Source organism: Astyanax mexicanus, chromosome 1, assembly GCF_023375975.1.
Source record: "Astyanax mexicanus isolate ESR-SI-001 chromosome 1, AstMex3_surface, whole genome shotgun sequence".
Lineage (NCBI taxonomy): Eukaryota > Metazoa > Chordata > Actinopteri > Characiformes > Acestrorhamphidae > Astyanax > Astyanax mexicanus.
In genome coordinates, this window is record NC_064408.1 from 108,010,411 (window position 1) to 108,063,199 (window position 52,789).

Below are 52,789 nucleotides of genomic sequence, written 5' to 3' on the forward strand. Positions count from 1 at the left end.
TATATAAGCTAATAAAAATAAAGCATAACATTTTGTCCTGTGGACACATTTAATTATTAGGAAAAAATTGAGGGCTCAGAGACAGAATAGCTTACAGTTTTTCTTTAAAAAAAAAATCAATGGCTCTTTTTGATATGATATGCCTCCTGGTTACCCCTCTTTAGAGTTGTGCCAGGTACAGACAAATGGGAAGAAATCCTGAAGAAAAAGCAATACCCCTGAAGGGATTATATGTCCTGGGTATTCTGGGAACAATGTGAGGTTGTGCAGGAGGAACTGGTGGATGTGCTTGGCCAATTGTACCTTAACTAGAAGTTTTTGGTAAGCATCAATAAGCTTCTGGCAGATTTCTGGTTGAATATTTTAGCAGATGGTTAAGTTTTCTCTTTGGTTGAGGGTATTGCCATAAAACTCAATATTTGTCTATAATATAGATTTTTCTTCTCTGAAAAAAAAACCCTTTTAGCTTACAATTCTAACAAACTTAACCTTAGAATGAACAGTATTGTTTAAAGCAACATTTCTGATAATGTCTTTAGACCTACTGTTGTCGTGCTTATCACTGTCAAAACAAGTGTACAACTGTAAGAAAATAAGCTAGAAAATAATATTAAATAATACATTTGGGAACCCTTGTCGTTGTGTTGATTTGAATAACTTTAGCACTAATTATTGGAATACTAAATTAGTTTGGTAAGCTCAATGACCCGATTATGAGAAAGGGTTAAGGTGGCCAATTGCAGGTTTTTCTCCTCTTTTGTATTTTACTCTAAAGAGTGGCAACATGGGAGCCTCAACTCTCAAATGACCTGAAACCAAAGATTGTTCAACATAAAAAAGCTCAGAGATTTCAGCTGTCAGTTTCCACTGTGAGGAACATAGTGAGGAAATGAAAGGTCACATGCACAGTTCTAGTTAAGGCCAAAGTGGCAGGCCAAGAAAAATCTCAGATAAACAGAGGAGAAGGATGGTGAGAACAGTCATAGTCAACCCACAGACCAACTCCAAACACCTACAACATTATGTTGATGCAAGTGGTGTCACTGTATATCGTTCAAAGGTTCTGTGGACTGATGTAGCTGAAACTTCGTTATTTGGAGGGTGGTATGCATGGCGGAAAAAACTTCATACCACTGTATCTGTAAAAAAAAATACTTTATAATGCTGCCTGTGTATTACATATGTTTGTAACAATGTTTGAAGAGCTATTGCTTGTTAGGGTTCTTTACCAAGTTTCTTCATACTCACACATCTCATGCCCCTCCATGAAACCAAAGCCCTTTTTTACCAAAAGAGCTCTGGTTGTAGAGCTGGTTCCACTCAGGCTTGAAAGAACGTTGGTATTTTCAGCAAACAATCCCAGATTTTCATCAGTTTTAGTGGAACAACTGCTGAAGAATCTACTAAGCTATTTCTGTTGGTGGAAATGCGCTGAATGGTTTAAAATTAGGGGCACAAACTGGAACCGTAAAGGACAATAAAAGAATAACTTGAAGCACCTTTATTTTTAACAGTGTAGTTTAACCCCAGCTCAGAAGTTGGGGTTATTTAAGGGGTTCTATGTTTATTTGCGGGAGGCTTTCTATGCTTGTGTTTGATTTGGTTGTGGTGTTGTGTAGGTTGTTGTTGACCATCCTGATGTTGGGGTGAAGGGTGGATGAGAGTAGGGTTGTCACGATACCAAAATTTTGACTTCGATACCGATACCAACTGTAGTATCACGATTCTCGATACCAAAACGATACTTGGAAGAAAAAAAAAAACAATAAAAATATCTGAACATAAAATGTTTATTTTTGACTGAACTGGATTGAACACTAAACAATCGGTGCAAACGTTTTTATTCCAAAATGAAACATTTGAACAAAAAACAAGTTTCGTTATTATAACCTTAACTATAACATAATTATCTAAACACTTCCTAAAAACTAAAACTAAAACCAGAGGTAATGGTAGCCTGACTATGTGAACCTGACGGGCGGGCAGAAGTTAAGTTCTGAATAAGGAAAATAAAGAGACAGAAGAACATTACAATGTTATGTTCATTTTAACACTCACTGCTCCGTTTTATTAATCAACCGTTTACCGTTTTTAATAAGCCCATGTTCAGTGTAACGATCAAGCAGGCTATGTGCCTGACCACAGATTTGCGATGGAAACGCGAAAACGTGAACATCTTGAGTTCATGTTTCACAGCCAATGGGATAATGGAGAAATAGAGAAAACCACGGGTCTAAAACAAAACTCCTGCACACTCCTCTCCGTGTTAACGTGATTTACTAGCAGTCGCTAGTAAATCTTAGTAAAGCTACAGACAGAGTGTATCTTGACTAACTCCACTAACCTGTCGACTTCTCAGCTCTTTGTAGAGATCAGGGTGCTTGTCTGCTAAATGAATGAGCGAAATATGAACAGAATTATGTTAAATAACACTGTAACATAGAAGCATAGAACTATTATTTAATTTAAATGATTTTTAAGAACAGCTAAACACAGTGCTGCAAGTCAAACGCGGAGGAGTTCACGTGCGAGAGAGAGACACAGAGAGTGAGAGAGTGAGAGAGCGAGAGTGAGAGAGCGAGAGTGAGAGAGAGAGAGATTTGCGTGTTCTGTTGTGAGCTACTCACAGGTAAAGGTTCTCTTTTATCTCCTCGTGCTCATATTCTAGTCCCACACATAAGTCTGCAGCTCCCTCAGTGTTTTCTGTCGTATTTTGCGGCTAGCGCGAGCGCTTACAACTAACACCGCGGAGCGCGAGGTGCCGCCGCGCTTGTGCCGAATCCACTACTGAATCCAACTCCCGCTTCGCGGACAGAATCGGCACAACACCCCCCGCTGTACAACTGCGGGAGTGAAAACAGCGCTAATAAATAAAGTAGTTTAGTTTCACTTTCAGTTTTCGTTATTTTATTTAAAAATAAAAATATCAATAAAAAACAGATGCCTACATCTCAGACTATTTTCCCACACTTCACTCCTCGCGCCCGTTTTGTCCACAAGTCGCGGACGAGAGACATCTATTATTTTAGCCGTCGCCATTCTACACTCGCTGCTGCTCTGCTGGCTTGCGCGTGAATCGATTCATTTGTTCAGAACACTAAGTTTATCTGAATCCTGCCACACCGACTGCTGCGGTGTGAATCAGTTTTCTTATGAACTGAATCAAATCGCGCCTACTAATTTGACTCATTTGAAGCTAGTGACTGAGCTATATACAGTATCGAAAGCATCGAACGCTAAAGAACCGAATCGTTTGTGATGACGTAGTATCGAAAAAGAATCGAACCTTCGGTACACCGTGCAACTCTAGATGAGAGTCTCCACCAGTTGAGCCACCAATTAAAGAGAGAACCTCTACTTGTTGGTGGTCATTTCATGCTCTCCCTGTTCTAAATAAAGTTTCTAAAAAGTTCTATGTACTCCAATACATGCTACAATACATATTGGTCATTTAAGGACCTTCAATGTCCCACAGCTATGCAACAATTAGGTCCGGTTTCCTTACTCTTTGCATATTAATGGCATCCCAGTGTAACCATTTTTACAAAATCCTTAAAAATATTTACCAAAAGCATTGTTACCTACTGTCACACCTTTAATTGATTATTGATGGAAGGGAAACTGCAAGTGTAATCCGTGAACCTGTGATCAAACAGATTAACCGAGAGAACGTCCATTCACAGTGGGAGCATGTCCCAGATGGAACAATAATGTCGGAAGCGATGTTTTATGCCCTGCGGATTAGTAGCTGAGAGGTGGGAGGTCGTGGAAGCTCTGGCTGGCTCTTCTGTCTGAAAGACACATGGGCTGTCAGTGTTAATGAGCATCCCATCTAACCGGAGACAAGAAAAATAATCCAGACACATTACCAGAGTAAGAAAATAAGAGAAAGTCTGAAGACTTGCCTCAGCAACAGTTTTTAAAATGTATGGATTAATATTCTATAGATGAACAGATGTGGTTGGGGAGGGGGAGTGAGAGAGATTAGAGCAGCAAGCTGCGCTTTGGTGATTTGACAGCGCTTTAGCTTAAAGAGATGCGCAGGGAGGGGTGGGGGAGGACTGTCTTCATTATATAGAAGAGCTGAGAAAGAGGGTCTGTCTCAGGGCTTATTGTGGGAATATTGCGCTGTGTAGTTTTGCAGGGATCGTGTGCTGAAGTGGTTAACTTTGGGAGAGTGGTGGGCTACCTGACGCACATTCAGCCAGCGCTGGACTGGGAGAGCGGAGGAGAATAGATTTTTCTGGTAAGGCTTGATGTTTACTTTCAGCAGCATGGGTGGTATTATGTAATATAAGAGGGTTTAGTGAGGATTTGGGGAGCAGCCTACTCTCATTTTGTCATTTACACATAAATATCTGTAGAAACAGGCTGACCGGTGGGTATTCCTTCAGCAGGCTGAGTGAGTCACTAACCTGTTGCTGCAGAGTGAGGTGGGCTTCGTGGGCGCTTTCAATTATAGATGACAGTTTCTGTCTGCAGAGGCTCAGGCTGTTTCTAGGCATTCCTGCCTTCATGTGAATAACGACAATAACAGCTTGAGACGCCCAGCCGATAAGCAGATGCTGGAAGTTCTCAATTATATCACAGCCTGCTCAATCAAAGCAATGTTGTCTGAGATGTTGGGATGTGGGCTATGACTCACTTTGTCATTTTTGTAAGCTGTTGTGTCATTAGGCTAAGCTTCTCCTAGTAAATTTACTGTATTTTACCTGTGATTGTTTTCTCTGAAATGCCACATTAAAATACACTTTTTTAATGGCAATAATAATGAAACTAATCACAAAATTATAGATATTCATTGAAAAAAGGAGAAATTCGAACAGAATTTCTGTTGATACGCATCTTTATCACTGTAAAATACTGACAAAAAAAAAACATCTGCAAGAGAGTAAATGTACATAAACCTCCTTGCTGCCAGAAAGTTACTGTTCATTTTACAGACGTTATCTGGTGCCCCTGCTGCCAGAAAGTTACTGTTCTTTTACAGACATTTTCTGTCTATCACAAACAAAACAGTAATGCTATATTGTGTGATTGTAAATGTTCCATTGTTTTTTGAGCATTGTAATTTTTACATTTTTCAGTGCTAGAAAATTATGTTGTTTTGAGGTTGTCTAAATGTTTTGGGGTAGTTTTAGGTATCTCTATCATGATTGAAACTAAGCTGAGATATTGTCTGTTAGGGGCATGCCACCATTTTAGAGGTCCCCTATGAGAACTGTGAAATCCTGTAAATTTGCAGCTTAAAATAAAGTTTTTATTTTACTGTATGATTTATTTATTTATTTTTTTGTCAGACAGCTAAAAAGTTTTTAAATTAACAATAATTTTCTGGCAGCTGGTGGCAACATAAAACGTCTGTAAAGAAAGGGTAACATTCTGGCAGGAGGGTTGCCAGAAAACGTTTATTTCACGTTTATTTACAGAGAGTTTTTTGGCATCCCTGCTGCTATAAAATACTATTTTTTACATTTGTTTAATTATTTATTTATCTTTACCAGAGTAGGCTATGACTTAATTGAACATTTGTAAGATATTCTGTCATTTGGTTTAAACAAGAATGGACACGATATCATAATCATTATACTACTGACCTTCCTGTTGACATAATGAATGTCCTCTCAAACCATTTCCAGTTCTCCTAGTTTTTGTCTGTTTGTTTATTTTTTTTTTTTTACTAAAGTGTTAATTAATGCACAATTCTTCAGTCATCATGATAAGTGTGCTAACAAGGGTTAACTGACTGACTGATGCCATAGAAAATCCATTTTTATGGACCAAAAATGGACAGTAGGAGCTCTCTTTTCAAAACCAAGCCACAGACCACTAGCAGGTGGTCACAGGATGTATCTGTTGGTACTAAGTAGGATCCAGGCTTTAGTGGTCAGTGGTCTCTGAGGAGGATTAGAGATGCAGGCTAGAGGGTCAAAGCAAAACTAGACACAGCTATGACAAAACAGCAATAATGACCTCATAGTTGCTAGATCTTTCTTTACTGGTTGCAAAGATTGCCTAATGCCTTGGGCGACCAAAATGAGAGGAAGTGATGGGAGGGGGCGGAGCTTTGGCGAGGAGTGGTGTCCAGTGTTTATTTAAACTGTAGTTCTGGGCTTGTGGATTAATTCTGATTATAATCTTGTTATGTGTTAGAGAGAGAGAGAGAGAGAGAGAGAGAGAGAGAGAGAGAGAGAGAGAGAAAGTGAGGGGAGGATATATATAGGGTGGGAGGGAGAGAGGGAGGGGAAAGATGGTGGGACCCAGGGTGGGATGGAAGTGGAATAGAGAGAAACACTAAGGATTAGGGTCAGCCATGTTAGGCATCTGGCTGGCACACACACAAACATGTACACTTGTACATACAAACACAGTAACAGCTCAGCCATATTACACCATGTCACAGCTTAAAAAAATAGTAGCACATGAAATATTGTTGAAAAAATGACTAAAATGATAATTATGAATATACATAATCACAGATTATTAAAGTGTTTATAATAAAATAATGTGTTTGATTTTAAATGCTCTCAGGATTATGTGTGTTAGTTACTAGAACTCTTCAAATGGTCTTTTTAATGAACTGATATACTGTTGTATATATTATTTAATATACAACTTGAACAATAACAGTATATATACAGCTCTTGAAAAAATAAGAGACCACTTAAAAATTATGAATTTCTTTAATTTTACCAAATTGAAAACCTCCGGAATATAATCAAGAGGAAGATGGATGATCCATCAAACCAAGCTGATCTGCTTACATTTCTGCACCAGGAGTGGCATAAAGTTACCCAAAAGCAGTGTGAAAGATTCATGGAGGAGAACATGCCAATATGCATAAAAACTGTGTTAAAAACAGGGTCATTTTAGCAAATATTGATTTCTGAACTCTTAAAACTCTATTAAAATGAACCTGTTTTCTTTGCATTATTTGAAATCTGAAAGCTCTGCATGTTTTTTTTATACTTCAGCCATTTCCCATTTTCTGCAAATAAATGCTCTAAATTACAATATTTTTGTTTGGAATTTGGGAGAAATGTTGTCTGTAGTTTATAGATTAAAACAACAATGTTCAACTTACTAAAACATATACATATAAATTGCAAAATCAGAGAAACTCTTTTAGAAACTGAAGTGGTATTTTATTGTTTTTCAAAAATGTAGTATATTATATAGTATATTGTATAATATATAATACCAATGAGTTATTTTCTAAATTCTAATATCTGGTAAAATATCAGAGTAACTTCTGAATGTGTGTACAACCCCAAATAAATTGGAACAGTATGGAAAATGCATTTAATTTCTATTACACTTTACCAAAAAATTGAATGTTAAAACATTTACCACTTTATAATGTTGCTATTTCTTACCACAACATTTACCATTCATTTTGGCACAGATGATACCAACAGATGGAATGTTCCAGGTGTTATTTTGCTTAATAGCTCCGATACTTTTCTTTTATTTCCAGTAAAAGTATAGAATATGGATTCATCTGACCACAACACACATTTTCACTTTGTGATGGTTTATCCCAGATGCGTCTGAGCCCACAGAAGTTGATGCCGATTCTGGACATATTGCCCCTATCCCTACTTTTTTGGAGTGTGTTAAAAACCTAAAATGCAGAGATGGATGCTTATTATTAAATTAAATTAAGTTGAACACACAAAACATGAAATATGGTTGGTTTTCATACTACCTGCAATCAATTGAAAGTAAAAGTACATGTAAAAAACACTGATTGTTTTAAATACTGGTATTTTTTTCCATACTGTCCCAACATTTTCTGATTTGGGGTTGTATGCTCTGTAATAAGATTGTTTTTTTTATTTTTCTTAGATATGATATTGTCACAGTCATGAAAAAAAACTTGTATCTCCATTTTTGCTCTTTTTCACTTTTTGACCTATTGAATCTGTAGTTGTCCTTTACATTTTGTCAATTTCTTGCTAAATGGACCAATCGAGATGTTCCATGCTGACATTTTTTATATCTATTTCATTTGAAAGGTAAATCTGCTACCTTGGATGTTATTCTAAGTGTGTTCTGCAATCTTTTAACAGTCTGGTTTTGATTTTGAGGTTGTGTTGTTTGTTATTATGTATATTTTTGTATGTTTTTATTCTGATACTGAGTTTATGACACTGGGTGTAGGTGCCATGAGGCTGGCCAGTATGGCACTCCGTGTTCGGCGCACGGCTGAACTGGCAGAGAAAGAACCAGAGCCAGAACCGGAACCAGAACCAAAACATGAACATGAACATCATACTAGCCATCTAGCTCCTCCTTCTCATCACAACTATGACCACATGAAGAGCAAATTCATGAATGAACTGGAGCATCTGCCACGTGAGTAACCAGACCTGAAGGGGGGGTGGGGCGGGTGGGCAACTGTGTTTTGACTACAAACAGTTCAGTCCACTTTTAACCCGCTTCCAACTTTACCTATAGACAGATTCCAACTTTAACCAGATAAAGTTTCTAATTTTAACTACTTACAGATTCCAACTTTTAACTATAGGCAGGTTCCATGTTGTACTACATAGAGTACAACTATACAATACAATACAACTACTACAACTATAATCACAAAGTTTTTAAGTACATCCAATTAAGCAGGCAGCTTCCATTCACAAGAATATAGAGTCTTAATTTTATCTACGTTTTTTAGTTGTAACTACATACAGTGAATGTAATACATACAATTTCTGATTATAACTCAAATTCTAATTAAATTTTATTAATATAGCGCTTTTATAACAAAACTTTTCACAAAGCAGCTTTACAGAGAAAACGGGTCTAAGCCTCTTATGAGCAGCACCACAGTTATCTTAATAATTGTGGTGACAAAGGGAAAAAGGAAAAACTACCTTACATTAAGAGGAAGAAACGTTAGACAAATCTTAGAAAACAAGAACTACAAACATTTTCCAATTTTGACTACATACACTTTGTAACTTAAGTGTATGCTGTGAAATAAACTATGATAATGAACATTGTTTTCCGGAATACGTTATCAGGAATAAGTAAAATATATATTATTTTCAAGCCTTATCTAAAGCTTATATCATTTTTGACTTTGTGTACATTAATTGACTGTAAGACACGACTAAAGCTCATGCAACCATTTGTTGGTTCGGAAACATGGTGTGGCTTTATTAATGTCACACCATTAACAAACAGTATTGTTGTAATACAGTAATAAAGTAAGCACTGTGTTACACTGGCCATTTATAAAATATTTGAAACGGATGTAACAGATTGACACAGAAGCCAAAGTGAGTAAAATGAACATATGAGCATTAAGTGTGAATGCTCCTGGAGTAGTGAGTGACAGAGTCTATCCTCACTCTAATCTTTAAAGCTACGCTGAGAGCTTCCAATCCTCTTTACTGCATCACAGCTATCAAAGGGGGTAAACATTGCCGTAAACACTCTGTTACTGTGTATTCTGTGTGCTAGATATATATATATACAGAGAGAGAAAGAAACAGTAATAGTAGTGTTACCAGTGCAGAAGCTTGATTAGTCTACAAGCTCATTTGGAACAATGCTGATTCTGCATTCAAATATATATTATAGCTTTATATACATATTTATATGTACATTTTAGTTTTTCATATTTGCTATTTTTAATAAACCATGTATTTAATGAACACTTACAGGTGTATAAATTGTCCAGTTGCTAAAAATATTGCTTTCTGGATGAGCAAAGGTGGATTTAATGTTGTAATTATTGTAATTGTTGTAATTATTGTAATTATAGTGATTTTTAGCTCCTAATATTATTGTTCAGTGTCCAGAAATCAGAGGCAGTGGAGGCTATGAGTCTTATGAAAAAGAACAATTCTGTTTTAAACACTCAACAAAGGATGCAAGCCAAGAATATTGCCAGGTCATATGTTATACCCTTAGCTTGGCCCTATTCATTATTATACAGCTCTAGAAAAAAATAAGAGGCCACTTAAAAATGATGAGTTTCTTTGATTTTACTAAATTGAAAACCTGATCACAAGCCATCAAACCGAGCTAAACTGCTTTAATTTAATAAAGTTATCTAAAATCAGTGTGTAAGACTGGTGGAGGAGAACATGCCAAGATGTATGAAAACTTTGATTAAAACCAGGGTTATTCCACCAAATAATGATTTCTGAACTCTTAAAACTTTATTAATATGAACTTGTTGTCTTTGCATTATTTGAGATCTCAAAGCTTTGCATCTTTTTTGTTTAAATGCTCTAAATGACAATATTTTGAATATCTTGAAATTTGGGAGAAATATTGTCTGTAGTTTATAGAATTAAACAACAATGTTTATTTTGCTCAAACAGATACCTATAAATAGCAAAATCAGAGAAACTGATTCAGAAACTGAAGTGGTCTCTTAATTTTTTTTTTCCAGAGCTGTATGTCAAAAAGAAAAAAAAACCCTGCTATACTTTGCATAGGCAAGACTAATATATTCCCTTATTTCTGTAAAATTGCTTTAATAGAGCATCTGTTGATCATTGTAGATGTAAATGTAGCTAAAAGTGGCAGTGTATCTTTTATAATTACATTCATCAAGAAAAGTACATTCTGTACACTCTGTACAGCATACATTATTTTGCTGTCCAATATACATGTTTTTCATTATTTATTCCCACTCTGTCTCCAATAAATAGTTCTTTTAAGGCCACTAATTAAAGTGGATTGATGACATTTAATTAGGCCAGAAATGCATTACTATCTAATATCTGTCTCATGTGTGGAGTTGCAGCACTGCATTTGAGTATTTGTCTGCACAAATGTGTTCCACAAAGCAGATTAAATCTTTTGTGGTCTGGAAAGGAGGCATTTTTAGGTAAATTTCTGGTGGTATCTTGGCAACATAAAACACAGATGCACCACTGACTGAATACAAACTAGACAACAGTCACCATTTATACGTGCATTTCTATCTTGGTACAGCACAGGTGCCTCTTAACGTAAATCCCCACTTGTTACATGCACACTAGGACATGCAGCAGCGCACAAACCCAACTTTTACATAAACTAACAGAATATTAAATAAAATGACAATTCAGTTTCCGTAAATGAGAAGCCCAAAAATGCTGCATTGTTAAGATAGCAATCTGCCAAAGTGAGAGCGCACCTGACTCTTAAAGGGAATGGCCAATTTAATGCTGATTGGTTTATTTCACATTACGGCAAAAACAAACCCTGATTCATTTTGAGGTTGATGGATCTGACAGATTGGGTGTGTCCCAATTGTGAACTAATTACTTATATTAATTAATTTTTGACTATGAAGTATGTTGAACAGATACAGGTGTTAAAGCTGAGAATGCTCAAATACCTAGTTACAGTACAGTTACAATGGACACTATTATCCCATAATGCAATGCAGAACTGAACAAAATTTTTAAAAGTTGGTGGCAGATAAACCTACAGTAATGTTGGAATTGCAATGCTTCATACATGGGTGAGTTTTTTGATAACAAATGATCTTAGCGATTTACAAACAATTTGAGAACACCAGTTTCTTCAAAGAAACAAATTAATGTTAAGTACAATTTTCTCATTATTATACCACAAAAGTATCATTAGGCACATGTTTATTATAAAAACAAAAAATAGGTAAGTATCTTAATTACCTGGTCTAAATATATATTGCATCTGAAGCCTATAAAAGCATTTAATAAATGTAATATCTCTCTTATTCTGGGGCTGTATTTGATAAACTAAAGATTTGGGCTGTTTTTGAGGTTATCAGTTTCAGTGTTAAAGCGCTGAATTGATTGTAAAAAGAGACGCTGTTCATCTATGCTTAACCTTTTTGACAACCATTTTTTGGGCTTTGCAGAATTATCTCCAGAACAGGCAAAAATATAATTAAATATAATAGAAGCCACACATTTACCTACACACTGTTTTGTATTTTTTTTTTATAGTAAAAATTAAAATGACTGTCTCTACCTATCTGGCTTAAACCATTCAAATATTACCTTACATACTTTAATGCTTATAACTAAACTAAAGAAAAAAACTTCTTTTTTTATATAAATGTTTTTATATAAATGCTTTTTCAATGTGCAGATCCAATGAATCTGTAATCTGTAAATTGTTTTTTGGGAAACTCGTAGTTTTAGGAAAGTTCTTAAATACAAGGTTACAAAGTTCTTAGCCTTAACAATGTTTTGAAAAATGCCATTCAGGATAGTACATTAGTGTTCTGTGTACTAACCTGCCAAGCGTGCACTATTGAGATTAATATATAGTCTACCATATAGTATTATACAATGCAATTGGGACACAACCTTTAATGTCCATTTCATGTGGTTTGAGATCAGACTCTGAACACAGGATCAGTGATGCCTACAGCACAGTCACATTCAAACAAAGCTGTCCTTGGTGTCATCCTTTACCTGTTGCCATGGAGACTGACCTGCTGTCTGTGCCTTTCTGTGCAGTTCCCATGTGGGCAGTGGGGGCCATCGTGGTGGTAGTCCTGGCCCTGGTGGCCTGCTTTATTTTCTGCTTCTTCAAGAAGTGTTTTGGCAAAAAGAAGAAGTCTAAAAAAGCCAGAGAGAGGAAGGGAGCAGCTCGCCGCCGGAAAGGAGGAGAGGAGGGGGAGGTAGAAGGAGGACCAAAGGTAAGTTTCACCTTTTATAAACAAACTTTATAAAGAAAAGTGATGAACATCTACTGACACACAAAGATACACTGTTGTACTCAAAACTCCAGTTTAATTCAGCAACTGTTAGATCAGGATAATAAAAGCCATTGGCAGAGCTATGAAATTTACTGTATATGATAAGATACAGCTAAAATTGAGCCAATGTTAACAACTGATTCAGTTGATATAATACCTGTAGTGAGTAAACTCAGAAAGACTACTGTAAACAATTACATAAGATATTTTTTCATTAAAGCCACATATTAAATGGTAAAAGCACTATACCGGTAGAACGTTTCAGACCAAAACATATAGACTTTTTTCACAGTAGCAGTGTCGTCACATCCGATTCTGAAAGGAAGTGCTATCGCACTGTTCAACAGTGTGTTTGCCGGTTTTCAGACTCCTTCAGACATCTTTACTGCGCTTTAGCAGAGGTAACAGAAGCCTGGCTGACATGTTTGGATGTTCTTTTAGCACGGACTAGAGGCTAGTTTGTATTGGGAATACCGCTTCACGATAAAGTTGAGTACTTTAGACCTCTGTGAGATCCTGCACACCTACCACAGCACTGCTGCTTACTACATACTGCACATATGTGTCTTTGTACACCTTATGCCATGATAGGTATTTTAACAGCGCACTGCCTCTGCACTTTTCAGCAGAGGAAAATTACATGGACATTCACACTGTAAAGGTGCGCTAGCAGTTTATTTACATTTTATTATTTAGTATTTTGTTTATTGTTAGTGTAAAAGTGATATGTGTGTGTAACGAGCATGCATTGTACATGCAATGGGTGCATTTGGTGCACATGCATTGCCAAGATTGCAATGAACAGCTGATGGTTGACTGTAGTCATGGTTTTAATCAGTCAGTGGAGCCCCTGTGTTTTCTGTTCCCAAAAATTACCTGAGCACACCTAATTTTTAGACAGCCACACTCACAAGCATATATATATATTCCTAAACTCACTGTTGGCCGGGTGTAAGCTAGCAATGAGCATCGCAACGTGCCTTGTGCAGGGTGTAACATAGGGCACATTGTGGTTTTCTACATTAAATTACTCACCAACACACGCTGCTGACATTCCTCACTGATAATAAGCTGCACAAACGCTGAATTAATACATTTTGATATTAAGTTTAACATTTTAATCACTATTTAAATTTTAACTAAAGTTGCTATTTATGATTCTGCATTAATTAACACAGAAGTGTGACAAAATATCTATGTTACAGGTCCATTACCTCAACAATTTTAGGACTGCAGATAGCTGTGTTGGAAAAACATAAAACAGATAAAATAACAGAAAATTAGCTAACATGTATTTGATTTAAAATTTATTTCCACTGTACTTCAATTTTTAAATTTAATTTCATAATCTTATCAGCTGAGTATTTCTGAGTAGTAGCCTTCCCTTGATACCAGGAGTAGCAGCTAGCCAACTAGCTAACTAGGTAAATACTTGCTATTAATTTGTGACCTGTGAAATGAAAAACACCACCTAATCTATCAGACAGTTAATTTATATATGAATAAGAGTCATTTTAAATACACTATATTAATTACCAACATTATGTGTGTGATAAAGTGTCTCTCTTTCTTTACACATCAACTACCACAAGCAATAGCTTATAAGTTAGCTAGTTACTTGTTTAGCTAGACATTGTTATATACATACTTTGCTACATTAAGTGCTACATGTTTGCCCCTGCTATAATCCAGCTCAAGACCAGCTGGTCAGCCTGAAAAACGTTAGAAAAGCCCTGACTTTAGATATTTTTAAATCAAAGATTAAAATACTTGTTTTTTCTGGAATGGCACTTTCGCTTTTCTAACGTTTTCATTCAGTTACTTCTGTTTAAGAGCTGCATATAGGCAGGACTAACTACAGTAGCACATAAATGTGCTATTTACTGTTAATGTAGTATTTTGTAAAATACTTATACACATTCAGCTTCACCGCTGTTCAGAAGTTTAAATCGCGCTACGTTTAACCAGTAGCACCGCAGTTTCCGCCTTCTTTTAACAGATCTGTTGAGGTGATTGGCTGTAGTAAAAAATGATGGACAGCTTGGTCTGTCTGAGGATTGGCTTAATAAAAAGTGATTGACAACGAAAGTGTAGTATCTGATTGGCTGCAGTCGAAAATGATTGACACATGCTCCGCCCTTTAGCCACGCCCACTGGTGCTCCGGCCTGCAGCATTACCCTTCTCGTTATTTTTCTTCTTCTGCTGCCGGTGTTGAGGAACGCCTGCTCAGCTTCCATAGTTGTAAAGTTAAACAGTTGAGAAAAAAATCATAGAAATCATGGATCAAGGAAACAGAATTTAAATAAAGGAAAGTATCTACTGAATTAATGGAAATAATAACTGTAATTATTTGTAAATTTATTTTCTTTTTTTACCTTATTATTTTTATATATTAAAGGAAAAATCTGTGTCAAAATGTCTTGATGAATGAGCCAATAGAAATTCTTCAGAATTACCTAAAACTAACAATTTTTACATTGACTTCCATTTAATGTTTGTTTTTCATTGGACAGAGATAATTTACACTTAATAAATAAAACTTAATTAATAAAGAAATGTATCTTGCCTAGTACCAACACTGATGTCATTATAACAACATATGTCATTAGCATATTTCAGTTCATTCATTTTACTTAGCTATCATTTTTTGTTACTGTTCAGCAAGAAGAGGGGGAGAAAAGAGAAGGTGAGGAGCAGAAAGAAGAACAGGAGCACCTGGGAAAGCTGGAGTTTTCTTTGGATTACAATTTCACTGAAGCTCAGGTACTGTAGTGTTCCAATATCAGCTAGTCAATTAACAAAATAAGAGACCACTTAAAATAATGAGTTTCTTTGGTGGTGCAAACATCTACCTATAAATAGCAAAATCAGAGAAAATGATCCAGAAGCTGGAGTGTCTCTTATTTTTTTCCAGAGCTGTATATACAGTCTCTGTTAAAATGGTTAAATGTGGCTGAGCATTAGGTAAATATACAAGATTTAACACTGATGTGTTTCTGAGAATTAATGTATGTAATGTTGCATCATTAGAGATTAAATACTAAATACCAGATTAAATAGAACAATGAGAATAATTAAAAATATTTTGTTGTTGCTATTTTCCCAGCTGATAGTAGGGATTTTACAAGCTCAGGATCTGGCTGCTATGGACATTGGTGGCACCTCTGACCCTTATGTGAAGGTGTTCTTGCTACCAGACAAAAAGAAGAAGTTTGAGACCAAAGTCCAGCGCAAAAACCTCTGCCCTGTGTTCAACGAGACCTTCATCTTTAAGGTTCCTCTTTTATCCTTGAGTTGTTTGTCTGTGTGTGTCATTTCAGGCTTGAACGTACAGTATGTTGGTCTTTACTAGTACATTATTTTTATTAAGCTTTTTGTCTTTGCCTTTCACCTATAGATTTAATATTTGTCTTCATGTTGTTGTAGTTGTTTGATTAGCGTTTTGTTAAAAAGTCTGCTTCCCTGCTGTTTCTGTCTTTTTCTATGTTGGAAATTGTGAAAAACTTCATATGTGGGTTTTTAGCTGTCTATCTTGGTCTCTGTGTGTGCCTTTGTAGCAGCATGTGGTGCTGTCCCAGCCTCATGTTTCTTCATGCATAGTGTCCTGACCTCCCAGAAGCCCCTGCTTCCCCACCGTAGTTTTGTCTTACATTCTGTGGTTGACAGCAGTACAGGTATTACTGAGCATCAGTTTATGAATAGAATCAATCTGCATAATTTTTAGCTTTTGGAGATAAAGTCACATTTTTAATGTCATACAAAAGCCTTGCATCTTAATTTTTGGTGTTCTTGACTTTTTTGCATGTTTGTATTGTGTCAGTTTTTTATGTTAAGTGGACTAATAAAAAGGCTCTAACATGACCTAGAATTGAATCTGTTAGGAAGTTTTTTTCCTTCTTCTATGAAATTGGCATTTTATTAATTTATGACAAGGTTTTTGCATGACAGTTGTAAATGTTAACAGTGTTTCAAATGTAAAATGCAATGTCTCTGTGTTAATGACTTAATGCTCTTTCTGTCTCAGATCCCATACGCTGAGTTGGGTGGTAAGATTTTGGTTCTACTGGTCTATGACTTTGACCGTTTTGGTAAACATGATGTGATTGGCCAGATTAAGATTCCTATGAATTGTGTGGATCTTGGTCAGCCACTACACCAATGGAGGGACCTGGAAAGTGCAGAGAAAGAAGAGGTACAGTCACAGTCCTCTGTTCTTCTATATGTTTTACTGTTAAACCCACACGTTTCCTTCCAGTTGTTTCGAATCTACTTATTCATGCAATTATTAAAAACTGCTTATTATATAATCATGCAAATGCAGGTTCAGGTAATGTTTACTTAATTCACAGAATAGAGATATATGTGATCATGGCATGCTTGTCAGTGCTGGCTTGAGCATTTCAGGTACAGTCTCCAGGGTTGCTCAGAGTGGTGCAGATAAAAACACTTTCTGGATGAGAGAATCCTACAAAAAATGGCCACACTGGTAGGAGCTGACAGAAAGGCGACAGTAACCAGCCTGTATGCTTGTGGTGAGCAAAAATTATTTTAATGTCCAACTTTGAGATGGATGGACTACTACAATAGAAGATCCACTTCTTTCAGTGAATAACAGAAAGCTGGGGCTGCAGTGCGCATATATCACCAAAACTGCACAGCAGGACAATGAGTTTAGGTCTCTATGTCATTGGATCTGAATAAAATGGATTAGATTGGTGAAATTGAAGATTTACAGCATGAAAGTATGGCAACTCTGCAGGAATACCAGAATTTTAATGTCATGTTTTCTAAGCTTAAGAGCAAAAGGAGGTCGTGCACAGTATTATTATAGTATTCATAAAGTGTTTTGTCAAAGTAAATCTGTGCTAGGACCCATTAATTTAATCTCCACTAAAAGTATTTTACCAGACACTTAAAACCTTATAGTTTCCTTAAGAACCTCTTTTAAAATACTAAAGAAGGCTTTATTATATCTAATGCAGTATTTTAAAAGGAATATTATGTGACTGTTTGTATCTTCAGTGGCAGTTTAGTTATTTTTAAACCAGCTCTTCCAGCAGTGTTCGACAAATTAAATTGTGAAAGATACAGAGCAAAGCAGAATCCCCTGCAATCCTTTGCTTATGTCCCGTTGCTAAGAAACTAGTGGGCTTGCCGCTACATCTCTGAGATTATTCGCATCTTTGTTCTTGACCGGAGAGCCCTTGATCTCTGTAGGTCTGTGAACGACTCTGCAGGAATTGTAACCACTGATGAGATCTCATTATCCAGTTTACCACGGCTGCAAAACACGCGCTGCTGTGAATTGGAACACACATTTGTAAAGCACACTGCCAGCAAGACACCGAGCAAGAACTGTTTCGTTGAAATGAATCCGCATTTGTGATGGCTTACATCATTAGATATATGGAATTAAAGTTTACTGTAGTCTTAAAGTATTTTTTAGGCCTAAATCCTGCAGTTTCAAATCAGTCTGTCTCTGTGTTTATCAGCAAGAGAAGCTGGGTGACGTCTGTATCTCTTTGCGCTATGTTCCCACTGCTGGAAAACTCACTGTCAACATCATGGAGGCTAAAAACCTGAAAAAGATGGATGTAGGTGGATTATCAGGTAAACCCTCCCCAGCTTTACTTGATTTGTCTACTTGTTTGTTTGTTTTTTTTACAGATTCACAAATTAAAAGGTGTAACTAATAACACCGCTTGTGATTTTTACTGTTTCAGATCCTTTTGTTAAGATTGTGCTGCAGCACAATGGCAAGCGACTGAAAAAGAAGAAGACCACCGTGAAGAAAAACACACTGAATCCGTATTTCAATGAGAGCTTTAGCTTTGAGATCCCATTCGAACAGATACAGGTAAGATGGTGGAAGGTGGTGGATGTAAGTTCAGTGGTGCCCCACTATGCTCATGGAGAGCTAGACAGCTGTTCTATGAATAGCTGTAAATAACTACATAGGCTGTAGAATCGTTGGGTTATGTCAGGTAGGGAGCAGGAAGGACACGTGGAAAATTATATTAATATAATAAACAGACAAAGAAACAAAAACACATGAAAAGAACATGGATCTTACAAAAACATAGGAAACACGTAACTTGACTGACAGCCACGAACAAGGGACACTGAACCAAGGGGGACTTTATTTACACACGGACGGCAACAGTAAACAGGAAACACTTGCGACCAGGTAACAAGGGGGTGGAGCTACAAATAAAAATAGGTAAGGGGTGAGGGAGACACTTGACACAGAGACAGACGACTGAGACACAAAACAGGACGGGAACGTGACAGGTTAGCATAGCCAGCTACTTTAGGATTAGCATTTACAGCAGTAGCTACTTCAGACAGTAGCTACTTACTCTAAATACGATAATAATAAACAATTTTATTTTTAAAAAAATCTGGAAATTCTAACACAAAGGTGAAACTTTTAAAAGTGGGCACGACAGAACACTTTCAGATGCTCCAGATCATTGGATAATTCATTAAATCTCTTTCTGTTCTCTTCCAATCCAGAAAGTCCAGCTCCTCATCACTGTCTACGACTATGATAAACTGGGCAGTAATGACCCCATTGGTAAGATCTTTATCGGCTATGGAGCAACTGGTGTTGGGCTACGTCACTGGTCAGACATGCTGGCTAATCCCAGGCGTCCTGTGGCTCAGTGGCACACGCTGCTGCCTGAGGAGGAAGTGGAGGCTGCGCTGAAAGCACCCCATCGCTAAAAGCAGCCATCACAACCATACACTCAGCTTCCCCATAACCTCCTCCCAGTTTACAGCATGACAGTCAGTGTGTGACCTTGAACTCTGTTTGGTGTGGTCAGGGGTGATCAGTTTATTGTTATCCTGAGCTATGAATCTTGTTTACAGTAGTCAGTGACACCACGCCTGACAATGAAATTATGATCATGTAACTTTTGGGCATTTTTCTTAGGCAGAATTAATATTTCATAAATCAGCTGATAATCTTTTGTGGCTCTCTATCTATTGTGGCTGTTTTGTGTTCTGTGAATGTTTCAGTAATGTGTTTATATGGATTTATTTTTAAATTGATGACAATAAGTGGTTGACCTTGTGTGGTTTCCTTCAAGATTTGATGAGATTGTCGTTCTCTTAAGTGTGTGATTTTTGATAGTATCTGCAGAGGTGACAGTGCATAGCTGGCAGTCTAGATTATATTTCTGTTCCAGATAGATGCTTTGCGATGAACTGATATATGCAAACACAAAAAATGAAAAGAAAAAACATCCAAAGTGATGAACTTTTGAGCTCACGTTAAGACCCTGTTTAAGCTGTTTTTTTATGATCAGCTCTATTTTGAACTGTACTGTTTACAGCTATTGCTGCTTGACAACGTGAATCATATTGCTTTTTACAGGTGCATCTCAAAAAATCTGAATATCATCAAAATGTAATTCATTTCAGTGATTCAATTCAAAATTTTACCTTATATTATATAGATGTATTACAAACAGAGAGATCAATTTAAAGTGTTTATTTCTTTTATTGTTGATGACTACGGCTTACAGCTAAAGAAAACCAGTTTATTGATTTATTATGTTAGCTTATTATTATTTAAGACAAATTGGTACTTTTGGCAGTGTGGGCAGTGTGTCCTGCTGGAAAATGAAATCTGCATCTCCACAAAACTTGTCAGCAGAGGGAAGCATGAAGTATTCTAGAGTGTCCTGTTAAAAGCTGCACTGACTTTGGACTTAATATAACACTTGAACCAACATCAGCTGATGACATGGCTCCTCAAACCTACTAACCTCACGAACAATCAGTACATTTTGCATTTATTTCATTTAGAAATCAGGGGTCAGAGTCTGGAGGAAGAGTGGAGAGACGCACAATCCAAGCTGCTTGAGCTCTAGTATGAGGTTTCCACAATTAGTGATGGTTTGGTTTAAATGGAATGACTGAACTTCGATGATATAATTTTTTTTTTTAGATGCACCTCTATTAGCTTTCCTGACCGCACCACTGACTTGTTTCGTAACACCAGTATTTTCAAACTATGTTTCCTACATTTATTCCATTCCTGCATTTCAGGCCTGCACCTTAAACACATTAAAATATCACATATTTTTATACATGGGATGGTAAAGCATTTATGACTTTATAATGCCACAGTTCCTTCTAGCAACTCTGTCTCAGGAGTTATTTTGTCTCTAGTTTCTTCATTTATCATTCAAAAAATATTCACACAACCACTTCTTCTGCAAACATGCCTTTGTACTGTGTGTAGCATTTGGTTTTCCATTGTTTTATTATAAAATGCATAGAGAAATGGGAAAAGGTGTAATCATGCAGGCAAAGTGGTACTTTAAGGTCTCAATGTACTTTTTTGCACCATTGCTTAATTAAAACAGTGTGTTTGCATGCATATCTGAAATGCAGGAATAAACTGAAATGCAGTTTTCCATACTGTCCCATCTTTGCTAAATTGGGGTTTTAAAATGAATTATTTACTCCAGTACAATTCAGTAAGTCAGTTTTCTTATAACTGTTTATGACTTATAATAAGAGTCATAGAATAATGAAATTCAAGACCTGCAAGACCTTTATAAGCTGTGGAGCAACTGGTGTTATACTACATTATTGGTCAGACATGAGAGAAATACTGCATTCCATTTTGATATTCTCAAATCTTGTATATGTTTCTGTTTGTATCTGCACGCTGCATGAAAGTGTCATTAAAGCAGATTTTGTTTTATCTGTTGTTCTTTCTGTATTATTGTAAGATTTGGGAAGAGCTTCAAATTTTTTATTATTATTATTGGATACACAAACTGGCTCAAGGAGTACAGATCTGAAAGTCAGCCAAAGAAAAGGGGCTGCTTGTATGAAAAGCTATTTCATTTCATACAATTCAGTGGCGGTTAATGAATCCTCAGCTTTGTCTGAACTGAACCGGTGAGAGAGTGAAATGGCTGTGGAGGGGATGTAATTCTCATCCACATTTAGCCCTAAATATGTCCCTCACTGATAACCGGCCACTAAGATAATGTGATGGAAATCTAATTTCGGATCTCTCTCTCTCTCTCTCTCACTGTCTCTCTTTTTCGCTCGCTCACTCACTTACTGTCTCTCATGCCCACATATACACTCTCTGAGCTGAGCAGAGGTATTAGTCTCACATGCAAATAGTAGTAACATAGTTTTCGAAACACCCTTAAAAATAAAATACTGCTCCAAAATTGTGAAACAATAACTAACATTTTTTATTTTATTTTAATCAACAACTACCTTAAAATGGTCACAGAAGAATGAGTAACTAATACTGAGTACTAGAACTAAGGGCTGGTCACTTAATCAAAACTGATTAACATTCAGAACCTCTACCTGAATGAATCTTGCTCATGTTAGATACATCATATATGGTTTTCATTCTGTTGATTATTTCCTTTGTCCCCTATAGCCTGTGTAGTCAAATGACTCCACAATGTCCAATCTGTAGCTGTATTCCAAAGCTTAGGCAAAAGTTGTCCTTGATTGGACTGTCCTGTAAAGACAACTTCTTAATAGCCTTTTGGGTCAAACATAATGACTGTATATAATCATAATACAGGACAAAGTTTTAGAGCACCCATCTTTGTGTGTAAGTATCTATAGGTTTATATAGGATCTCCGGTGGATTTGGCATTTTACAGAGACTCTAAGACTCGGTCAGTGACTGAACTGCACATAGCAGATCATTATACATGTTGTGAAGTAACATATGAAAATGCAAAGACTGTAATTAGTGTAAAATGTCTTTTTAAAACATTTCTAACTGTTGTCCATCTCATTGCCTTTTGGTGTCGCAGTGCTGTTAGCCAATCAGCGGCATGTATGAGTATTCAGAGCAATAGCCAAAAAACTATTTTTCCCCCCCTCCACTCCTCCAGCAGACTAAAGCAGCATTATACTGGATCACCAGAGCACTTTTTTCACAAAAAACAGCTCACATGGCTTTTATTCATACTAAAGACCACAACTTGACATTTTAATATGAAAGAAAAATTATGGAAATAGACATTTAAGTGTACTGGATTTTGTACTGTTTCAGGTTATTCACTGGGCATGAAAAGTGTATTTATTAGTGTATAGTGTATAATATATAATTTATTAATTATAATCAAGGTAAAATGGTCAAAAGTTATCATGATATTACTTTCAGGTCATATCGCCCAGCAGTAGAACTATATCCCTTTTTTCAACTGTTCAAACAACACGTGAGAAACAATATACTCTGAAGACGGTAATGTGAATAAGGCTGCTTTTATTAACATATTAGTAGGCAGTGTGACAATATAACAGAGATAGTCTCCATATTCATCAGTTGCACAAGCAAAAAATATATATAAAAACAAAACAAAACAAAAAAAAAACGCGAAATGTGGAAAGGTAAATATGGAATTTGTCGCACAATATAAGAAGTAATGAAGAACAGTTATTAAGTCACTGATATCTGAGTCAGGAAAGCAATACAAGTGAAGACAGGGTGCTGACGATTCTTGGGCTGCAAATGCAGGTGTGGAATGCAGTGGTTCAGCTAGAGAAGGGTTTGATGATTAACTAGGCAAAGATAATACAATAAAAATGTGCACTTCAAGAATTCCTTAGGTGCTGGACTTGGATTATCTAGTGCTGTGGCAGTGATTCACATTTTATAACTGTATTTACATTCGCTAACAAGGCTGGACAGTGTGAAAATAGGACTAAAACAAAAGCAACACTGGCATGACATTGTTCTTGATTGCTATATATGTATGATGGTTTATTTGTATATATGTTTGCATGATGTAAAATACATGTAGGTGCATTATAATAGTAAAGTGTTCTATAGCTCTTGAACACAAAGTTCAACAGTCTGTTCCTCAGTTTGCATTAGATTGAAGCATCACTACCAGATTTGGCCACTAGAGGGCGCTATGGTTATTCTTATAACTACATACAAACGCATTGAAAAAATCTCACACTACCTCCACAACTCCATACAAGAGTCTATAAGCTAAATCAAGACTTTATCCCAGTTCAACATATATGTATATACTGCTGTGTTTTATTAAGGCAAGGAAGGTGCCAGCCAGCTGCAGCTGTTCCATATTGGGACCTAAGGCACTCGTGTGAGGTGGTTTATTGGAGGTGGCTTAAATCAATGATTTTATTCTATTAAAATGCAACAAAACAAAAAAACAGATAAACAAAATGCTCAAACTTCAGTGTAACAACAGAAATAACAACTTTGTCTCTCAAGAAAAAAAGAATTTTACACATAAAACAATCAGAATAAGATGTAAAAAAGAAAAAAATGACTCTCAGCAAGAGTCAGCAACTCAGTTTGCTGACTAGACTAGAACTACGTACAGATGTGATGGTAGTACATTAATAAGAAATAAAAAAAAATCAAAGAAAACAAGAAAGAAAGATGTTCTAGATCCACAGAAGCACCAGTCCAAATCCTTTGTTCATCTGAACATCAATCAATTCAGCATTTCATTTCACTCTCTGACAATACTCATGATCCTTCTCCTTCGTCTCGTTCTTCGTCTATGTCAATGCATAGAGGTAACAGAGCACTGAAGCTGGGTTATCATTTGTAGTTGGTGCCATGTTGCTATGCCCATATTTGGCTTTATTAAATATGATACAGGTGTATTATTTGTGTGACAGTGTGAACAGCAAATAATACACGCAATCTTCAGTGAATTCTTTTTAGTTTTGATTTGGGTCACTTTCATATTTGGTATTAAAATGTGATTAATAAATCTGATTTCAAGCAATGCGACTGTATGGGCCATATCTTACACCCTGCGCAAAGCACGTTGCGATGCTTATTGCTATCTTACACCCTGTCAACAGTTCACTTTCACACCTTGCACCTGCATTGCTGCACTGTTTAATTAGCAATCTGCCAATGTCAATGCGCACCTGGCTGTTAAAGTGAACAGCAAGTGACAAGTTGATTGGTTTATTGCACAATATTTAAGAGAATTAGTACATGGCGTTTATGCATTTTGAGCTGCGCAACGCATACTTTCCCCGTTGTTATGATAGCAAAGGCACACTGACACGCCCTCAATCAAGATGCACGGTGCAATTGAGCCCTTTGACTCTTAACAGGCAGATTGGAATTTATGTTATTTTTACATCAAAGCAAAGAGGAAAAGGATAACAGCATTAAGTGAGGTTTTCAGTGGAGAGATAGTGAGGTAACACTATCTGAGCTTCAGACAAAATATAAAGAACTTTGTGTTGCAATCGCTTAATGAAGGGATTAGTTTAAGAGCATGAACAGTTCAGACATATGTTAAATAGAGGTCACATGATAAAGATGGTGTGATCAGCCTAAAATAAAATTGAATTTGGTAGTACATTTGGATGTGTGAACGTAGCCTAATATTGTCTGTAACCCCCAAGTTTCCCCCAAACAGTGGCTCAAAGCAAGCAAGCTGGTTTTCATTTGTTTCTGGTATTGAAAATATAAAATATGGGCATATCGATGACTACAGAATAACGCACAACTTCAGTGGTCTATAATTTGTTATTTACCCCTGTTGCCATTTAATTGGTCAGACCCCATCAACTCAAACCCCTCCTTCTTGGAACGTCATCCTCAATGGCGATCAATCAAGTTACTTCCACTAGTAAGTAGGCTAGCCCTTAAACATTTGATGATCATTCTCTATACCAATGGCCCCCAACCCTGGTCCTGGAGGACCCCCTGACCTGACCTGACCAGGGCAAACGCTCCTCCAGAACCAGGGTTGGGAAGAATCGCTCTAAACACTATGGTGATTCTAAGGGGTAATTCTTCTCAAAATAAAATGTATACTCACACACACATACACACACACACACACACACAACATATGCCATACTCACTCACATACTTTCCCCCAATAACCTCCTACACACCTACACATACACACACACTCATCACACTTGCACATGCTGTCTAATCGCTATCTCTGTCGTGATCCTGTTCAATGAGCACCAGCTCTGAATCTTCTGCTGTCTCCAGCAGCTCAGGGCTATCCTCCCTCTCCTCTACATCTCCTCCCTCCATCTCCATCTCTTCCTCCTCTCCTCCCTCCACCACTCCATTCTCCACGTCTTCCGTCTCCCCACCCACTTCCACCATTTCCGTGCCCTGGATCTCCACCTCCCCATCACGGATCTTCTTCACGTGGAATGTGAAAGGCGGAACCTTGTACACGGCGGTCTTGGACCGAGCGTAAATGGTGTGATCGGGCGTGAACGATTTCACCACTTTCTTCTGCGAGGTTTTCAGCTTCTCCTTCCGCTCTGGGTTGACGGACATGCGGGTGCTGAGCTTGCCCATTTTCTTCTCGATGTTGTGCCGCGTCTTCTCCAGATTTTCCCTCGTCTTCTGCCGTGTCTTCTCCAGGTTCTCCTTGGTCTTCTGCTTGGTCTTTTCCAAGTTTTCTTTGGTCTTCATGCGAGTCTTCTCCAGGTTCTCTTTGGTCTTCTGCTTGGTTTTCTCCAGGTTATCCTTTGTCTTCTGCTTGGTCTTCTCCATCTTTTCTTTGGAGAATACCGTTTTGATGTTCTGGACCCTCTGCAGGCTGCTGCGCTTGATGCGTTCTGCCCGGGTCTCTTCAATAGTCTCCTCAATCTCTACCTCTTCTTCATCAGAAGAGAGGTCCACATGAGCCTTCTCTCCTCCATCCTCTCCACCCTCCTCCACGGCCGCTTTGAGTTCCAGCTCACTCCCACCCTCTACTGCCTGGGCCGATTTCAAGGACTTGGCCACGGCGACTTTGGAGGGAATTTTGACATCATCCTGTAGAAAGACAGAAATAGGTGTGGTTCACAATCAGACATGTACACAAATTGTGGTATTATGTCATTTTAAATTCACATGTCACATGCATTAGAGCTTAAACAGACACGAATTCAAGAAGTTGCACAAGTGCTCAGTCATTAAGAGCTTTAAAAATAGTGTAAGTACTCCGAACTTCAACCTCACAGATATAGTCAGTGCAATAAAAAGAGCATTATAATAATCAATTCTGCTTATAACAGAGGCATTGACATGATATTTTGTCTTTATTAAACAGCGCTAAAGCAGAAGTAGTGTCTGTTTCAATCTCATTGTACAGTATAATATTCACAGTGTTTAAAACAGGCATAACAACTGTCCTCAAAAATGTTTATGTCTGATGGCTCTGCGAGGGGCTTAACTCCTGTTTGAGACGCTACCACTGAAAAGTCCCAGAGCATAGCTGCTAAACATCAAGTCTAAACAAACGCAGAAAGGTATGAGCACGAGTGTGTGTGCCTGCTTGGCTGGGGGAGTTGCTCTACCCCCTGGGAAGATTATTCTCTCTCTTTTTCAGCTTTACCTTATCACCCTTCAGCCACCCGCCTTTTTCCATCTTTCCATCTCTCCATTTATTTTTCCTCTGTCATGTCTCTGCCCTGAGGGCACTGAAAAATTAATTATCTTTCTTGGCCAAGCCTGTAAGAGTGAGTTCTGCCAAAACATTCAATGTCCTGTCTCTATTTACTGCTCTTAATAGCCCTATTGTTCAAAGTATGCACTGCCAGTGATAATGATCTACCACACACATGCACAGACAGTCACACACACATTCATTTACACTCACGCACATACTAACTTACAGGCATACATAGAGACACACACACACATATACACAAACACAAACTGTAGCAACAGAGAATCTTCAAGAGTGCTTGGTAGATGATTCAAGGGTGACTTGTAGTATTGTTTCTTTTTTTTTAAAAAAGGTGCTTATGTTGTTTAAAGCACCCAGATTTCTGCAAAATTCAACATACAGTTAACTATTAAAGCTCCACTAGGTAGGATTGAGATTTTGTGCTCGTGGGCTCCCCCTACAGTTGTAGAGTGTAATAAATGTTTCAGGCGGATTAGTTTCTCTTTCTCGTTTTCCGGCTTTCACAGACATATTCGATCTCTTTCCAGCTTCTGCCAGAGTGTCTGTATGTTAGTTTGTAAAGAATGAACCAGTAGTCCTTGTAGAACTGTTAGAACTAAAGGTCGGAAAGCAGGTCGCAGTTCTCACGAGCGTTGGTCACGGCCGCCTCGGAAAACTTACAGAGTCTGGTTTGAGCTCAGAGGAGCTCCGGCACAGACATGAGAACAATGCTATTCCTCCTATTACACCTCAATGGAGTGCTTGCAGTGAGTTTCATGCTGTAATTTTACTTCTTTAAAAAGATCAAAAATCAAGGAAATCCTACCTAGTGCTGCTTTAAGAGGCAGATATGTAAATGATTACAGGTGTGGTCTGATTAGATAATGGGTCTTGCAACAATATGGCATATAAGTCTTTTTAAAAAAGTCTCATGGGGTACTTTTGGGTAGTGTACCTCCTGGTGAGAGAGAATTGACTGCTAGACATGCCTTAACTACGCGTTTTAGTACAAGACAATTTGCACAGTGGACAGACATTGAGAGGAGTCGTATCATTGGACGAAGAGAAGAAGGATGTTTTTTTTTTGCTCAACATCTTGGCCATTGATCAGCTTGCCATCATTGTACTTGTTTGCTGTGGTGTCATATATGGGAAACATGGAATGCTACGGATTGGAATCGCATCATTTTCAGTGATGAATCCAGGTTCAATTGGGGATCCGACAAAGGTCAGATTTAAGTATGGAGGCCTTGTTGTCCAATTCTGCCTTTGCTGCAGGGAAACACTGCTTCAACTACTGATATGATGATCTAGGGGGCCATCACATTCAAACAATCAGTCACCCCTAGTAGTAATATGAGGGCAATAACTGCAGCCATAGCAAGGCTTCCAACTGGCATTTTCAGCAGGATAATGCTTGCCCACACACAGCATGCAATCAATCAAGTATTTATGGGATCAGCTGAGATGCTAACTTTAGGTTTACTATTTTTAACATTAACGGTTGCATGACCTTATAAGGTGAAGCATGTTTTATATTGGGTTTTAATGAGTGAACTCCTCAGTTGAGTCAGATTTTAGGCTGAAGATAAAGGGCAAGTTCAATGCCTTTATTTTGGGAGCTGCTTTTTCCTGGGAACACGCTCTCTCATTCTCTCTCTCTCTCTCTCTCTCTCTCTCTCTCTCTCTCTCTCTCACACACACAAACACACAAACATACACACACTCAGTTCTCAGGACCAAATGTGCTTCCCTTCCTGTCTGTGGAGCAGAACAATGTGACATTAATGAGATGGGCAGGGCTTTGGCTCGTAGCTGAATGAGGTGATTGCCTGTCTTCCTGTTACATGTTTCCATGTTCCTGTCCTTCTATTCCAGCATCTTTGAAAGAATGCTGTTTACATAGGAGCAACATAACCTGGTCCCACAGTAATTAGTATACCATACGCAATGACGTATGGAAATTTAGCTGTCCAAATCTGATCTGAAAACTCAAACACTGATCTTAGTTTCGACCTTTAGCTCCAAGGTGGATAAGTTTGACATCACAAAAAACATTAATGACTAAACAAACAAATGAATGAGCGAAAGAGATATTTTCTTTGGAATACAGCCCATACATATGGCATGTTAGCAGGTGTTGTGCTGGTAAGAGCATATGAGGCATAGTAACAGTTGCAGGAGCACTGCTGGTAGACCCTGTACCAAAAATGGTCTATTAGCCAAATAATGATTTGTTAGATCTGGTGCAAAATGGTTTCTTTACATGAGTAAGCAAAGTTGAAGAATAATTAATGCTGAAACACAAAAATATGGTGTTGATAATGGAGTCAAAGTCTAGTCTAGTGCTAGTTATGGGAATACAGGTTGTTATGTGAACCAAGCCTCAAAACCACAACTTTTCCTGTACTGCTGTCCACAGAATGGAAGACAATGAAGCAAACAGGTATCCACACTAGGCTAAAAGCAACTGCTAGACAATGCTAAGTTTGTCTTTTCACTCCAACATTTGGACCCTAAAAATAACAAATTGGACTATGAACATAATTGACTACCAACCTGGATCTAGCTAAACACACATTAGAAGGCTTACCAGCTTATGTCTTTACTAGTAATAGTGATATAGTAATATAGTAGGGGCAAGGCTAAATGCTATTGGTCACAAGTTGGTTATTGGTTGGCTTGCAAAAGAGCACAGGACACCAATACTCTGTTAGGACAGTTTAAAATCTATGTTCTGCTGTACTGCTTTTTGAGCCATTCACATTGCTATACTCCACCTAATTAAAGCAAAGCTTATTGTGTTTTTCGACAAACACTCCATAAAAGGAAAATCAATGTGTTTCTTCTATTGGAAAAATAACCTTTTAGATGTCAAAAAACAACTTAAGATACACAATAAATGCATCGAATAGAACCTTTTAGACTAGGCCAAGCCTAGTTACCATACATTTATCTCATCACTGTTATCAGACTCTCAAAAGTAATTTGAATGTAAATGCTATTTTGCACCCACATTCAAAACACCCGAGAGGTCGTATGGGTGGATACGAGTTGTGTATTATGTTGTGTTTTGTGTAAATATATGCAGGCATGTTAATTGCAGAGTACTGCATAATGTTAGGCAGGTTTTGCTTGAAATAATTTGTTCATTATTTGCATTTCAAATAATTTCAAACCTCACACACTGGCTCACCAGAGAGCAAAGCGCTAGTAAAATCGAGTTTTTGAATATCAGTCCTACATGCAGAAACAGGTGTGCTAAAAAGGTGAGATCATAAGAAATGTTATCCTGATGTGTCATACCCACAAAACACACACACACAAACACAGGACCCACAGGCCTGTGTCTCAAGGTTGATTCTTGACTTTGAGGCTTTTTTTGGCGAAGAGAGGAAAACAGATGAATTTCCACTCATATAAAAGAACCCCCACTGCTGCTGAGGAGCTCGAGAGCAGTTCCATCCATCAAAGCTCTCCAAGACTTTACATGTCCCTTTTATTTCACATCAGAGAACAATAAAACAGACAATGCGTTTGTGTGTTTTATGCTCTGGAGATGGAGCGTGTTCGTGAGTGACTCAGTATATCACACTTATGGAAAAAAAGGCCTCCTGCACTAATAGGCCGGAGTTGTGCGTACAGGAACCAGGGGCTTCCGTGAATGGAATGCAGAGAATGAGAGTAGGGAGAAGGCCTGGGTGGGACGGAGGTGGGAAGGGAAGGGCAGGGAAAGAATGGAGAAAAGGACAACAAAAGAGACAGCTCCCCTGGAACTTAAGCACCACTCCAGCTGCGTGTCCGTGCCCTGCATCCTTGGGGGTGGTGATCATGTATGTATGTGTGTGTTTGTGTATGTGTGTGTGCATGGTTAGTTGGGTGTGGATAGGGGCTTCTTCTATGGCTTCTTCTATGCAAGTTTAAAATAAGAAAATGCATTTTTTTCACTCTTTTTTGTTCTTGTATATGTATTTTTGTGTGTATTTGTATTTGTGGACTGGGACAGATACACCAACCTGGAACAATTTTTACTATAACTGTAATGTAAAAACAAGTCAGAAACAAGGGAAAAGCTGAAGATAAGTTTGAGAAAACACAACAAGAGAAGATACCACAAAGCAGAATTCCTCAGTTATCCTAAGCCAGATATCCTAAAAGTTGGCAGTTGCCCAGTAAGAATATATGTTTTTATATTCCTATTAGACAGTTCTCAACATGTTTTATACTGGACATAGATGACTTTAGGCTTAGGGTGAGTTATCTGGCTAAACTGTAAAATCTTGCTTTGAGTGATATCCCTCCAGTGACATCTATAACTCACAGACGTCAAGTCGTCACTGCATGCAGGAGATATGCAACTAGATACTAAACATGACTGCTTTAAATGTACCTATTAAATGCCAAACTTCATACATGTTTTTTCATTGACATTTCTTTAGAGATGATGAAAGCCCTATTTGTGGTCTGAAAGTTCATGATCTAAACCAAAGTTTCTAAACCCAGTCCCTGGAGCCCACCACATTTCAGTATAAATAATGGAATGTCAAGTGGTCCTCAGAGACTTGTTTAAGAAACACTTGTTTAAACTGAAGTGTTTTCTATATAAATAAAGGATCTTCTAATTAAAGTGTTTTCTAATTATTTCTTTTATGTTTCATGTGAAAAAGGCAATTTTGAGTCAGGATATTCTGCTAGGGATTATAATCATAAGAAACGCCCTGGTGATCTCATATCTCTGTCTCTTCTCCCCATACAGTGGGGGAGGAAAAGTAGTATCAGGGTGTGAGTGTGCCTCTTTCCATCTCACCCCATCAGTCATGAAATAACAGCTGTCTGAGTGAATCTTCCAAAACCTTAAACAGAAGAAACATTGGACTGCAGGCAATGGTAAACCTGGCTAACTGTGGACCACCCTACATGGGGGACCCTTCTTCCTCTATTTACACTGACTGTTTTGGACAGAGACTGTTTTTTTTAAGTCTAATTCTTCCTGAAATACAGCATTGTAATGATACAAAGCATACATACACTTTTGCTTTTTTGTGTGATGCCATAGAAGAACCACTTTTGGTTTCATGCCTCTGAAGAACCATTCACAGGGTAAAGGCACCTTTCTGCTATAAAACTGGTTATGTAGAAATTGTTTTACTTTAAAACAGCTTCATAATCATTGTAACCCTTTAATGATGTGCAATAAAGAAAACAATGTCCATAAGAAGGATGATACTTTGGATTTGGCATGCTGCAAGCTGCACTATGTATCTCTGGTGAAGCAGAGGGGTTTAAAATCCTACAGTACTCTACTACATCAGTTCACATGCTTCTTTCACTAGTTTAGCAATTGCTCTGTATTTCTCAGCTTGCCCAGAAATGCATGTGTAAAGCGTGTCCTTTTAGGAAGCTCAAAATGTGCAAGTTACACTTACCCATCCAGCAGCAAGACATGACAATTTGTCAGCAAAATGCTGCCTGACTTGTATGCAAACCAATAAACCTTATAAAGAAATGAGTTTTAATAAAGAAGATTGCTTCAATTCCCAACCCTCTATATATATATTCTATTTTTAGAATACTATTTTTAATATTTACTTTTCTTAGTAGAAAGTAGAGGGGGTCCCTATTCGAAACCCAGGGTCCAAAAGTTGGTACTAATCCTCAAACTGCACCTCATGGACAATTACTTCTCTCATTAGCACGTACTCCTCTTTTAAAATGCTCTGTTCTTGCCATGCATGTGAAAAAAACAAGCACCACACACACACGGACTGGGTTGCTCAGAGAGACCAGAGTAACTGTAACATAAACAGAGCAGACAACTTTACTTTTCCGTGAGCTATGAGTCACAACACAGGGAACGAGAGAGCGCAAGAGAGGGAGAGAGAGAGAAAGAGAAAGAGAAAGAGAATGGAGGGGGTAGGGTTTGAGGGTAGAGAGACAGAGAAAGAGGTTGGCATGGTTTGTGAGACAGCAGAAAGCAGCAGAAAGGATAGATGAGTATGGTTCCAGTGTAGTTTGCTCTTTCATAAAGCAATACTTGGGCCAGTTTGATGTGGGTCTTGTTTGGTTATGTTTGAGCTGAAGGGTACAATTGTCTCTCTCTCTCTCTCTCTCTCTGTATTTGTGAGTGTGTGTATGCGTGTACAATCATATGCTGAGATCAGCTGGCGCAAGGCCTACCAGTCAGCAGAAACATTCTCTTGTTTATCTGCCCCCCTGCCCCTCCCTTTCATTCAGCATCAGTATTTTGTTGGGGGGTTAAGAACTCCCACCCTGCAGTGCCATGTTAGACCAAACACTGCTAAGGTGGAACATTATAAAAACAAATCCACCTTTTTTACTTTTTAAATCATGCCCTTAGACGAATGTGCAGAATGTGAGAGAGTGGTGTAGCTGTGTGTGTGTGTGGTTAGTGTGTCTGTGTGTGTGTGTGTGGACAGTGGAAGGTTTCCACTTACGAACAGAGCTCCTTCTCTTTGCCCACATATGAAGAGTTCTTTTACATCTGTTTGAGGGCAACTAACCATGTTGCCAGGCAACGGGGGAATCCCTCCCCCGCCCCAACCCAAAAGCCCCGCCCTCAGGATGACCTCATGGCCAGACCAGAGGAGAGGAAACACAGTGGGGGGGAGGGGGAAAGGGGGTTCCCGGGAATATAGCTTTGGTACACTATGGAACAGGGAATCCTCTCTGCAGTTACATCACCCCATCCAAACCACAAGAAAATATGAGTCAGGCCAGGAAATGAAGAGAAGAGGGGGACAGAGGGGGAGAGACAGAGAGAGAGAGAGAGAGAGAGAGAGAGAGACAGAGAGAGACAAAGGGGTATGAAAGAAAGTTAAGATTAAGATTAAGTTAGAGAGGGAAACACAAGACTAGATACTGAGGCAGAGTAAGAGAGATAGAGGAAAAGGGGAAGGAAAAAGAGAGAATTAGAGGGAGATACAGAGAGCAGTAGAGACACAAAAGAGGAAGAAAGACAGAGGATTATAGAGAAAGAAGAGAGAAAGAAAGAGAGAGCAGTAGAGATACAGCAAAAGGAAAAAAGGCAGAGGATTATAGAGAAAGAAGAGAGGAAAAAAGAGAGCAGTAGAGACACAAAAAGGGGAAGAAAGACAGAGGATTATAGAGAAAGAGGAGAGAAAGAAAAAGAGGACAAAAGACAGGATTACAGAGAAAGAGGAGAGAAAGAAAAAGAGGACAAAAGACAGAGGATTACAGAGAAAGAGGAGAGAAAGAAAAAGAGGAAAAGAGACAGGATTACAGAGAAAGAGGAGAGAAAGATAAAGAGAACAGTAGAGACCCAAAAAGAGGAAGAATGACAGAGGATTGTAGAGAAAGAGGAGAGAAAAAAGGAGAGAGCAGTAGAGATACAGCAAGATGAAGAAAGACAAAGGATTATAGAGAAAGTGGAGAGAAATAAAAAGAGAGCAGTAAAGAAACAAAAAGAGGAAGAAAGACAGAGGAAAGTGGAGAGCAAGAGAAAATAAAAGAGAAAGAGAGATTAACAGAGAAAAGACAGGATTAGAGAGAAAAGGAAGAGAGATTTTAAGAAATAGAGAAAAAAGAGGGGATGGAAAAGGAAATAATTACAGGTAGATAGAAAGAAAGAGCAAGCAAGGGGAGACGTAATGGTAAGAGAGAAAAGGGACAGTGACAATAAGATAGTGAAGGAAAGAGAAGACTAGAGATGATAAAAAGGGGAAAAGAAATAGAGCTTAAGAATGAAGGTTAGACAGATAAGGGAAGAGAAAAGAAATATAGAGGAGTAGAGATATAGCAAGAAGAAGAAAGACATAAACAGAGTGAGCAAATGTGAAAGGTAAAGAGTGCAGGAGAGAGGGAGAGGATAAGAGAAAGAAAGAGAGAGCAATAGAGACAGAGCAATGAGATCATAAGATGGAAGTGTAAGAAAGAGAGTATATATATAAAGCTTTTTTTTAATTACATTATAGTCAGTACGCACACTTACACCATAACACCAAACTCACCAGAAATAGAAGTCAAAGTAAAAAAATTAAGGTAATTTGGATCATTTCTATTGGTCCATTCATTTTTAAAAAATCGGACACAGTGCAAAAACACTGCCAAATTCATATTATGTCATAAAATAAAAAATGTGCAAAATGGAGGTCCGATGTTTTTGCCTGACAACAATAATTTGTGAGTCTCTAAGAAACAAACAACAAAAATATGACTGAGAGAGACAGTCCCGTGATCCAAAACAGAAGAATGAGCTTCTTGAAGAACAGTTATTAAATTTTTTTTCGGGAGGGAGATGACTGTTAGTCATCATTAAAGCTGTTCTGATAACCATCTGACCACAGGGTCCAAAAGCCTGTCACTCGATTACACTCGACACACATCAGCAGATAAAAGTCCACGGGTTACACAAACAGTAAACAGAGATCAGATACACTCACACTAACAGAGGAGAGTGAAAAAGATGGGTAAGAAAAACTGGACAGCACTTCCTCCACTCTAAAGAGGGAAAAACAGAGTGGGAAAGATTACTATATAAAGTAATGGTATGCTGGCTCTGCCTGCAGGGAATCGGGTTTGATGAATCAGATGGTTGTTACTGAGATTCAGCCTTAAATTCCTGATCTTTTATTGCTACCATCCACAAACATCTGAATCCATTGCAGTGAGACAGTGTCGGTATCCCTGGTTACTATAAAGAGCAGGGGCGACAGTAGAGGACATGGCAACCATAACTGCTTCAACAGAATCTGTACGATTCACTATAAAGTCTGGTACTGAATGAGGTGATTCATGTTTTTCCTTTTTGGTACCTGATCTGGCAGAACTCTGCCGGCCACAGTGTGAAAACACACACTCTTACTGGGACTAGGTAGCAGAAAAAGTTAAGATATAAATGAGAGTGGGTTTAAAAAACCTACATAGCATAATAATGCACATACATCCTTTTTAAGACCAGTGCATTTTTAATCATTAGTAATACCTACTGGCTTAAAGTTGATGACAGGCCCTATTTAAGTATTTTTACTTTGCTTTGAACACTAAAGCCCACACCCAGAGCCAATTTAATCTAAACTTTCTGTTCTACATACCCTGCAATCAGAAAGATACAGGTTTATCAATTTTCAATCATGTGTTTCTTTAGCAATACCATAAAATGATCATTTATTTATTCCAAGAACTATGGGCCTTATTCACCAACTGTTTTAGGAAGATATTATTTCCAAAGACTTATTTATGCTTCTTTTCAACCAGTTACCAACTAACATATAACATATACAGTAGAGTCTACTACTATAACAGTTCTCAGTCTTATAAGCCACCATATCATGCATTTATTGCATATTTTATGTTGTAAAGTCTGTGATAGATATACAGCTCTGGAAAATAAAGAAACAACTTAAAAATGATAAGTTTCTTTGATTTTACGAAATTGAAAACCTCTGGAATATAATCAAGAAAAAGATGGATGATCACAAGCCATCAAACCAAGCTGAACTGCTCGACGTTTTGCACCAGGAGGGGCGTAAAGTTATCCAAAAGCAGTGTGTAAGACTGGTGGAGGAGAACATGCCAAGATGCATGAAAACTGTGATTAAAAAACAGGGTTATTTTGACCAAATATTTATTAAATGATTTCTGAACTCTTAAAACTTTATGAACATGAACTTGTTTTCTTTGCATTATTTGAGGTCTGAAAGCTCTGCAGTTTTTTGTTATTTTAGCCATTTCTCATTTTCTGCAAAAGAATGCTCGAAATGACAATATTTTTATTTCGAATTTGGTAGAAATGTTGTCGAATGTTCTCAAACATATATCTATAAATAGCAAAATCAGAGAAACTGATTCAGAAACTAAAGTGGTCTCTTAAATTTTTTTTTTCCAGAACTGTATAATAACAGATAAAAAAAGTTTCACCATATGTTTAGTCTTCATCATATTTTTATGGCAGTGGACAAGTTTTGCTTAAACTATTGGCTACACTGTTCTCATAATTTCCAGTAAAAGGCACCAACTCATCTGTGTCCATATCCTTTCAGAGAACATGCAAGACAATGGAAATGCAGAAAATGCATGCAGATGAAAGAAACATCAATGTAAACAACTATAAACTGTGTAAAAAGTTTCTTTTTTGACAGTTTCCTCTTTTTTGTGCCCATATGTCAGTGGAAACATTTCAGTCAGATTATATTTATATATATGTATATTAAGTTACATTACATCTGTATACATAAGTTTTCAGAGAATGTGCACGAATATGGACAAAATTAACACAGAATACGAACAGTAGGCTCCATCTGAATCCATATTTAACATTGAGCATATGTTAAGCATTTCTAGCTATGCTCAAAGATTCATTTTGAAGTCTTAAGAGTGTATGTAAAAGCTGACATGATCCAGTATCGTGTGCCCATTACACTATTGCAGAATTCCAGTACCGGAACCAGTTATGCTCTCAGGGATCTGTGGCATCTACGCCATCCTGCCCTGTGATTTAGAGCCCTTTCTCCAACCACACTCCCAGTTGCCATGGCACTGTTGAGTTACTCTTTCCAATAACAATGAGGGAGCAGAGAGGACTGTGTTTACAGAGAGATTTATGACCCTGTGGAACGCCAGCATGTCCTCGTAGCACGCCCACAGGGGGGGGGGACGGCACTGAGCATAACCGTGTCCCAGAAGGGGCTTTAATTAAAAAACATTAGATTGGAAAATTCCTGAATTATACTGGAATACGACTGACATGCTGTGGCTAGAAAACAGATCGAGTCACTCACAGTCTCTTCTGATTGCTTCTCCTAAACATGTTTTCATTCACAACTCTTCAGTTAATTAGCCTTAACAGATTGTACATGCAATGGAGTGGAGAAATCAACAAACTCTGCTGATCTGCAGCCCACCAAGACCAGGGTTGCCCTGTATACCCCTGTATATTAATGGGTGAGTATACTGAGCACAGTCCAGTGAACCACAGAGATCTGCACAGCTATATAAGGTTGGCTGCCACATAACATATACAGTAGAGTCTACTATACAGGAACATTTTTACAAGGCTATACTAGAATAAATCCACTGTCAGTCAGCGACTGTTCTCCTCATAACATGCCGTATCATGCATTTATTGCTTGTGTTATGATCTTCTTCAGAACAAACTGAAATCAGAACTAATTGAAAATCTCTTACCACATCAGAAGGTTAACATAGTATATGAAATTAAATTTAATTTCACTTAAATAGAAAATAAAGAATAAAAATTAAATAAGATTAAAATAAAATACAAGACGGGTATATAAAAAGTAATAAAAAACACTCCGATATTTGGTTAAACCGCCTATAGTGGAGTTATGTATATAACCCTTGCTCCTCCCACTCTCCGCCCTATATAAACCGTCACTTCCTCTCTATTTGCGTGTCGAACCCTCCTTTTCCTTTTCTGTCCACTAAAGGGCGTGGGAAAATACTAGCAAAGCTTTGATTACGGCACGCATTCACTGTGGCATTTTTTTAATAAGCTTCTGCAATGTCACAAGATTTATTTCAGTCCAGTGTTGCATTAATTTTTCACCAAGATCTTGCAGCATTGATGATGGTAGAGTCTGACCAACCGCTGCACAAAGTATTCTCCAGCACATCCCAAAGTTTCTTAAAGAGGTTAAGGTCTGCACTCTGTGGTGAACAATCCATGTGTGAAAATGATGATATCATGCTCCCTGAATCACTCTTTCACAATTCCAGCTCCATGAATCCTGACATTGTCATCTTGGAATATGTTCGTGCCTTTAGGGAAGAAAAAATCCATTGATGGAATAACCTGGTCTATATTCAGTATATTCAGGTAGTCAGCTGACCTCATTCTTTCAGCACGTACTGTTGCTGAACCTAGACTTGCAGACCAACTGCAGCAAGCCCACATCAATTACTTAGTTAAATCCAGGTGTTTTTTTGCAATTTTTATAGAATCCAAACAAATTTAGATATAAATATCCAAACCCTACACGACTGTTTATGATACACTACACCAACAGATTCCTGACCACACATGCCACCAGGCCTGTGACTCACATTACCTAGGAGATTCAGAAGCAAACATTAAAAAACAAGTAAAAAACATTGTTGGGTACAGTGGTGGGTTGGGAGACATGGTCAGCATGGTCTCAACACGTTACATAAAGAGCTGAAGGTAAGCAAAACTTGGCAGCTAAAAACGGTACAGCAGTAGCAATTTCAGCTGCTGCAATCGTGCTAACATTATATGTAAGGACAAAAAAATGGAAAATTGAAACTTTTTTATGTGTTTTTTGTTTCAGTATTGCACTTTTCAAGGTCCATTTTCTGTGTTTGCACATGGAGTCGGTTCAGACTCAAGTTGGTGAAGAGTCTTGAGCGAATTGTACCACAATTCACCCAAAATCGGGTAGAAAAAATAAAATGTTTGATTTTCTGCAGCTAAAGTCGCATGCGATTTTAAGAAATTTAGAAAATCAGCCCATCAAACACTACAAGATTTTCACGACTGCACTAGAGTGTGCAGACTAGAGCCAAGTTGCATAGACTTGCCACAACTGGAAATTGGGGTTAAAATTAGGCTGAAAGTCGTGTGGTGTAACTGCAACTGGAGTTTAGTTATTGGAGTTTGAACCAGGTATTATCGTGGGAACCAGCTGTAGGTGACATTCAATTTTTAAAGTTGTGCTTTAGAAATGGAATTTCCCCTTCATATATGTCATATAATTCTTTTGTTATAGAAGCCATTACCACCCAATTGGACAGAACAGTTGGTGAAAATGAATGTGAATGGTGACATCTGGCTACACACTAAATTCTAAATACACACTAAAAGTTAAATCCACACTGTTAGTGTTAAATTGTACACTCTTAGTGTTAACTTGACACTAGAAGTGTGGATTTAACACTGACAAATTCATTGTATAGAATTCCATGTCCACGTGAAAATACAAGCAAAAATTACATTCAATGCAGGAGGCTTCATGCACATATTCTACAGATCAGTGCAGTGTTACCTTTACCTTTCATAGGACATGACAAAAGTTATTAGATACAATACTACTCCCCGGTTCAATTACATGTGGTATGTCCATATACAATTTCTGAAATAGCACTATTTTATTCAGCTTTGTTGCTTGCATATTACACATCAACACCAGCTTAGTAAAAGAACAGGCCTCTAGCAATAGGATTTTTACTATGAGTCACCACATTAGCATCGGAGAAACCAGAGTGAGAGAGACAAATCGAGATAGATAGAGAGAGACAGCCAGAAAAAGAGAGAGAGAGAGATAGTATAGAAGCAATGCCAGAAGATAGCGCTCACTGTAGCAGCAGCAGGCCAGAGACCCCTGAACCAACTCTGCGTCTCAGACAAGCGCAGAGATTAAGTGCGTAGAACTAGGAGGAATTACATGACCCAAACTGGCTAAAAAAACACAAAGCAGCGACGGATGCCAAGAGCGAATGAAGCCATGTACGGCCCCGTGGGCCAAGGCCAAACAGAGCCGAGGATTTCTCCAAGCTCTGCTGCTTTATGAGCTTTCAGGCTTGGCTAGTCAGGGAGAGTCCTGAATCAAACACAGAGCGAAAATATTAAACTCACACACACACACACACACATAAGGAAACAGGACCCAGAGCCCTCTTCCCCAGAACAATCACCCAAGTATGCAATGCAACCTATTTATAGCCTCCACAGGCCATCTCGCTTACCCCTCCCACAAGTGTGTGTTTGTGTGTATGTGCATGTACTCGGGGAGTTCAGATGTCTACCTCTTCCCTCTGGTTTCACCTCATATGCTACTCGCTAATCACTTGACGTAATGCGAGGGTAGACTGGACTCCTTCCCTCCTGCCAGCAGAGCAGGGTGATTACCTCTGCAGAACCCCAGAACGTGTGCCAAATAGATGGAAGACAAACCGATCTTTCTAAATGACGTAGATGACTGAGGTATTCATGTAACTTGGCCATATAAGGCTGCTGAGTTTAAAGCAGGCAGATAAAATACATTAATTATCAGCTCACTCGTGCATGTTTGTCATCAATAACATCCATCATGGCCAATGTAAACGGTGTAAACTGTGAACTCACGTGTTCCATCTGCAGACAGCTTACATAAGAAAATCCTCTAATTTCTCAGACATATTACGTACTCTAGGTGTTTAAAAACAGAGCCTAGAGTCACATTTTTCTGTCTGGCTATTAAAGCCTCTTCCTCACAACTAGACTGAACAGCTCAGAGCTCATTAATTCACCTGTAATAGTTTTAAAGTCGGTTTGAAAAGAACAATGATTCTCTATTCATTTTAAATGCGCCAGAGATTTTACCTTGATCTTAAGTAAATAAATAGTAACTATGAGACTTGTTTGGTTTGGGGTAAAGGGTGCCCTAAGATGGTTTACAAGCCCATTTACACCCAAAACAAAAGAAACTCCAGATTGCTCAGTCTAATTTTGTAGTGTGCAAATGTGGAACCACATGGGGTACCACAGCAAACACTTGACATCTAGGATACCATTGTAACGGCCTGCAAATGATAAACACCTACAAACACCCTAGCAACCACTGCAGAACACCTCAGCCACTGAAATCTTAAAATCTCATTGCAATCAACTTGCAACACTGTAGCACCAACTTGCATGCACTCAGCAACATCACAGCAACCACATGGTATACTATATCAGCTACTTTCAGTAACAGCCCCCTAGCAGTCAGCTAGTGACCACTTTTTAACACCACTGTAACAACCTGGGGTACTATTACAAGCACTTTAGCATCACCATAGCAACCAATTAGTAATACCAGTGAAATATAAGTATACTGCCATACCACCCACACAGTATTAGAGTAGCAGGAGCTAGCTAAAGAAAATATTGTAAGGTCTGACATAGTTAGCTTTCAGCCTAGCACCTATTAGCTTTATTGATGTGTGGACACCTACAGTAGTGGTTTACATAAACATCTAGAGTTAGCTTGTAACCTTATAACTCCTTGCTTCCACATTCTCCTGAAGTAGCTGCTGTGTTTAGCCTCAAATCTTTACATTCTGTCATTTTTATCACATCATCACATATAGCAAAAATATTTATAACAAACCAATTAAAAATGATGAGTTTCTTTGATTTTACCAAATTGAAAAACCACTGGAATATAATCAAGAGGAAGATGGATGATCGCAAGCCATCAAACCAAACTGAACTGCTTAAATTTTGGCACCAGGAGTGGCATAAAGTTATCCAAAAGCAGTGTGTAAGACTGGTGGAGGAGAATATGCCAAGATGCATGAAAACTGTATTTCACCAAATATTAATTTTCGATACTTAAAGAATATGAACTTTCTTCCTTTGCATTATTTGAAGTCTGGAAGCTCTTTTTCTTTTTTAGTTATTTCAGCCGTTTCTCATTTTCTGCACATAAATGTTCTAAATGACAATATTTTAATTTGTAATTTGGGAGAAATGTTTATAGAATAAAACAACAATGTTGATCTCACTCAAACTTATACCTATAAATAGCAAAATCAGATAAACTGTTTCAGAAAGGGAAATGCTCTCTTAATTATTTCCAGAGCTGCATTTGATTTTTTTTGGTTTTAAAACCAAAATCATCCTGGCTAAAAAATCCAGCTCAAGACCAGCTGGTCGTCCAGAGAAAACAAACCCTATGTTGGATGACTAACTTGTTAGCTAGCTCTTGACCACCATAGGATATGTTTTTTCTGGATGGCCAGCTGGTCTTGAGCTGGATTTTTTCGAAGGGATACTCAAGGCAAGTATGCAAATGTCAATGCCAGTGCCCGACAAATTGGATGCTGCAGCAGCGCCAACTTCAGGTAATGCTTAGAATGCAGCTTGCACTTGCGTTTTCTGATGAAATCTGCTGTGCCACATTTTTAAATGCAATTATACAGAACACCCAGTCTGTGATGTAAAGCATCCAAAGTATGGAGCCTGGTGTTTGGTCTTACCAGCAGACTATAGACAGAGAGATAGAGAGATAGAGAGAGAGGTGGACTGTATGAAGACAGACGCTCTGAGACATTGTCCAGAGCAGGGTTATGTAGGGCCTGTAACAGTATGTGCACCACAGTAGTGCCTCAAATATAATTGAGATATAAACACACATACTTTGTGGATCACTATGAGAACATACAGACTTGGACAGCTTAAATAGCAGTTTAGCCATATCTGCTCTGGACTTGCCAAGCCATAAGCCAAAGCAGCCCGAGTCTAGATGGGTGGGAGGAGCTTGTGGTCGCATTTTGGAACAGGAGCAGCCATCTCAGCAGCATGAGCATAAATAATAACGGTGTTGATAGAAGATGCAGAAGACTGAGATATGCAGAAAGAGGTGAGTGATGTGTATAGTGGGAGTGAAGGAAATATTGGAGTAATTCCATAATGCACTGGGGAGTGGTTGGTGTGGGTGTATATCTCTAAACAGAGTGAGCACAAGGGAGAGGGGTATTAGTGGATGCCTGACAGAGAGATGTAGGAGAGATCAGGGTGAGGTGGGATTGGGAAAAGACCTGTAGGAGTGGAAGGGAGAACAGAGGGAGAGAGAGAAAGAGGGGAGTGAAGGGGAGAATGCCTGAGGGATGAATCAGCCTGGTAAATATGTGCTTCATTAAGATACCACACCCTAATACCTTTTCTCTCTTTCTCTATTTAGCTCTTTCCCTCTTTCTATCTCTCTCTCTCTCTTTCTTTCGTTCTTTCTGCTGCCTAAACGCATCCCTGAAAAACATTGAAAACGTCTGGTTGCACATGTATCCATTTACCCAACTAAATGAGCAAATATACAACAGGCTACAGGCCAAGAGTTGTTTTTTAAGCAATTACGTTCCCCAGAATGAAAAACTTCTGCTGAGAACCTGGATGGGTACTGATAAAACCAAGATGATATGACCACATCTGATTGGAACTTTACTTTATTTACTTTGCAGAGCTGTCACATATGTCATCAACAGCAGCTCCTTGCAGAAGCAGATGGTGTAGCATAGTGGATACAACAACAACAACAATGCCTTCCCTGTGACATTCACACTAGGGGTCACAATCTTGGTGAGCACACCACTATGCTCCTTAAAAAAAGTTGCTCTAAAAAGAGCATCAGCTACACTTCTGTAGGCCAAAGTGGACACTATTTAAAAAGACAGGAGTTGTTTTTTAAGCAATTATGTTACTCAGAATAAAGAACATTTGTTGAGACCCTGAATAAAGGATATTGACCAGGTCCCGTTGCACAAGCTACACCCAATTTAGCTAAGCCAATTAGCCCACCCACATACTAGGACTCCTAGTATCACTTGCAAAGCTCTTTTTTACGGCTTTTGCACAAGTAGAGTAAATAGAAGCCCATGTGAAGTCAGCCACCACCTCTTTTTGAACTAATGCCAGTGCGGCTTTAGTCAATATCCAAAGCATGTAGAGGAAAGCGCAGAATTCCCAGCTTGTATACATCAGCCTACAGATGCCGGTGCTGGCCAGCATCACAATGGGCATCACAATCACGCAGAGAGACAGCATGACCACATTGTGCTTTCTTGTGCACTGTCTGCTGATATAAATGCAGAATAACACACTCATAATCATCGGCAATGATGTCAAGGCCAGTTTTTGGTCTTTTAGTTTGTTAACAATCATGAAAATCAAAATCAAAGATCAGCAGTGGATTAAACTTTAAAAGCTGGTACCTGATCCATTTAAAATGCCTTGATAGGCCCCAATCCTGAGTCAGTGGATTGGGTCCATGTTTAGCGCTACAAAATGTCTGACAAAGATCTGATCAGCAGCAGCTTCTCACAGAGTGATTGGTGTAGTCTTCTATGGTAGACTACGGGTTAATTCTTTGTCTGAGTGAACACAACACTCCACAACATGAGTCCTTGGGAAAGACATCCAACTCTCCTACCTGTGTAACATGTCTCAAATGTAAGTTAGCTTTGATAAGGGCTTTAGCAAAATTCAGAAAAATGTAAATGTGCACAATATATGTGAATCTTGGGTTCTGAATTTGGAAAAAATGTTAAATATATAAAAATATTTGTGTTGATGGTAATTTGTGATGTGTTTGTATTTATGTACAAGGGAGAGTAGAGGGGAGGACTTGTCTGGGTGGGGCCGGCTACAGTAGCTGTTCCCTCAAGCATCCAGCAATTCAGGAGTTTCATCACAATGTCGGAATCCCCCTTGCACACACACACACACACCAACACAGAGGCACACAACTCACACACAAGGTACACAAGTACATGAAATTCCGTGCAAAGAGCAAACAAAGGCAACAAAGGCGAGAGTAACTTTTAACACAAATAATCTGTTCACACTTTCCACTTTCCCCTACTGAGAAACACACACACTCTCTGTCCAGCTCAAGAGTTCCTGCTGTAAAGGAATTTGTCCTTGACGACTACAGCATGCGCACTTCTTCAGCCACTGCTTTCACATACCTGAAAAAGTTGCAAAGACATCCACCCTCACGTAAAAAAGGTTACACACTTTTTCCTAACATCCCACCCACATCTTCTTCACCTGTCAATGCTAATGATGATTTATTTCCCACTGGAGCTTCCTCTCTCTCCCATTCGCTCCCTCACTCACTCACCTGCTCTCTCACTCACTCGCTCTATCTGTTATCTGTTGGGTAAGACCACACTCTTAATGTTTCCAGAGTTTCTTTCCCCACACATGACATGTATTAGCAGGCTGTCATAGCAAGTTTTATGGTGGTGATGAATAAGAGTCAGAACGAGTGATAACTCACTGAATGAACAGATCTCCTACTGACTCGAGTGAACCGACAGAACCTAATCCTTTTGAATTGATGCACCAAAGATCAATCTTCAACCCACACTTTAACCACACTCTGGGCTTACAGTGGATGGGCAACTAGAATATACACTAGCATGTCAAATATCAAGGGATACGAGTCTAGCATTGTGTCCCATGACTTTTGCCACGACCCAGTGAAGCTAACGACACACGACACTGGGATATGCGTGTGAGGCCTCCAGCATTACATTACATTGGGCAGATGCTTTTGTCCAAAGCGACTTACAATAATGATGTGCATATACATATAGTAATAGAAGACATATAAGTTCAAGGTAAGACAGGGCCTAAAAGGAGGCTAAATGGAAATAGTGGGATAGAGGAGGAAAGGAGGGGAAGAAGGAAATGAGGTTAGAGTAGTTAGTTTGTTAGTTAGGGGTGTTAGGAGAGTAATGCTGTTAGGAGAGCAGTGCTCTTGAAGAGCTCTGTCTTCAGGAGTTTATTAAAGATAACGAGGGACGCTCCTAATCTGGTAGTGGAAGGAAGTTTGTTCCACCATTGGGGAACTCGGATAAATGTGGGTGTGATTTGTGCCACAGTGGTATGCATGGACAGTTCCAGACAGATGCCACTGGTCATGATCATATTCTCCCACTGTGCTGTCTATTGTGATTGATAATGCCTTCTATGATAAATTCCTGGTACACATTTGATGCTATGGATCAGGGTTAGTTAATCCAAGTTAAATGCCCACACGACTTTGAAAATGAAATGGAATGTCCATTTTTGGACATATACTGTAAGGCCTCACTCAGGCCTGCTCAATAATTCATGTCACCTTGCCAAAAGCATGCTGGCCTGTGTCCAACCTCACTCACAAGATAACACCTCATAACTTAGGCAAATGTGGGCCCTCCCAAGCCTCACATGAGGTAACACTCTGTGATCAATTTACATGCTGCTATATCGACTTTTGTCATATTAGTGTATTAGACAGATCATCACGTATGTGTGGCCAGGTGGTTGCGTGGGTGATGCTATGGTGTAGATGTTGGTTCCAAAGATGTTGCTAGATGGTTGCAAAAGTGTTGCTATGTTATAGGTGCTGGTTGGTAAGATGTTGTTTAATAGTTTGGTTATTAAGATGTGGTTTGGTGGTTTGGTTACTATGGTGTTGTTAGGTGGTTACCATGACAATGGGTTGGTTTTTAAGGTGTGGCCAGGTGGTTGCTAGGGTGAAGCTATGGTGAAGATATTGGTTCCTAAGATGTTGCTAGATGGTTGCAAAAGTATTTCTATGTTATAGGTTCTGGTTACTAAGATGCTGTTTAATAGTTTGGTTATTAAGTTGTTGTTAGGTGGTTACTATGATAATGGGTTGGTTGTTAAGGTGTGGCCACATGGTTGCTAGGGTGATGCTATGGTGTAGATGTTGGTTCCTAAGATGTTGCTAAATGGTTGCAAAAATACTTCTATGTTATAGGTGCTGGTTACTAAGATGTTGTTTAATGGTTTGGTTACTAAGTTGTTGTTAGGTGGTTACTATGATAATGAGTTGGTTGCTAAGGTGTGGCCAGGTGGTTGCTAGGGTAATGCTATGGCATAATGTTGAATCCTAAGATGTCGCTAGACGGTTGCAAAGGTGTGGCTATGTTATAGGTGCTGATTACTAAGATGTTGTTTAATAGTTTGGTTGTTGTTGTTAGGTGGTTACTATGATAATGGGTTCTTTGTTAAGGTGTGGCCAGGTGGTTGCTAGGGTGAAGCTATGGTGTAGATATTGGTTCCTAAGGTGATGCTAGATGGTTGCAATGTGTTGCTATATTATAGGTGCTTGTTGGTAAGATGCTGTTTAATAGTTTGGTTACTAAGATGTTATTAGGCGGTTACTATATTAATGGTTGCAAAGGTGTGGCTATGTTATAGGTGCTGTTTGGTAAGATGTTGTTTAATGATTTGGTTACTAGGTTGTTGTTAGGTGGTTACTATGATAATGGGTGGGTTGCAAAGGTGTGGCCAAGTGGTTGCTAGGGTGATGCTATGGTGTAGATGTTGGTTTCTAAGATGTTGCTAGATGGTTGCAAAGTGTTGCTATGTTATAAGTGCTGATTCCTAAGATGTTGTTGGGTGGTTTGGTCACTGTTGCTGTTAGGCAGTTACTATAATAATGATTGCAAAGGTGTGGCTATGTTATAGGTGCTGGTTGCTAAGATGATGTTTAACGGTTTGGTTACTTAGATGTTGTTAGGTGGTTACTATGATAATGGGTTGGTTGTTAAGGTATGGCCAGGTGGTTGCTAGTGTGATGCTATGGTGTAGATTTTGGTTCCTGAGATGTTGTTAGGTGGTTACTATGATAATGCGTTGGTTGCTAAGTTGTGGCCAGGTGGTTGCTAGGGTGATGCTATGGTGCAGATGTTGGTTCCTAAGATGTTGTTAGGCGGTTACTATGATAATGGGTTGTTTGTTAAGGTGTTTCCATGGTACAGCTGTTGGTTCCTAATGTTTGACTGGTTCATAAAACATAAAACTACACTAGTACCAAATCTGGTGTTTGTAGTGACATGTATTTTTGGTTAAACGTTTATGGACAAAATTCAATGTGATTCAATGGTAGTGACTGCCTACTGCAAAGATGCTAATACATAACCTTTTGCTAAATAGCCATTTAAATTGGAACATCTCACCTACAGATCATTAAGCAGCAGAGAACGAACATAGAGCATTGGGTAAACGGCTGCAGTAAACAATGTACTTCTATAATTATAACACATCGTAACATCTACTGCTTGAACTGTTCAGTACTTGGCCTGCTTGGATGTGACAGTAATGTTGCTGCTAAATTGGAACCAGGTGACACTGGAGAGAGCGATTGGAAAAACGTGCAGTTTTCCATAACCTTTCCTTCAAGAATTAGCTTCAGCCTATCACAGCTGCTTAGGTTCAAGATGTTTCCATTAGACCTATACACTCACATAGGTTATTGAATGTGGCACAGGCAAACGAGAGGCCTAGACTAAAACGATTAGCGTTTACCAGCGAGGGCTGGGTAGAAGATAGACAGTCTGTTCTACTCATTCCAGCGCTAGAACTCTAGACGCTGTTCCCCTTCACTTCTTCACAGTGCTTTGAGTGTGTGTGAGAGAGAAAGAGAGAGAGAGAGAGGGAGGGAGCTTGTGTGTGCATGAGGCAGGCTCCTCTACCCCATCTGACTCAGTATGTGGAAACTCTGAATATTCTTGCACCACTGTGCAAAGCTGCAAGCTATTACACATTACAGCATCCAGACTCAGAACAGCCTTAACTACAGACACACAGCCTGGGCAGCGACCAACCAGCTGCCACTCAAGCGCAAACTGCTCACCGCTTTTTCCTTTTTCCTTGTTTAGTTCCTTTGCTATTTTTCTACCCTGCTCTTTAATTTCTTCTCTGATTTTCTCTTAAACCTGATCATCTACTCTTTTTCTCTCTCTCTCTTAGGCCTCATGCTTTTTTCCATTGAACTGAAAAAGAAACTTTGGCTGGAAACCAAAGACTGCATGTTAAAACACATCATCGCCATGGGGCATAAACTTTATGTCTCTGAATAAAGAGCAACTTGACTTTTAAAGGAAGTCAAATGTAAAATGTAAAAATGTTTCACATTTGGAGCATTTCTATTGGTCCATTCGTCATTGAATTTCGTAGAGTGGAAAAGAGACCACAGAAAAACAGGGCTAACCTCCAGAATGAGGGGGTTGTTGCTACATTTATGGTTTAAGATCAGTCTTAGACAGTTCTTACCGCCTATAGCCACTGTCAGATAATAAAACGAATGTTTCCAAAAATGCAGGAGAAGAAAAAGACCTTCTAACTTGCAATTGAAGTCAATAGATCAAACAACAGATTTCTATTGTTTGATTAATCATGAAACTGGGATACATCGTAACAAACAAAAAAATGGCAAAATTCAGGGTATATAGGGTTTTTGTCCAAAAGTGATATATATAAGCAATAAGCAGTAGGTTTTTGATTACACAAGTGTCTAATTCACCATAAAATATAGATAAAATATAAAGAACAACGGTCAAATTCGAAAGTAAAAATTCCCAATGATATAATGATGATAAATATTATTTGATTTCATAAACTCCTAAACTTATAAAAGAACCATCCTCTGTCATAAATGCGTGAGCTTCAACTGCGTGAGCTTGACTCATGGATAAGTGTGTGTGTGTGTGTGTGTGAAGTGAAGAGAGGAATCCTCTGTTCTCTGAAAGTGTACATATGAGAGTTTGCTCATGAACTGGGTGTGGTTCAGGGAGTGATCAGTAGCAGAAGGCTGCCTGAAAATTACATGCAGCACTCCTAATCCAGGGATTTATATATTTAGCTTTATTGCCTGAAGTAAAAATAGACAACAGAGAACTCTTAATATATTTTAAATGCTAATACTTTGCCTTAATTAAAAAAAAAAAAGTGTTTTGATACTTAATAAAATTACATTCTTTATTATAATCAGATCTTAGTTGGGTAACTTACAGCTTTATATTAATTATTTACTAAGGAAACACATTCACTCCTAGAGTAAAATGCAAGTGACATGTGACATGCTTACCATTTTATTTCACCATACATGATCATGTTATAAGCATGTATATGTATTCATATATTATAAGTAGAGGGTGTGTTCCGATTTAATATGCATGTATTGGTGTCATTGCAATACTGGCCAAAATCACTCAATCGAATATCAGAAGAAATCCCATATATGATATATTAACCTACATTATCATGTAAATTCCTAAGCCTATATGTGTTCAAGCCTATGTGCCAATATTCTAGGCTTCAGATAAAGTTTATATCTGATTAATATCTATATTGATAAATACTCAAACTTGCAATGTAGATATCAGTATTATGCATAAAAAGTGTACATTGTTATGTCATAATATATTACATTATATACGTATGCATATATTTTAGTAAGAATTTGCTTCTTTTAACACTCACCTCACCTTTATGCAAACCACGCCCCAAAGACATTATATGCAAACACATTTATACACACACTGGTTCATTTTATAAATAATATCGTCAAGGTGTGTGGTCATTAATCCTATTTTATTCACTTTTCCTGCAAAAACCTTGTATTTTGATTTTCACTTTCTGACCTCATCCAAATATTACATCTAAATCAAATATTACACTGTGTTCAAATTTTATTATGAACGGACCAATACAAATGGTCCAAACTAACTAGGAATCAAGTCTTTTGTTTTTGACTTCCATAAACAGTTAAAAATATATATATATATTTTTTTTTTCTAAAGCTGTCTTTTTGGAGATACAAGGTTTTTACATAACAGTTACAGTATGCAGTGAGGACTGTCTAAGCCTAACCCTAAACCTTGTCCTAACCTCAAATCTAGCATCAACATGTACCTCAGTATTTTCCTAGTCATTGTTTCCACCTCATCGTGAAGCTGTTTTTCTCAGACACTTTTATGACTTTTGGAAAATCTCTCTTACACACACACACACTCACACATTCACACACACACACACACACTCAGACACTTTCTCTCACCTGATAGATCATGACTTTGAAGTTCCTCCTCTTGAGAAGCTCGCTCTCATTGCTCTCCAGCCTCTTGATCTGGCCAGCCTGCTTCTCCAGGTTGGTGCGCACCGTCTTCACGTTCACGCTGACTTTGCGCACCTTCTCCAGCATCTTGTTGACGGAGTTGGCCGTGGTGGTGTGGCTCTTGGTCAGCTTGGTGAGCTCGCCCTGGATGCCGGTCACTGAGCGCTCCATCTCCTGCTGCCGGGCCTCCAGGCCAGCCTGGGTCTGCTGGATCTGGTCCACCGTCCCGATGATCTTGTCCAGCAGGGAGAGGATCATCACACCGTTCACCTGCCCATTGCTCTTGTCTCCTTCCTCGGCCTGCTCTTTTTCTGCAGCATCTTTGGCCTTCACCTCTGAGGTGGAGGCCCCCTCCTCATCATCAGAGGGTGGCAGGTTGACCTCGTCGTCGGAGATCTCGGTGAGGGTCTTGTGCTGCTCAGGGGTGTCCAGCTGCAGGGTGGGGACTTCCAGCACCTCCATGGCGGCAGAGCTTCAGGCTGCAGGTGGGAGAAGAAACAGAACACTGAGGAGTGCACTCTGGAACTTTACCTTACTGGTTTCCCTTTACTTGTTAGGACTTTTCTGCTCTGGTTCTGGTTCTGTTTGAAACACCCCACGCACACCCTCTCTCAATCGCTCAAGCTCTCAGTGTGTGTTCTAGGTGGCTGGAGAGGCTCAGTGCAGCATGAGTGCTGGGACACGAATGGCAGAGCGCTCTGGGAAACTCTTCTGACAAATCAGCTGCTTGCCAGCTTTTCCCTTTTTTCCCCTCCCACTCTCTCTCTTTCTCTCTCTCTCTCTCTCTCTCTCTCGCGCTCTTGCTCCCTCACTCTTTCCTTCCCTCTCTCCCACTCCCGTACGTGCGTTTTTATTTGTGTGTGTGTGTGTATATATGTGAGCAAGCACTACTCCACCCAGTGGTCCTCTATGGGGGAAGCCTTATATAGGGATTTTTGGAATATTTAGCGAGGGGCTGTGGAGAGCGCAGTAGTGGTGGGCAGGCAGAGACACAGCTAGGGGTGGAATGTGGATACACTGCTTCAGGGGTGAATCCCAAAAGGCCCATTTTCCCCACAACTTTTTCCATAAGCAGCAACTGGGAGAGAGATGGGAAAGTGACAGCTGGGTGTTTAACTACTGTGTGTGTGTGTCTGTGTGTGTGTGCGAGCGCTCAAAAAGTACTGGGCTGTGTTCAACCCAATTTAGGTGAATTCCACAACCAAACACAGGGTTACTAAGCAACAGAACAGACGCTAGATTAAAGTAAATAACCCAAAGTGCTGGGTCATAGTACTGTATG

The 52,789-nt window shown here is 38.6% G+C and overlaps 2 protein-coding genes across 2 annotated transcripts; one reads left to right on the top strand and one right to left on the bottom strand.

Moving 5' to 3' along the window:
* Positions 1–4,064: 4,064 nt before the first annotated feature.
* On the top strand, positions 4,065–21,426 carry syt5b (synaptotagmin Vb). Its single transcript, XM_007239767.4, has 9 exons — positions 4,065–4,246; positions 8,164–8,358; positions 12,462–12,643; positions 15,366–15,467; positions 15,811–15,978; positions 16,729–16,896; positions 18,197–18,314; positions 18,428–18,561; positions 19,221–21,426. The coding sequence occupies exons 2-9, from the start codon at positions 8,169–8,171 to the stop codon at positions 19,428–19,430; spliced, it is 1,272 nt and encodes a 423-aa protein (XP_007239829.1). The 5' UTR covers positions 4,065–4,246; positions 8,164–8,168; the 3' UTR covers positions 19,431–21,426.
* A 1,531-nt stretch (positions 21,427–22,957) lies between these two features.
* cavin1b (caveolae associated protein 1b) lies at positions 22,958–52,280 on the bottom strand. Its single transcript, XM_007239766.4, has 2 exons — positions 51,451–52,280; positions 22,958–26,502 (listed from the first exon to the last, which is right to left on the bottom strand). Exons 1-2 carry the CDS (start codon positions 51,967–51,969, stop codon positions 25,654–25,656), a joined length of 1,368 nt encoding a protein of 455 aa, XP_007239828.1. The 5' UTR covers positions 51,970–52,280; the 3' UTR covers positions 22,958–25,653.
* Positions 52,281–52,789: the final 509 nt, after the last annotated feature.

What these genes read in the sequence shown, in the direction of transcription:
- syt5b (XM_007239767.4), top strand. Translation starts at nt 8,169, where the DNA reads ATGAGGCTGGCCAGTATGGCACTCCGTGTTCGGCGCACGGCTGAACTG. An exon ending in AGGTAGAAGGAGGACCAAAG is followed by an intron (nt 12,644 to 15,365) that starts GTAAGTTTCACC and finishes GTTACTGTTCAG; the next exon opens with CAAGAAGAGGGGGAGAAAAG. An exon ending in TCCCATTCGAACAGATACAG is followed by an intron (nt 18,562 to 19,220) that starts GTAAGATGGTGG and finishes CTTCCAATCCAG; the next exon opens with AAAGTCCAGCTCCTCATCAC.
- cavin1b (XM_007239766.4), bottom strand. Translation starts at nt 51,969, where the DNA reads ATGGAGGTGCTGGAAGTCCCCACCCTGCAGCTGGACACCCCTGAGCAG. An exon ending in TCAAAGTCATGATCTATCAG is followed by an intron (nt 26,503 to 51,450) that starts GTGAGAGAAAGT and finishes GTCTTTCTACAG; the next exon opens with GATGATGTCAAAATTCCCTC.